Source organism: Triturus cristatus, chromosome 4_1 (assembly GCF_964204655.1).
Source record: "Triturus cristatus chromosome 4_1, aTriCri1.1, whole genome shotgun sequence".
NCBI lineage: Eukaryota > Metazoa > Chordata > Amphibia > Caudata > Salamandridae > Triturus > Triturus cristatus.
In genome coordinates this window covers 144,274,155-144,345,943 of record NC_140585.1, presented here as the reverse complement: position 1 = coordinate 144,345,943, position 71,789 = coordinate 144,274,155, and the positions used below count along the sequence as shown (strand labels likewise).

The window sequence follows — 71,789 nt, the reverse complement described above, 5'->3', positions numbered from 1 at the left end:
ATTTAATGATATTCAATACCTGCAAACCATGGGTACTGCTATGGGTTGTCCATTTGCGCCGGAAATGGCTATAATGTTCATGGCATTATTTGAAGAAAAGTGGATATACAACAACAATCCCCATGACGGACACATCAAAATGTGGCGTCGGTATATAGACGATGTGTTCATGCTCTGGAGAGGAAATATAGATCAACTACATTCTTTCTTGACATGGCTAAATGACAGAAACCAAAACATCCAATTCACCATGAATTCAAACAAAACAGAGATGAACTTTCTAGACATTATGGTGAAACACGAAGAAGGCCGTCTATATACCACACTATTCACGAAGAATACTGATAGAAACACCTTCTTAGAATTTTCAAGCTTCCATCAACGAAATCTACGAGAAAATCTACCATTCAGTCAATTCTTAAGGATAAGACGCAATTGCTCAAAAAAGGAAGACTATTTCAAAAATGCAACAGAACTCTTGGAAAAATTAAAAACCCGTAGCTATCCCAAAAAACTTCTAAAGAAAGCGATGAAAAGAGCCTGGTACACTCCACGAGAGTCTCTTCTCATCCCAAAGGACAAGCAGGACGACACTCCATTGGTCTGTGTTACAACTTTTTCAGGACGCACCAACGAAATACAAAAAATCATCCGAAAAAACTGGAATACAGTGAAAGACTTGCACCCGTTTAACCAAACTCCAATCTTTGCCTTGAAAAAAAACACAAGCATAAAAGAAAAACTAGTACGAGCAAATACCAACCTGCCAAAACCTGAAACAACCCTACGTACTCTGTGGTCTATGCCACCGATAAAAGGCCACAGAAAATGCGGGAACTGTACTTCATGTGAAAGTACCATTGAGGGTACTAAATTCATATATGGGATGAAATTCGTGAACCACGAAAACTTCACAAACTGCAACACCCATAATGTTGTATACTGCGTTGTGTGCCCATGCTCTTTAGCATATGTCGGAAAAACATCACAAGCCATAAAAAACAGGATCTCCCAACACAGGTCACGCATCAGATGCAGGACACCAAATGCACCCATGGTGTCACACTGTACCGAAAAAAATCATGGACCAGATGAAATTAAATGGACAGTATTACGACACATAAAAGGAAGTAACACAGATTCACGCCTGTCTAGGACAGAAGCCAGAATGATTATGTTACTGAACACAATGGACAATGGCCTTAACGAGATGACAGAACTCGGGAATATAATATAACCACCCTAAACGCAAGCTCTGCCTCCACCCACTTCTAAGATTATACCCTAACACAACTAACACAACTCACGTTATTGAAAAAAAAGGGGATAAGAGTCCAAATACTCTTCAAAAGGAGAACCAATTAGTATAAGATCACAAGCCAGCAACACATATGCTTGGATTTTTCAAGAACCACTTGGGAGATGTAACCATGACGACAGTGAGGTCGGATAACAACATCAGCATCCATCCACTGCTGTCCGGATAACTTTATTGTTCCCTTTAAACTAAATTCAAATAAGACTTACGCCGCTGTCAGCTCAACATATCGATTAACAAAAGAAATTGATATAAGCAAAGTCGACAGAAGACACGTATGGTCGCTTTGCGAATATACTTGGCTAAACAACGGAGCCATTTTGCACGATGCTTTATTGTTTCATTAAAGGAAAACATACTCTACCATGGTTACACGGACGCTAAAAACTCCCGCTGTCAAATGACGATAGACCAATGAAATCTCCAGCAACAAACCACGCAATGACGTTGCGACGTCACGCACCAGTCAAGTTACGAGGACGAACCAACCCAGGATGCGCTGACGGCTCCACAGCAGCGAGAACGCGAGGACTACGAAGAACGAGACCGCGAGGATCAGGAAGAGAGAAAAAGGAACTTTAAGCCTTCTCCCTCGAAGAAATCGTAAGTTGCTTTCAAAATAACGGAAACTACCGTTCACTTTAACTTCACGGCGGTGTCCAACATGGTGTAAATGAGTACTGACCCAGAGCCTACATCAAGTAATACTAACGCATGGAGCAATATAAAAGTTAAAACCAGGAGCTAGGAAGCACGTTGTACAGCCACTACACAACCTCAAAAAAAAACCCTCTCCCCTTGAACACGGGTGCTAAAGCATGCAAATAAAGGAACAGAGGACTGTAAGAAAAACATCCTAAACATGACGATCTTTTTTCAGAAAACTTCAAACGGCTTTTTGGAATCCTTATAACAACATAAGAAATAACAACAAAGAAACGCACAGGCATCCTCCATCGATTTGGAAAACAGCCTGGTAGGTGCCCACTAACATCGAGGCAAATAGAGCATAAACCATACTAGCTTTTTGCCAAATGAAGCACTAATACAGACACATTTATGCTATTACAGGCCAAGAAAACAACACCGGTTTGAGCCACATGAGCTAAATAAGATTATAGGTACGTAACTTTGATCATGATCCATCAGATCTAGCATAAATTACACGATTGCACACCCTAAATAAGGTTCACTGTCATTTTTGCAGGAGACCGGCAAGATCACATGTCCATATCACAACAAAGCAAGCCCTGAAGAAGACCTTTCCACGACTTTGTAGGTCCATTTAAAGGTCGAAACGCGTAGGCTATATATAAAAACCAGCCTAGCAGAGATCCTGAAAAACAGGAACAGTGGAAACAACTCCCTTTTTGTTTTCCCTCCCCTAAATAATAGGAACCCAATTTAAGATAAGGTTACCCCTTGCCTGAACATCGCAAACTTTGTTACTGACTCTGCTCAGGACCAACAAAATCAAAATATCTTGAGGAATAATCAGCTTAAGGTCCCAAGGTTATAGAATATTGGACTTTTCTCTTATGAAAAACTAACGGTGTACAACTTAGCTACATAACGTCTTATTATTTGTTTTTTGTATATGTCTGTGTAAATAAATGGGCTATATATAAAAACCAGCCTAGCAGAGATCCTGAAAAACAGGAACAGTGGAAACAACTCCCTTTTTGTTTTCCCTCCCCTAAATAATAGGAACCCAATTTAAGATAAGGTTACCCCTTGCCTGAACATCGCAAACTTTGTTACTGACTCTGCTCAGGACCAACAAAATCAAAATATCTTGAGGAATAATCAGCTTAAGGTCCCAAGGTTATAGAATATTGGACTTTTCTCTTATGAAAAACTAACGGTGTACAACTTAGCTACATAACGTCTTATTATTTGTTTTTTGTATATGTCTGTGTAAATAAATGTAAATATTATGTACAGGATACTTATGTGAATAGCGAAAAAATATAGGAGCCTATTGTTGTAGAGTTTACCCTGTATATAGAAAATTGTGAAAATAAGCAAAATGATATTGGTTCTCTCAGCCAAATAAAAAGGACTGATGATCAAATATTTCTTGCAATTTATGGGTTCAGAGGTAAATATATGTTCATAATACCCAATAACAACAGCAACTTCTGGAGGCATGGCTCCAGGCAGAGGCAATACCAAAGCCAGGCATGGTATTCCAACTTTTACCCATCCCGAGGGCGACGTTCCAGAGGCCGAGGTTTCCGTGGAAGTGACAACACCTCTAACTCTGACAAGTGTTTCCACTACTTCTCTGGTGCGAGTGGGGGACCGTCTAGCCGATTTTCTGAATGTCTGGAGAACGATCATGTCCGATGCTTGGGGTCTGCAGACGGTGCAAGGTTTTCAAATAGAGTTCTGTGGCGATCCCAAGCAAATGTTTCGACCCCACCCTATTCGGTTTTCCCATCAAGAGGAAGGACAAATAGACGTCTCCGCGCTCTTAGAAAAGGCGCTTTTTGTCACACCGTCTTGCATCACCAGGGATTTCTAAGCAATATGATCATTGTAGACAAGACGGATGGGAGAAGCAGCCGGTTCTCAACCTCTGCGATTTCAACGAATGGCTGGTGTACCGCCATTTCAAGATGGAGGGAATTCACCTCCTGCGAGACGTGCTCAGGCAGGCAGATTGGATGGTCCGCTTGGATTCAAAGTATGCCTACATGGCCATCCCTATTTTTTCCCCCCACAGGAAGTTCCTTTAGTTTCTCTGGCGCGGACAAGCGTATCACTTCACGACTCTTCTTCCCTTCCGTCTCTCATCCGCCCCGTGGTCCTTCACGAAGGTTCTCAAACAGTCGGGGTGCTTCGCGATCAGTTACAACTGGCAGTGAATCTGTTGGAGAGTTTGGGGTTTGTCATAAACTCCAGGAAGTCCCTGCTGGTGCCGTCCCAGCGAGTCACCTTTTTGGTTTTTGTAATAGACTCCTCAGACGTGACCCTCAGTCTCCCAACACGAAAGTTGGCGAAGATTCGCCACCAGCTCAGACGCACCCTAACCAAAGGTACGGTTCCCCTTCGGCAGATCGCCCGCATTGTGGGGTTGCTCTCAGCCTTGATCCAGGCAATTTTCCTGGGTCTGTTGCACTATCGGGCCTTGCAACGCCTGAAGGCCAAACATCTCCTCAAGGGGGTCCCATACTCCCATCCGGTTGCCCTGTTGGACGAGGCGCTAGGAGAACTTCACTGGTGGCTCTCTCACATGGAGGCTTGGAATGGAAGAGTGATTTTCGGCACTGCCCCAGACCTAGTTGTAGAGTCAGACACCAGCAGTTCAGGCTGGGGTGCACGATTTTTTTTTTTTTAAACATGTTTTTTTTATTGCAACATTTTCAACAACATAACCATTGGGGCAACCGGCACCCCCTACAATCTCCGATCATATTCTTCGGTGTAGCAATGCACACAGCCATTCAGCCCACATCCCGGGGGCCGGGCGGCATATATATACAGTTAAGCAATGTAACACAACTATTGCCTCACAGCGGTGCCTGGATCAAGCCCCATGGGAGCCTCTGCTTTTCTGTCCCAACAGCTACATTAATATAGCATTACCCTCCCACCTCAAGAACTCCCCCCCCCCCCCCCTCCCATCCCACCCCCCAACTGCTGCTGTTGCGGGCCCCTCTAGTGGTCCCTAACTCTAAGTCGTGCCATCCATCAGGGGTACATCTATTGTCCTCAGCCTCAAGGAACTCCGTTCACCTCACGCTCCCGTTCCGCCCGCTCGAGCCGGCAATCCTGCAGGGCCTGCTCGATCTGCTCCCATGCCCTTACCCACTCTAACCCCTTTTCATTGTCCGCCTAATCGCTTGGCGCCGTCTGACTTCACTCTCACATCTAGACCATTTTAATAACTCGGAGATCCACCGCCCGATTGATGGGCCCTCCCGGGACTTCCAGTGCCACGTAATCTCTCTCTGAGCCAACATAAGCCCCAAGTCAATAAATTTACTCGTCACTTTTGTCTTTGCAGTGTGAGGGAACCAGAGCAGCAGGCACGCCCCCATATCAAACTCGATCTCCCTGTCCGTCGCAGTATTCAAGATCTCTCCCACCTCAGTCCAGTACGACCCGAGCTTCGGGCACCCCCACAGCATATGCTCTAGTTCAGCACCCAGTGTGAGGCAGCGCGGGCAAGCGGCCTCCTGCACCTTAAAGTGCCGGCTAATCTTTCCCGGGGTCAAATACGCCCTGTGAATGATGAAGAAGTGCACCTGCTGAAAGCGGGCATTCCCGCTACCCTTCCATGTCCTCCGCATGATGTGGCTCCAGATCGTGTCCGGAATGGGTTTGCCTATGCTTTCCTCCCACCGCTCCTTCAATGCCGCAAGCGGTTCCAACCCCTCCTGCAGCAGTCTAGCCTGTAGGCATGTCACCGCCTTAATCGTGCCCGCCGCCATTGCCACGTACTGGCAGGTTAGAGCCACAGAGGGCTCCTCCAGCCCCTTTCTCCAGTGTTTTTGTATTGCCGCGCTCACCGCCGCGTGCAGGAGATAACTCCCATCCGGGAGGCCAAACTGCTCCTGCAAAGCCCCGAAGGGGGCCAGCACCCCATCTATATAGAGGTCCCCCACCATCTGCAACCCCAGCTCCTCCCACTCCGCTAGCGGGGACCAGTCGCCTCCATGCGGCAGCGCCGTCAGCATCCCCAGCGGGATCTCCGGTGCATAAGGTCTCACCGTCTTTGCTCTCCGCATGCCCCTCTGCCAGCATAGCCGGAGAGTCCGCTCCTCGATGGACAAATCTCTCAGGCCCAATTTCTGTTGCATGACTATGTAAGACAGGACATGTCTCTGGATGCCCGTCCCTCGTCCCAGCTCCGGGCCCCGGAATACCCTGGCCACATTCTGTGTCAGCACTTGTAGCTGCGCCGCCAGGTAGTATAATTCAAAATCGGGGACCGTCAGTCCCCCCTCCAGTTTAGGCCGCATCAGAACCGTCAGGGCTACCCGTCGCCGTCCCGTCCCCCATAGGAAGCTGATGATCTGCGACTTCAATTCTTTAAAGATCCTCTGCGGGATCCATATCGGCAGTGTGCGGAAGTAATAGAGCAGTCGGGGCAGAGCCACCATCTTCAGCAACGCGACCCGGCCCAGCACCGAGAGCGGGAGGGCAGCCCAGAAGGCCATGCACCCCCTCAAAGCCCTTATGCAACGCCCTACATTACCGTCCAAGAGATTTTCGACATCGTGGTATATCCGGACTCCCAGGTAAGTAAAGCATTTAGCTTCCCATACCACATCCCGAGTGGGAGGGCAATACGGGACATCCGCCCGCAGCGGGAAAACGCAAGTTTTGGTCCAGTTGACCCTGAGGCCCGAGAGCACGCCAAAGCGCGAGAGCATCTCCACAGCCCCCTCCAAGGCATCACCAGAGTCCTCCAGGTACAGCAGGAGGTCATCCGCGTACAGGGATATATAATGTTCCTCCTCCCCACAACGAACCCCGCCGTACACCGCTCCTGTCCGCGCTTGCGCCGCCAAAGGCTCCATCGCCAAGGCGAACAACAGGGGAGATAACGAGCAACCCTGCCGCGTGCCCCTGCGCACTGGATATGCTGCGGACACGACCGCTCCCAGCCGCACCCTGGCCGTAGCAGAGGAGTAAAGGACCCGCGTCCAACGTCCGAACCCCTCCCCCAGGCCGGACTTCTTGAGCACCGCGTCGAGGTATCCCCATTCGAGGCTATCGAAAGCCTTTTCGATGTCCACGGCGAGCACTGCCGGCCGCTGTGCTGGGTCCCAGACGCTGTCCATGATACGGACCAGGCGGCGAATATTCCAGGCTGTGCTCCTGGTGGGGATAAAACCGGCTTGGTCCCCGTGAACCAGTTTGGTCATGTGCGGTAATAATCTAGTGGCCAATATGCGACTCAATATTTTGTAGTCGACCGTCAGCATAGACAAAGGTCGATATGACGTCACATCCGAGGCATCCCTGCCGGGCTTCAACAACGGCACCACCAAGGCCTCCCTCATCGACTGGGGGAGTCTCCCCAGCTCCATGGCCTCAGTGTAGACCAGCAAGAGCCTGGGCGCTAAGGCATCCACAAACTGCGCGTAAAATTCGATCGGCAGGCCATCCACCCCCGGCGTTTTGTTTCTGGCCATCTGCTTAATAGCCACCCGAATCTCCTGCAGCGTAATGGGGCCTCCCAGCGCCATCGCAGTTTCCGCATCTACCCGGGGGAGGCAAAGAGTCGCCAGATAATCAGTTATCTCGGAGTTCTCCACCCCCAACTGGCTCTCATAGAGGACCGAATAGTATGACCTGAACCGCTGGAGCACCGCCCCCTGCGAGTAAACCATCTCCCCCGTCTCCGTTCTAATGCTTAGAACCGGGCAGCCCCGGGGCTCCGGGTTCGCTAGTCTAGCCAGTAGCGTTCCTACCTTGTCCCGTTCCGCATGCACTCTGATGAGATACCGCTTGTAGTCAAAGCCCCGCAGCCACTCAGTTTCCGTCGCTACCACCTCCTTCGCCTCAAGCAGCCTGTCCTGCAACTCTGGTCGCTCAGGCCTACGCTGCTCCAGCTCCCTCAACACCCCTTCCGCCTTCTCCAGAGCCGTCAGGATAGTAGTCCTCACATTCGCAAATGTTCCCATACAAACGCCTCTGGTCACCACCTTCATGGCATCCCATTCCATCGCCCTCGTGGCCGTTGAACCCTCATTCTCCGTAAAGTACTGCTCTACGCCCCGCTTGACCGCATCACTAAACACTGGATCTTCCAATGCCTCTGGCCTCAAGCGCCATGTCGGGACCGCCGATCTCGGCCGTCGCCACTGCAACGTCAACAGCAGCGGGTTGTGGTCCGATATAGTTCTAGTGAGGTACTCCGTGTGGGCCATCACGGGCGCCAAGTCCCTGCTGCACAACATAGCATCTATCCTAACGTGTAGCGCGTGTAACGCGGAGAAGTAGGAATAGTCCCTGTGTCCCGGATGCTGCTCCCTCCACACATCTATCAGCCCCCACCTCTCCTGCCAGTCCGCCCTGTGCGCCGCTAATCGGCGCACCGGCGAGTCAGCCAATGGCGGATGCGACCGGTCCAGTGCCACATCAGTGATCGAGTTGAAGTCCCCTCCTATCAATATGGGGCCCGCCAAGAAGTGCGCCAAGGAACCCGTCAAGTTAACAAAAAGGCGGGCCTGATCCGTGTTGGGGGCATATATACTGCATAAGGCCACATCCTGACCATAGAGCTTCCCTCCCACCACCACAAATCTACCCCCCGGGTCCACCAACTGAGTCGTGGCCTGAAATGGGATTCCTGCCCGCACCCATATCAACACTCCCCTGGCAAACGCTGAGCATGTAGTCCCAAACACCTGGCCACGCCATCTCCTCTGCAGCGCAGTGAGTTCCTGTTGAGTTAAGTGAGTTTCCTGCAGGAGTGCGATTTGTATGCCTCGCCTCACCAAATGGGCATGGACCTTGTGTCGTCTTGACATAGTGCGGAGGCCACGAACATTCCACGTGAGGCATTTCAAATTAGGTAACGACCCCATTGCAACCAGTACCCCCCCAGCACACCAACATCCCCGGCCCACCTACAGCAGCGCGACAGAACCCCGCAACCAGAACAACCCCACAAACTCCCCCCCACCCACTCCCCAGAACAGGACCTAATAACGCACTATCAGCCCCCATCCAAACCTGCAACCCACCAAACCGTTCCTACTCTGTGGTCGTCTCCACAGAAAGCCTTAAGGGCCGCTCGAGGGTGGTCAGAACCGACCTAGGGCAGGCCAAGCCCCCCGCCCCGCACCCAGCATCCCCCGAATGTCTCAACACCATACCTGCAAGTCCGTCGAGCACCGGGACCCCCAGTCAGAACCCGGAGTCACAAATGTGGCCCTACCCTCCGCATCACCCGTTAAATAGTCCATCCGCCGTCTGTGGGGTGACCACCGGCCCCCCGGAGCTGTCCACCTCCGACATCTCTCCGCCGGACTGCCCGGCCTCCTCGCCAGAATCCGAGCCCACTGAAGTCTGCTCCCCTTGAGAGCCCGTTATGATCGCCGTCGCTGCCAGCGCCCTCCGCCTGTCGTCCGCCATCTGTCCATCCCGCTCCGCTCTCTGAAGTTTGTTGCGCTTGCGGATACGTTGAGATTTCCGCACTTGGACCGGTTTCTGCCTCCCTTTTTCCTCCGACCTTCCCCGGGCCGTGCCCGCCCGATACGACTCCAGCCATGTCCACGCTTCCTCAGGGGTCTGAAAGAAGTGGGTCACCCCGCTCAGGATTACTCGCAGTTTCGCTGGGAACAGCAGGGAGTACTGTAGGCCCTCGATCCGTAGTTCCTTTTTTACGGCCAGAAAGGAAGCCCTGTTCTTCTGTACCTCCTGCGTGTAGTCTGGGAACACCGTGACCGAGCTGTTGGCCACCTGGAAGGGGCCATTTGCACGCGCCTTTTGAATCAGTAGGTCCCTGTCCCTATAATGCAAAAGCCTGACCAGCATGGGTCTGGGAGGGCGGCCCTGCGCCGGCGGGCGAGCCGGGACCCTATGCGCCCGCTCCAGGGAGAAGAAGGGGGAGAGGCCCTCCGGGGCCACGGTCTTCCTGAACCAGTCCTCCATATATGCCACGGCGTCATCCCCTTCAACTTTTTCCGGCAGGCCCACCACCCTCACGTTATTTCTCCGATTGCGACCTTCGGCGTCTTCCGCTCGCCTCTCCAGCGTCGCCAAACGGCCCAGGATCTCAGCGATTTTGCGTTCTGCGGTCGCCGCCGCCGGCTTGAGCTCCCGGATCGCCACCTCGTTGTCTTTGACTCTGTCCGCCAGTTTGGCATGATCGGCCCGTAAGAGTCCCAGCCCAGTAGCAACCTTCGCTATGTCCTGATGCAAGGCCTCCTTGGTCGCCGTGATGGCCTCCAGGATCCCATCCAGCCGTTTGTTTAAGCGCCGTTCCTGCGCTGTGTCCCCCGGGTCATCTTGGGGTCCTCCATCTGCGGCCGATTCCGCCGCCCGGTCGTGCCTAGGGGGCACATGCGGCGCGACACCCTTCGTGGCCATCTCGCCCTGCACCAGCTCCAGTTCAGGGCCCCACCAGCAGGCAGATCTATTTCGCCGTCCGTCCACTCCGGGAGCGAAGAGCCGGGGCCCGGCACCCGCTCCCCGTTCTCAGTGTACTCCTCGGGGCGGTCCGCTCCCCCAGGGCCCGGCAGCCCAGCAGCTCAGGGCCCCTCCGCTCGTAGCCAGCAGGTCGTCCTCATGCCAAGGCCACCCGCCACCAGCGCACGGGTCCTCCGCGGCTTCACCCAACGACAGCGTACAGCGCGGGCTCACCACCTTCCTGCTCCAGCGCCGGGGTCGCTCCCGCTCAGTTCACCCCAATGGGTCAACCTCACCTCCGGGGGGAGGGCGCCTCCACGCGGTCCTCAGGCCCTCCGTTCCGCAGCGCTCCCGCAGCCCAGCGCTGCTATCTCTTCAGGCCGCCATCACCATCCGCCACCACCAACGGGCGCGAGTCGTCCGGCTCCGCCGCCAGCTCCTCCGCAGCTCTCGCTCTCGCCCCCTCCGCAGCCCAGCTGCCGCGTTCGCCAGCGGGCAGGCGCCTTGCTCCGGTGTCCAGCGCCGGCTCCGCTGTCCCCTCCGTAGTCTGTGTCGGGTGCCCCGAGGGGGGAGGGGCCGGCGGGATCCGTCGTCACCGCTACGGCGGAGAGCGCCGCGCCCCAACACCGTGGTCCCGGAGCCCCGGGCAATAGGCGAACAGCCCCGCCCCGCTACACCATCGGCCGGCTGCTCTGCGGTCACCAGCCTCCGTCTGGGGCTGTTTACCCTTCTCCGTCTGGGGCCGCCGCCATCTTGTGCAGCATACGCCGTTCGTCCCGCTCCGTGTTCCGGCTCTAGCACCTCGCCTGGGCCCCCGCCGTCTCGTGCACGGCGTCCACCGTCGTCCCGGTGCTCAACGCAGCAGGTTCGCGCCAGCTGCGGCGCGTTTTGGCCGGAGTGCAGGATAAATATCGGGGATTAGGCACGGAGCTGCAGGCTCACGCCGCCATCCCGATCGGCGTCCAAACCACGCCCCTTCAGGCTGGGGTGCACGATGTCGAGAGTTCTCCACAGGTGGCCTATAGTCCCCGCAGGAGCAAGAACTTCACATCAATTGCCTGGAGCTTCTGGCAGGTTACTTCGCTGTGCTTTGTAGGACCAAAGACAAGGTCCAGTCTTGTGTCCTCCTAAAAATGGACAATGTGTCAGCGGTCCATTACATCAATCACCTTGGGGGAACTCGCTCAAAGGCGCTTTCGGACCTGGCAACAAGTCTTTGGCAGTTCTGCCTCGACCATCATATCTCGGCGACGGCAGAATATCTCCCGGTTCTAGAGACTCTGGTGGCAGACTGGCAATCGCGACACTCCAAAGATTCCAGTCTATGGAAGTTGCATCCGGGCATTTTTGCTCCGGTGCAGGACCTTTGGGGTCCGTTTTCCGTAGATCTTTTTGCTTCGAGATTGGATCATCAGCTTCCTCGCTTTTTCAGCTGAAGGTCGAATCCCCTGGCTTCACCCACGGATGCGTTCCTTCAGGATTGGATGCAGGAATGGCCCTATGCGTTCCTGCCCTTCGCCATGATCACCAGAGTGTCAGCTCAGATCAGGCAACAGGCCAGCATGGTTCTCATTACTCCCATTTGGAGGTCGCAAGTTTGGTTCCCAGTTCTGCTGGAACTTTCTTGGGATTTTCCAATCCCACTCCCCCACTTTCCAGAGCTTCTTCTCAATCCTCACAACCACCCTCATCAGATTGTCCTCGACGGGTCTCTTCACCTCATGGCATGGAAGATTACAGGGGTAGATGGTCGCTCCCAGGCCTTTCGGAGTTCGTTGAGAGCCTCTTTTCCAAGGCCTGGTCGGACAGTACCGTCAAGCGTTATCGCTCAGCCTGGGGACGATGGTGTCGTTGGTGTGTGCGACGGACTTGTGATCCCATGGGCATAGATTTAGTCCACATTTTGAATTTTTGGGCACACCTGGCCCGGCAAGGTTTGGCTTATCGATCGGTCAACGCTTTCCGCTCGGCGATATCAGCAGGACATGTCCCGCTAGATGGCAAGCCGGTGGGGGAGCATCCTTTCGTATGCAGGCTCTTGAGGGGCCTCCGCTTGTTTCTACCCCCTGTGCCCCGGTACTCCGAGCAGTGGGACGTTAACAGAGTGCATAATTTGTTCCTGTCTTGGCAACCTGATGAGTATTTATCGCATAAAGAGCTTCCGGCGAAATTAGCAATACTACTTTATTTGATTTCGTGCCGCAGAGTGTCGGACGTTCGGGCCTTACACATCACAGGCAGAGTTTTTTACAGGGGTGTCGTTTACTATCAGTCGCAGGACCAAGAGTCATACGCGTATCATTGAATACCCAGCGTTTCCAGACTCTCCCAAGCTGTGTGTGGTGCGCTGTTTGAAAGCTTATGAGGAGATGTCTTCGGAGCTCAGATCTCCTGGGGAGAGACCGCTTTTGATTGCTCTCTGGAAGCCACACAAGGTGGTGTCCTCGCCCACTATCACATGCTGGGTGCGGTGGGTTATGCAGGAGGCAGGCATTAGCCTACGTCAATTTGGAGCTCATTCCGCACGAGGCGCGATGGCCTCCAAGGCATTCTCCCTAGGGGCTCGTCTGGAGTACATCATGAATGCGCCAGATTGGTCCTCAAATTCAACCTTTAAGTGGTTTTATTTTAAGCCTATTATCGATATGGCGCATTTGATGGTAAGTAAGCTTTGAACTAGCATAACCTGAAGCCTCCGGTCCTGACATAGAATGAGAAATTTCCTAGCTAACGTAACAGAAAGTTTCAATTCTATTGAGGACTCGGAGGCGAGGATTATCCCTCCCATAGTTCTCTGCGAGATATCCAGGCCGTTGAGAGTAAGTAGTTTTTTCTTTATGGTTTAATGGGCGTTTTGCTGGTGCATGCTTTGATTAAGTATTCTGGTCATAGCCGGATTCGATGTTTCATTTGTATTCAGCATGATTTCTGTTCTTTAAAGTTCTCTTGTCGATACCCTTGTTTGCAGGTTTCTGCTTTCACTGCCGTCATTCCGAGTTCTGATGTTGTTCTTTGGTTTCTAGGAGCAGACACCGGGAAACAGGACAACTAGAGAAGGATTAATGGCGTACCAGTGCAAAGAAAGGGGATGAGCAAGGGGATGACGATGTTTTGGACTGTTGATCCTGGACTGTGATTTGCTGTTTGGACTAAGGGATATGTTGTCCCTTCTTTGTTTTGTTGTTGACCACTTTTTCCCGAGGGTGTTTGGGAAATGTGGTCTCAGTGCAAGTTTTAAAATGGCTGCTGTTGGAATAAAGCATTGAAAGGAGGAGCATAATCCTCGCCTCCGAGTCCTTAATCGAATTGAAACTTTCCGTTACGTTAGCTAGGAAATTTCTCAGTATGAGTGACATTTCAACAAACATGAGTGACACTTTCTCACAGGCAAAATCAAGGAATGAAGATGAGGGAAACATACACATATCAGAAATAACATCCATTGAGCAATAAGAAATTCTAAGTTAACTGCTGCAAAGCACCAGAAATGGAAGGGTAATAACGTAGTGCCCTTCACAGACTGAGCTGCCGAAACAGGATATATGAGGCCCCAACAACAAACTCTGGTGCCTAGTGTTGTGCGAAAGGCCTTCGGAAAACCAAAACACAGATTGCCAGCCTCTGTGTGGACCCCATCCCCGCTGGCAAAATCAAAATCAGTAGAGCACCAGGAGTTGATAGCGTAGCGGGCAGTAATAGAAAAAAGGTGCAGAAAGCAGCTTACATGCACTTTAGTAAATTAAGTGCAGTATATGGAATGTTTGGTACCTTGTTGCATAGTCGTGATACAGATTTTCTTGCAGTATATTTAGCACTATATTGTATTACAATGAACTCTTAGGTGCTAGTTGACCCAATGTGCCCACATCTGATGGGTGGGAAGTATAGCATGGCGCGTCCCTTTGGGCACCTACTTCACCATATATTCCCATAAGCTGCTTGCGGGAATTTCTCTGAAATAACCCTTTTCCTCCCCAAGAATTATGGGCTGTCACTGCCTATGTCTAGCATGCCCTCGGGGGTTGCTATGGCGACATTACTTGGTCATGGAGCAGTCCGAAGAGTGGACGAAGTATGGTGGGACCCGGTGGTCCGGTCCGGAAGTCCCTCACCTCCTATTTTCTCCTGTCTCCATGTGCTGATTCTCTAATGTCAGAGCCCCCCCTCCACCGGGCAGCACAGAATTACAAGGCTGCACCCAGCAAGCCTCATTCTGGCAGAGGCGCACAGTCTCATAGTCTGGTCACAGCTGGCAGCCAGGGCACTATAATAATATTTTACAAATTACACCAAAACAATTGGTTAGCGGCCTGGTCGGCGCGCCGCTATGTGCCCACCTGCCAGCGGCTCAGATTGCCTTATTGAGTCAACACAAAAGTCGCCGACTAACAGCTGCCGCAGTAGAGAGCACCCAGCATTGATTGAGGAAAAGAGACTGATACAGACACGCAAAGCGTGGCAACTGAGTGAGCCAGGGTGCTATTTGATTTCAAGTACGTTGCAGCAAGCCATGCTATAATTTAAAGCAGATTTTTGACACATTAACATGCTCCAGAGGCGCACTGTGAAGGAAACTGTAGTGTTGATATTCAACTTACTTAAATTGCTAAGCGAGCTGTGGCTGGGCAATCTGTTTATGGTCGGGCTGCCTGGCTCCGCAGAGTGAGTCCAACAGGCTGCAACAAACGACTGGACTGCCTCAGCAAACATGCTGCCCGGGCTGCATTTAAGGCTCAGCAGCAGGTGCACTGTAGTGTGTGCCCAAATTCCAACGGCGGTTGCGGGGTTTACTGTACGGTGGTGAGAGTGATGCAGCGGAAGCATTGGGGGATTTTTTTTGTTAGCTTACCTATCCACGCCTACCACTATACAATAATCGGAAACGTAACTCTAATGACGGGCCCATAAGTCAATATCACTCAGTTAGCAATATCAAAGGTCCTCCGATGAATCTTTGGTAGAGCTAAAAGGGACTAAATAATGAAAGACGAAATGCTATTTCTCCACGAGGACCGACAATGGAGAAATACGCGAAACATTGGTCATTATAAACAGATCCAAAAAACTCAGTAACTCCGTAATAAAGACAAACACTGTTCTTTTCTTGTTAGTTTTTCTTGTTATTTCATAAAATGAATGGTCAATCACAAATACAAGTTAGAAGTTCATAATTCGGTTAATAAAAATACAGATTAGATTCACAATAGTCATACAGCTTAATTATGAAAACATTAGAGATAGAGAAGTGAGAGAGAGAGAAAAACATCAGCGAAACACAGTTCACATACGAAAACGAAATACTAATGCACAACGTGCGATTAGTTTGAAAAGCTAACCCCACTGCTGTTAGGGTATAGCGAGAGCAGCATCACCAGCTGATGATGTGCAAAGTCTCTAGAAAAGTCTCTTTAGGATAGCAGGATATGCCAGCCAGAGAATCTGTTATCAGCACGGATTGCAGCATTCCATGAACGCAGGGCAGGTCACCAATCTTGTGAACGAGCCGAGGAATACTTTCCCACAGGAATCTTTATAGTATGCTACTTCTGATAAAATGTTGCATTCTGTCTCATCAGCAAGCCTCTCTATTGGTTATTCCCGATGGTATGACAATCTACTGACTGACTTTACTGCTATTTTCTAAACTCTATGTCTAAATATTGTACAACTTCCAAGAGAGGAAGAGGAAAAGAACCTGGCTACAAATGTATTCTAAACAGTAAAGTAGTTACATCCATCATCTACAACCCTCGCCTACACAGGAAAGAACTTTAAAAGACTTTTGGAAACAGGCTAAATATCTGTACTCTAAGGAAGCATTTGTAACATTTGAAGGACAGGAGCATGGAAAGTACATCCTCTAACAATTCTAAGGCCTACATTATTTTTGCAAAACAGAGAATAATTTTAAAGCCTACAGTACTTTCACGAAGAATAAAGCTGTTTATTTTGTCGTTTATTTTCTGCAGTTAGGAAGACAGAATAACATTCAGTTAGCGTTATTCTCATAATGTTGACTAAGAAATCAAACTATTCTGCCTTGTGCACAATTTTACGTGTTGTACACTCTTGTGTTATATGTTAGTACTTCCACTCATGTTATTAAAACATTCGTGTGAATTACATCGAGCAGATTTTATTTACAAAAATCGTGCTCCATCAAGAGCAAAGCCATTGCCGCCGCCAGACTCCCAAAACTTTTAGCCAGCGGCTCACGCCGCAGCAGGAGGTGGCAAAAGGACGTAATGTGCGGCACAGCGTTAATAGCCATTGGGCACAGCGTCTCCTGACACAGATCAGTCTCAGTCAGAAGGTAATGCCACGCCCAGGAATACTATTCTGATATTGTAGCCAAGCTCCCTTCAGCCATCCCCCAAAGCGAGCCTGGAGCAGCGTGCTCGGTACATCGCCACTCCACCTACTAGTTTCACAGCCAGCATAGATGGCAGCGCGCTTGGCTTGGCAGCCGAGGCAGAAGCAATGGCTATTATGCGTGACTTGCATTTCAGTGTGGTGATGCGGATCAACACACATGGCTATTATGCGCGACTACCATTTCAGTGCGGTGATGCGGATCACCACACTGAAATGTGTTAGCCTAATGCGTGGTACTTGGCAGGACTGCACACCACCATTATGACGTCCACCATTCCCATCATGATTATCACCGCCAGCATCACAATTAACATCCGCCTTATCAACACATGCAGTATCCTTTGCCCACACAGCCATCATCAAATGCCTTGACACACACCAACATGCCCACTGCTATACATTCATACACGCAGCAAATAATGCAAATTGAGAAAACCATTAAAAAAAATTGGAATCCATATAAAAAAGTTAATAATATTAAAAGGGGGCCGGTGTTGGCTAATATGTTGAGCGTTGTTTTGACATAAAAACTGAAGTCAGGGAATTCACAACTATTGGTGCTTCTTACGCCTATCCTGACTCTGCTGTACCAAGTCACCCTTAACTCCCAACCTTGTATTAAGAAATGTTAAAAAGAGATTTGTTTCAGAAGATAATCGATTATGTTCATAAATGTATAAAAAGATCCTATGATGGTGTCAGTAATTTCTTAGAATAACACTGCAAAGCGTTGGTAAATGGTGACTGTATGGTGAGTGATTTGTCCTATACTGGTGGGTGTATGATGCGTGCACGAGCAAAAGGTCTTCGATTAGGTTTCAGATTGTGTAAGACATTGTATGATGGAAGCACTAAGTTCTTGAAGAAATGGTGTAGACCATTGGGAGCTGTGTGGGTATAGGATTTTCCTTGTGTTGGCATATGATATCGGATGTGTGTGTGTGTAGGATGGTGGGTATAAGGCTTGTGTGGGAGTATGATGGTGGGGTCTAGGGGTTGTGTGAGTCTATGATGGTGGAGTCTAGGGGTTATGTGGGTGTATGATGGTGGGGTCTAGGGGTTGTGTGGGTCTATGATGGTAGAGTCTAGGGGTTATGTGGCTGTATGATGGTGGGGTCTAGGGGTTGTGTGGGTCTATGATGGTGGAGTCTAGGGGTTATGTGGGTGTATGATGGTGGGGTCTAGGGGTTGTGTGGGTCTATGATGGTGGAGTCTAGGGGTTGTGTGGGTGTATGATGGTGGGGTCTAGGGGTTGTGTGGGTCTATGATGGTGGAGTCTAGGGGTTATGTGGGTGTATGATGGTGGGGTCTTGGGGTTGTGTGGGCGTGTACTGATGGCTGTGTGGGCGTGTACTGATGGCTGTGTAGGCATATTATGTTGAGTGTGCGTTCATATATGATGTTGGGTGGGTGGCTAATAATTTGGCATGTGATGATGGGTGGACGTTTTTGTGAAAGGGCATCTGTTTGAGTATTATCACAGATGTTTGTTGTCATATAATGCTGGTTGTGTGAGCTTATGATGGTCGTTGCGTTCGTGTATGATGTTATTAATGGAAATTGTGTAGTGTGCTACTTGTGTTTGAAATGTGTGTGAGATTGTGGAGCATGTATGCAGGGTCAGGGCTTAAGGTTGGCTTAGTACTGTGGGGTTTGGACGCGAGGTCAAAGGCAGCATCTTGTGAATTTCCTTCCTTTTTACATTTTATTTCAAAGCCAGTGTTAAGGAATGAATCGACGTTACGTCGACTTGTGTATAAATGGGTATCTGCATATGACTGCTCCCTTCACGTCTTCGCTGGACCAAAAATAGTGCTTGGTGGGTGTAAGATGCCCGACACTGTGGACCTAGCGCATCATTTGCACATGGGGACACCTCCCAAGCCTTAGGTACATTGTGTTTTAAAGTCTGCACCAAGTGTCCAGATGGAGTCAGAGCTCTCCCAGCGGGCACTCTCCGGGTGCACCATTGGTTCTTGAGTCAAGGCTCTCCCAGCGGGCTCTCTCCGGTGCACCATTGGTTCTTGCGTCGGGGCTCTCCCAGCGGGCACTCTCTGGGTGCACCATTGGTTCTTGATTCAGGGCTCTCCCAGCGGGAACTCTCTGGGTGCACCATTGGTTCTTGAGTCGGGGCTCTCCCAGCGGGCACTCTCCGGTGCACCATTGGTTCTTGATTCGGGGCTCTCCCAGCGGGCACTCTCCGGTGCACCATTGGTTCTTGAGTTGAGGCTCTCCCAGCGGGCACTCTCCGGTGCACCATTGGTTCTTGATTCGGGGCTCTCCCAGCGGTCACTCTCCGGTGCACCATTGGTTCTTGAGTTGAGGCTCTCCCAGCGGGCACTCTCCGGTGCACCATTGGTTCTTGAGTTGAGGCTCTCCCAGCGGGCACTCTCCGGTGCACCATTGGTTCTTGAGTCGGGGCTCTCCCAGCGGGCACTCTCCGGGTGCACCATTGGTTCTTGAGTCGGAGCTCTCCCAGCGGGCACTCTCCGGGTGCACCATTGGTTCTTGATTCGGGGCTCTCCCAGCGGGCACTCTCCGGGTGCACCATTGGTTCTTGAGTCGGGGCTCTCCCAGCGGGCACTCTCCGGTGCACCATTGGTTCTTGAGTCGAGGCTCTCCCAGCGGGCACTCTCCGGGTGCACCATTGGTTCTTGAGTCGTGGCTCTCCCAGCGGGCACTCTCCGGGTGCACCATTGGTTCTTGAGTCGGGGCTCTCCCAGCGGGCACTCTCCGGTGCACCATTGGTTCTTGAGTCGGGGCTCTCCCAGCGGGCTCTCTCCGGGTGCACCATTGGTTCTTGAGTCGGGGCTCTCCCAGTGGGCACTCTCCGGTGCACCATTGGTTCTTGAGTCGGGGCTCTCCCAGTGGGCACTCTCTGGGTGCACCATTGGTTCTTGATTCGGGGCTCTCCCAGCGGGCACTCTCTGGGTGCACCATTGGTTCTTGAGTCGGGGCTCTCCCAGCGGGCACTGTCCGGTGCACTATTGGTTCTTGAGTCGGGGCTCTCCCAGCGGGCACTCTCCGGTGCACCATTGGTTCTTGAGTCGGGGCTCTCCCAGCGGGCTCTCTCCGGGTGCACCATTGGTTCTTGAGTCGGGGCTCTCCCAGCGGGCTCTCTCCAGGTGCACCATTGGTTCTTGAGTCGGGGCTCTCCCAGCGGGCTCTCTCCGGGTGCACCATTGGTTCTTGTGTCGGGGCTCTCCCAGCGGGCACTCTCTGGGTGCACCATTGGTTCTTGATTCGGGGCTCTCCCAGCGGGCACTCTCTGGGTGCACCATTGGTTCTTGAGTCGGGGCTCTCCCAGCGGGCACTCTCCGGTGCACCATTGGTTCTTGATTCGGGGCTCTCCCAGCGGGCACTCTCCGGTGCACCATTGGTTCTTGAGTTGAGGCTCTCCCAGCGGGCACTCTCCGGTGCACCATTGGTTCTTGATTCTGGGCTCTCCCAGCGGGCACTCTCCGGTGCACCATTGGTTCTTGAGTCGGGGCTCTCCCAGCGGGCACTCTCCGGTGCACCATTGGTTCTTGAGTCGGGGCTCTCCCAGCGGGCACTCTCCGGGTGCACCATTGGTTCTTGATTCGGGGCTCTCCCAGCGGGCACTCTCCGGGTGCACCATTGGTTCTTGAGTCGGGGCTCTCCCAGCGGGCACTCTCCGGTGCACCATTGGTTCTTGAGTCGAGGCTCTCCCAGCGGGCACTCTCCGGGTGCACCATTGGTTCTTGAGTCGGGGCTCTCCCAGCGGGCACTCTCCAGTGCACCATTGGTTCTTGAGTCGGGGCTCTCCCAGCGGGCTCTCTCCGGGTGCACCATTGGTTCTTGAGTCGGGGATCTCCCAGTGGGCACTCTCCGGGTGCACCATTGGTTCTTGAGTCGGGGCTCTCCCAGCGGGCACTCGCCGGGTGCACCATTGGTTCTTGAGTCGTGGCTCTCCCAGCGAACACTCTCCGGGTGCACCATTGGTTCTTGAGTCGGGGCTCTCCCAGCGGGCACTCTCCGGTGCACCATTGGTTCTTGAGTCGGGGCTCTCCCAGCGGGCTCTCTCCGGGTGCACCATTGGTTCTTGAGTCGGGGCTCTCCCAGTGGGCACTCTCCGGTGCACCATTGGTTCTTGAGTCGGGGCTCTCCCAGTGGGCACTCTCTGGGTGCACCATTGGTTCTTGATTCGGGGCTCTCCCAGCGGGCACTCTCTGGGTGCACCATTGGTTCTTGAGTCGGGGCTCTCCCAGCGGGCACTGTCCGGTGCACTATTGGTTCTTGAGTCGGGGCTCTCCCAGCGGGCTCTCTCCGGGTGCACCATTGGTTCTTGAGTCGGGGCTCTCCCAGCGGGCTCTCTCCGGGTGCACCATTGGTTCTTGAGTCGGGGCTCTCCCAGCGGGCACTCTCTGGGTGCACCATTGGTTCTTGATTCGGGGCTCTCCCAGCGGGCACTCTCTGGGTGCACCATTGGTTCTTGAGTCGGGGCTCTCCCAGCGGGCACTCTCCGGTGCACCATTGGTTCTTGAGTTGAGGCTCTCCCAGCGGGCACTCTCCGGTGCACCATTGGTTCTTGATTCGGGGCTCTCCCAGCGGGCACTCTCCAGTGCACCATTGGTTCTTGAGTCGGGGCTCTCCCAGCGGGCACTCTCTGGTGCACCATTGGTTCTTGAGTCGGGGCTCTCCCAGCGGGCACTCTCCGGGTGCACCATTGGTTCTTGATTCGGGGCTCTCCCAGCGGGCACTCTCCGGGTGCACCATTGGTTCTTGAGTCGGGGCTCTCCCAGCGGGCACTCTCCGGTGCACCATTGGTTCTTGAGTCGAGGCTCTCCCAGCGGGCACTCTCTGGGTGCACCATTGGTTCTTGAGTCGGGGCTCTCCCAGCGGGCACTCTCTGGGTGCACCATTGGTTCTTGATTCGGGGCTCTCCCAGCGGGCACTCTCCGGTGCACCATTGGTTCTTGAGTTGAGGCTCTCCCAGCGGGCACTCTCCGGTGCACCATTGGTTCTTGATTCGGGGCTCTCCCAGCGGGCACTCTCCAGTGCACCATTGGTTCTTGAGTCGGGGCTCTCCCAGCGGGCACTCTCTGGTGCACCATTGGTTCTTGAGTCGGGGCTCTCCCAGCGGGCACTCTCCGGGTGCACCATTGGTTCTTGATTCGGGGCTCTCCCAGCGGGCACTCTCCGGGTGCACCATTGGTTCTTGAGTCGGGGCTCTCCCAGCGGGCACTCTCCGGTGCACCATTGGTTCTTGAGTCGAGGCTCTCCCAGCGGGCACTCTCCGGGTGCACCATTGGTTCTTGAGTCGGGGCTCTCCCAGCGGGCTCTCTCCGGGTGCACCATTGGTTCTTGAGTCGGGGCTCTCCCAGCGGGCACTCTCTGGGTGCACCATTGGTTCTTGATTCGGGGCTCTCCCAGCGGGCACTCTCTGGGTGCACCATTGGTTCTTGAGTCGAGGCTCTCCCAGCGGGCACTGTCCGGTGCACCATTGGTTCTTGAGTCGGGGCTCTCCCAGCGGGCACTCTCCGGGTGCACCATTGGTTCTTGAGTCGGGGCTCTCCCAGCGGGCTCTCTCCGGGTGCACCATTGGTTCTTGAGTCGGGGCTCTCCCAGCGGGCACTCTCTGGGTGCACCATTGGTTCTTGAGTCGGGGCTCTCCCAGCGGGCTCTCTCCGGGTGCACCATTGGTTCTTGAGTCGGGGCTCTCCCAGCGGGCACTCTCCGGTGCACCATTGGTTCTTGATTCGGGGCTCTCCCAGCGGGCACTCTCTGGGTGCACCATTGGTTCTTGAGTCGAGGCTCTCCCAGCGGGCACTGTCCGGTGCACCATTGGTTCTTGAGTCGGGGCTCTCCCAGCGGGCACTCTCCGGGTGCACCATTGGTGCTGGTTCAGTTCACACCACAAGACGTTCAGTGATGATTTGGGACTTAGTCAAGGAGCAAATGCGTCTATCCGGGTCCCTGAGATCCCATCCTGTTTTGTTCAGCCTTTAGATGGGTTCTTTTAAAAGACCTGGATTGGTCCTCTTTGTTAGCAAGTTGTGGTTGAATAAAACTCTTCTCTTTGTTAGCAAGTTGTGGATGAATAAAACTCTTCTCTTTGTTAGCAAGTTGTGGATAAATAAAACTCTTCTCTTTGTTAGCAAGTTGTGAGTGAATAAAACTCTTCTCTTTGTTAGCAAGTTGTGGATGAATAAAACTCTTCTCTTTGTTAGCAAGTTGTGAGTGAATAAAACTCATCTCCCTTCCACTGAAACGCTGCAAGCGCTACTGGTGGGCGTGGGTGTTTACGCCTTGTCTTTAACCGGAAGGGTTCAGTTCTCAAACCCTACCCTTTTGAATATGTAGTCTCGACTGGTGCCTGCATATAGTGTCCTCCTTGCCGGGAGAGCGGTTCTCCAAGAGCCGCCTCTGGAGTAGTCATCTCCGTCGCATCAGTATCTCGTGATCAAAGAGCGGCTGGTATTGTTCGTCACCAGTTAGTTTAATAATAGAACAGAACTTTTACTCCAGATGTAATCTCCATTCGATTACCCCAACAAAAGGGTGTCTTTTGATTTCTTTCTGTTTTACTTCCTTAAACTACTCTCTTCATCTTCTTGGTAAGAAGGTCGTGAGTACAGAAATAAACAGAAGCAGGGCAAGCAAGGATTGCATCGGACTGCTGGTTTATTACACGATAAACCTGCAATACCTGTGAGCGAGACCTGTGAACAGCTTGCATAGAATTCTACAATGCATGGAAATACCTGAAAAGAAAGACTGTTTTTTTATTGCAATCCGCCCCACTACTGACAAGGTAATGTGTTTCAGAAGAGCACGGAATGTTTTACCATTATTTTAAACAAATTGTTTCCCCGGTGAGTGTGCCCCCTGGATCACCAGATATGTAAACCTATTCAGTTCCCACCTCAGGTCCAGGCTTGGAGAGTCTGTCCAACGGGCACGCGCTCAGCCCTGCTAGTGGAGACAGTAATGATTTGCTTTTATTGATACATAGACCTGATGCTTCTCTGAAGGACTGTGCCCCCTGAATGAGGATCAGAGGTTGCTGGAGGCAGAGGAGAGCATCGCCTGCATAGTACCCCCAGGGGCACCCCGCTTTCCCCCCTCCCCCAAATTAGGTTACCCAAAGAAGACACAAGAAACAGTTGTAAATGGGTAACGAATGCTGCAGGATTTATTACATAATTCCAGGATATGTAATAGGTGGGTTATCTTACGGGCGATCCAAGGGCAGGCGGCCATCTACTTCACCTGCCCCGCCTGATGAGCCGGGCAGCACGGGAACGACCCGCAAGTGCTGCCCCCCCAAGTGATTCTTTTTTCGATCACGTGCCGTTGAGATTCTACTCACACCCCCCCTCTCGGGGCGGAGCGTCGCATAGCAAGCCCCCGGTTGTTCAGGCCCACAACCGCCCACAGGCCTAGCGGGGCGCCGACCGGCTTCCGGGACCTCTCTGGAGGCTCCTCGTTTTGGCTCAGGCACCACATGGTGCCGCGCAGAGGTACCCTTTGTACCGGCCTGCTTCCAGATCGCCCTGTAACTCCGCCTGCAACGAAAAGAAAAACATTAAAACGTTCACCAAAAAACCCCCACCCCACCACACCACGCCGGGTAAGCGGTAGGGAGGGTAAAAGGCGAGGTGGGCGACAAAGAGGTCGCCAGTGAGGGTGGGGGAAGGCTAAATAGCCTTCCCCTCACACCTGGGCCCGGAAGTGACGCGCCTTTCGCGTCACTTCCGGCCCCCGACGCGGAGGGGGGCAACAATCAGGATCCCCGCCCCCGCCCCCCCCGAAGGAGGGAGTGGGGAGGGGTGACCGGGGCCCCGGGGCCACTAAGGCGCCGACCGCCGAGTGGCCCCCTGCGGGGGCCGCGGTCAGCGGCATAGTACCCCCAGGGGCACCCCGCTTTCCCCCCTCCCCCAAATTAGGTTACCCAAAGAAGACACAAGAAACAGTTGTAAATGGGTAACGAATGCTGCAGGATTTATTACATAATTCCAGGATATGTAATAGGTGGGTTATCTTACGGGCGATCCAAGGGCAGGCGGCCATCTACTTCACCTGCCCCGCCTGATGAGCCGGGCAGCACGGGAACGACCCGCAAGTGCTGCCCCCCCAAGTGATTCTTTTTTCGATCACGTGCCGTTGAGATTCTACTCACACCCCCCCTCTCGGGGCGGAGCGTCGCATAGCAAGCCCCCGGTTGTTCAGGCCCACAACCGCCCACAGGCCTAGCGGGGCGCCAACCGGCTTCCGGGACCTCTCTGGAGGCTCCTCGTTTTGGCTCAGGCACCACGTGGTGCCGCGCAGAGGTACCCTTTGTACCGGCCTGCTTCCAGATCGCCCTGTAACTCCGCCACAGCCCTGGAGGCGGCTAACCGTCGCAGCCAGGGCCCCCCACCAACCTAGCTCTTTACCTGCACCCTCTATTCACCAATGCTTCGCTTAAATCCAATAAAAACAGGTCCATGCCTATTTGGGAGAGGTGTACTCCATCCAAGTCGAAGTACCCCTTTACATTCCCCCGAATCATCTCATGGCGAATAAAGCCCAAACCCCTTTGGGCTGTGAACTTACGCATTGCTCCATTAATGCGCCTCCTGGAGTGCTCTACCGCTTCTAAGGATTTAGCTCCCCGCCAAGACCTGCGGGGGATGATCTCTGACCACACGATCTCACACTCGCCCAGACGTTTGCAGATTTCCCCTAAGTCTCTTTTCATGGCTAATAACAGCAATCGTCTCCCTAGGGTAACAAGGTCGTTACCACCCAGGTGTATCACCAACAGGTGGGGCAAGGTGGACCCGTGTGCTCTTAGTCTCTGCTCGATCTTATTCCTGAGTTCGAACCATCTCATCCCCGGCACCCCCATCCATTCCACTTCGGTCTGAGGGAAGTGTCGCATCCAATTTCGGTGCAATGCCCATTGGGCCGCCCGGGCGACAAATGAATGCCCGATCACCCACACCACTCGTCCTAATAAAGAGGAGACATGGTGTACACACAAGTTATTTAATCAGAAAGGGTGATTTCAACGATACACACCATAAATCACAAACACATTACTAAAAGCTGCCTCACGGGCGAACATATATCTTATAGCAATCAGATTCCCAACGCCCCAGTTTCTTCACCTGAGCGGCCTCTAATCCCGCCAGGTGAGCGGCGGTGGCAGCGCCAATGCGGAAGGAGTGGCTGGAATACCTTCTGTCCGGCCGGGCGAGCCCCGCCCTGGCTAAACTGGCCCTGATTACCTGCTCGAACTGGTATCTAGTTACAGGGGTACCATTTGAATGCAACAGGAGATAACCAGGGCCAGGCGGTCTGTGCTCCAAAAACGCCTTTACCCATTGTACTGGGCAGAACCTGGGGTCACCTAGGGGCTGGAGAACCACCCTGATCCCCCGCCCCGCCTGATCAGTCTTGGACTTGCGTAAAAGAATGGTCAGTGACCCGGAAATAGACACGTCTGAAATTGCCAGCGCATCCCCTGAACAGTCGACCTTGGACCTAGCCACTAACTCACTGACTCTGAAAGCCCCGAAGAATGCTAAGCAGAATGTGGCTGAAAACAGCGTGGCCTCGTAATGAGAGTAGGTGACTAACTCGAGAGCCCCTAGCATGCCTTTCAGGATTTCAAAATCAATGGGCGCTCGATTATCAGGGGCCCTGGGCTCCTCCCTAGCCCAACCCTTCAAGGCGGCCCGGATGGGATAGGAGTTAGTGGGATCCGCCCCGCCAGACAACCTAGTGTCGTGGCTTACGGCTGCCAAGTGACTGCCCACCCATGAACGGCTCTTCCCTTGTCCCCTAGCCCACACCAGAAATGCTCGGACCTGGGACACCAACGCAGCCCCTGAAGTACCCAGTGCTACAGAAGTTGCTCTGAATGTTGCCATGTGGGCGCTGTAACGCTTTCTGGTACCTGGGGCCAGAGCTCTTTCTCCCATCGCTTTCAGGCTCAGTCCCACTGCAGGATCCTCCATAGATGGTCCGGGAATGGGGTCATCTGCGCTCTCGCCCGCGGCCAGGCCTCCCTGAATCGGAGCCACTGAAAACGAGAAAGAGCGTCAGCTGCCACATTTTGAATCCCCTCAATGTGCCTGGCTTTAAACTCCACATTGATGCGCAGGCATGCCCGGACCAACTCCCTTAGTAAGCACAGCACCAGCCGGCACCTGGCGGACTGGTTGTTAATTGCCTGAACGACCGCCATGTTGTCAGACCAGAACACCACCTTTCTGTCTGACAATGCCGCCGGCCATAGGTGTAATGCAACAACAATCGGGAAGAGCTCCAACACAGTAACATTTTTGGTGATCCTACGCCTGCGCCAAACATTGGGCCATCCCTGCGCGCACCATTCTTCGCCCAAGATAGCCCCAAAACCTTCCCTGCCTGAGGCATCTGTGAAAAGACAAAGTTCCTGACTATCAATCCAGGGCTGCTTCCAAATAACCGTCCCATTAAAGCAGGCGAGGAATTCGCTCCATACCACCAGATCCTGCTTCAGCCCTGTCCCCAGCTTGACCCAGTGATGTTTCTTTTTTATACCAGCAGTCGCCCTAGCTAACCTGCGTGCAAAGACCCTCCCCATGGGTATGACCTTTACCGCAAAATTCAGGGTCCCTAGCAGGCATTGGATTTCACCTAGAGTAGCCTTGTCCCTACCCAGTAGATCGCAGATCTCCTGACGCAAGGCCTGTACCTTATCCGCAGGGAGTCGGGACACGCCCTTTACCGTGTCCAACTCGATGCCCAAGAATACCAAAACCTGCGCCGGACCCTCGGTCTTACCAGGAGCTAAAGGTACGCCCAAGTGTCCTCCCAATTCCTTGAAACATTGCAGCGCCCGTGCACAATCTTGCGAGTCAGCTCCCCCGATGAAAAGGAAATCATCCAGGTAGTGGGTCACTCCCTCAATGCCATACCTGTTTGTTAAGGCCCACTGTAGGAAGGAGCTGAACGCCTCAAAGTACGCACAAGACACCGAGCATCCCATGGGCATACACCTATCATAAAAGACCTGGTCCCCCCACTTGAAGCCCAGAAGGTGTTGGCTGTCCGGGTGTACTGGCAGGAGCCTGAAGGCCGATTCGATATCAGACTTGGCCAACCAGGCTCCCTTCCCTGCCCTCCTGATCATGTCGACTGCCAGGTCTAGGGAGCAGTAAGACACTGAGCATTTACCTTCGTCCAACCAGGAATTCACGGAGTCCCCTTCTGGGTGTGATAGGTTGTGGATAAGTCGGAAAGCCCCTGGCTCCTTTTTTGGTACCACCCCCAGGGGAGAAATCACAAAGTGGGGCATTGGGGGTGAGGAAAATGGGCCCGCCACCCTGCCCACAGACACCTCCTTCGCTATTTTATCCCGCACTACCTCCGGGTGTTCCCTAGCTGATTTCTGATTTTCTGCATCCCTGCTCACTAAGGGGCCTTGATAAGGAATGCGGAAACCGTCTAAGAAACCCTCAGAAATGAGGGACCCTTCCTTGCTAGTGTAACCGCGGAGTGCGCTGAGGAGGTTCTTTACGCAGATGGGAGAGGGCCCTTTCACATGGTCGTGTGGGGCTAGGTCATACGCGCTGGCAGCTGTGTACGCAGGGGGCCAAAGCGCAGGAGGGGGAAACCCCCCCGGGCTACTTGCTCGATGAAGGCTTGTCGGGAGTGTCGCGCTTGGAGCATGCGGTGGCGGCATGGGGTGCCCCGCACACGCTGCAGTTGTGGGAGAAACGGCATGATTTGTCCCAGGAGCAGAACCCTGCATTGAAGAGCCTGCAAGTTCCAGAAGACCGTGCCCGAAAGCCAGGCCTGCGACCCCCCCCACGACCGCCCCGAAAGGACTTCCTGTTCTCCCATTTCCTCTCCTTTTTATCCTCTTTCTCTTTGCTCTTTACACCGCTCTCTGTACCTGACTTCGCCGTAGACCCCTCAGTATGCTTGCCCATGTGTTTTACCCATAAACGGACCTCCAACTGGTCCCATTCAAGATCTGGGCAGATTGCTCTCTGTCTGCGGAAGTCACAGTCGTAGTGGTACCATCCCATGCCCCCACCCTTAGCAGCCTCTTCAGTAATCACGCTTGCATAGTGGAAGAGACCTGGCCCTTCATCTGGGAATTTCTCCACTATTACTGCCGCAAAAATGGCAAAGGCCTGACCCCAAGTCACAATATTTTTGGTGGGATATAAATGATACCGCACCCTCTTGTCCTCTTCCTTGTTGCCCATCCTCCTGGTATCTACCCCCTCCGCCCCATGCATGAGAAGGGTGAAGATATCAATAAATTCCCTGCGCCAAATCCCTTCTTTGGCCACTAAAGGGACCATCCAAGCGAGTGAACAGCGGCCCGATACTAGCGGGGCCGTGGTAACTAGAGGCTTAGGTGCTACGGCTAGTGTTGGTGCCGGCGTCGGTACCACTGGGGGAACCACTACTGCAGTATCGACCGCACTTGCCGCGCTCTCGGCCACAGCAGCAGCTGGGGGTGTGGGCCGCGGAGGAGGTTCCAACGCAGCCGGCGGCTGACCCCAGACCTGCGTGAAGCCCCCCGGCGCCGGGAACACACTCGGCGGCGGTGGGGCGGACGGACCAACCCCTAGGGGTGACCTGGCAAGCAGCAGACCGGATCTGACCTCAGCCATGAAGTCTTTTAAAGTGTCTGAAAGCTTACCCAGATCCTCTGCTGAGGCAAATGTCGCCTGGGGCGGGCAAGGCAGTCCGTTGTGCGCCCCCGTCCCCAAGCTAACCGCCGCCTGGGGGGGCGCTGAGGCCCTGTGAAGAGGGGCCGCTCTATTCCGAGCCGGTGGTTGTTCAACCGGAAAGTCTTTGCTCGTGGGGCGGCGGATTCTTTTCGACCGTGACGGGCCCGCAACCTCCCCTACATCCTTATCCGTAGCCGGACCGTCCATCGCTATCCCAGAGTCTGGGGGGGTACTGGCTTTCAATAGTTCCGTCGCCCAAGCTAAACCCTTGGCCCTCGTCAGCTCCAAGAAAGCGGCAATCCGTGCTTCCTCCGAAGTGTCCGGCACGGACTCCTCAACCTGTGTCCCTGGTGTGAAAAGGGGGGGGGGATAATCCTTGGCTGTCCATCACTTAGCAGTTGTTCTCTCTTATCTGCAATTGGGAAAGAGAGAAAGTTAACTGCCTGTTCGCCCCCTTTGAGGCTGATTCTTCGCTCCTGAGTGCCATATGCTACTCCGAACGGTACCCCCGTCCCCCACCTGCCCGTACTTACTCCCTTCCGAGCCCCGAATACGGATGATGTTTGGCTCGCGTCTCTCAGTCACCAATTGATAAACCTCCAGTCACCGAAAGCGGACGAATGTACTGAAAGAGAAACCAGCATAAGCACAAGAAATATGCATACACGAAAAGGCGTGACTGAACCGCAGAAAAAAGGGAAGGGAGGGGGGAGGGGGGAGGGGGGGAAAGGACACAGGTGCTCATACAAATCACTTTTAACCATGCACACCCTGTTCGCGTTTGGACCATTTCCCCACCTCGAACCTGGCAAGCAGCATGGTGCTCGCTGGCGCCCCACCCCCATACTACTTTCCTGGTGCCCATTTGGCCCAAAATCACTGTCTCGCGTGAAGCGAACACGTCAAAACTCCATTCATTCGCCTTTATATAGCGTGCACTTTGAAATTATTGGCGCGCTTTACATTACATATTCAGGCACGGGGGCCCTCAATCTGACTACAAAGCAACTACGCGATCCCCTGCCGGTGACCCGCGCGCGGCATTGCTGCACACAAAAGCCTTTGTTTAGGTTGCCGCCTCAATATTGCATGAGGTACGATGTACTGACGTTACTCTCGCTCGCCATGCATTGGCGCCCGGGATCGGCCCCCTGCTTCTTACTACCCGCACCCTTGCAGGGCAAAGCAGAGGGAAGCAGGGCCGTTTCTACCATTAGGCAAGCCTAGGCGGCCGCCTAGGGCGTCAAAAGGGGGAGGGCGGCAAAAAACTTGAGTTTGGCCCAAGACTCCAGAGGCTCTGGGGTCACAGAGACATTTCTGACTTACGACGTGACTACTTGTGTGATCTTTGCCCAAGAGAGCCTAAAACAAAGCAGCGCCTTCTTTGGATGGCTCAAATGAGGGACTTAATTGAGGGCCAGTGATGTTCGTGCCAGAATGAGACACAGCAGCAGACCCAAGTGCATGAGGTTCACGGGTGAGACGCCCCCACCCTGCTCCTATGAGACAGTCAGTGATTTATCACCTGGAGGAAGAGATGGGCATGAATGGGGGCCCTGGGTCAGGGGAGGGGGAGCAGAGCAGCCTGTCACCGCTTGCTTCTTCCCAGCGCCCAGAGGGACCAAGCTGTTCCTAGAAGGGTGGGCGCTGCCCAGGCCTTTCTTACAGCCGGTAAAAAGGCCGGCACAGCGCCTCGGCCTGTGCGCGCTGCTGTCCAACAGCTGTAAATATTAGCGCCTGAAAGGGCCTGTGCAGGGAGGATGATGTTCATTGGCAAAAGGGGTATTCAAATCTGGTCCTTATTTTATTTTCGCCGTCTTATTTTCCCCAAAGTTAGTGGTCGGATTTTAAAAGTCTGATCCTATCTCTCATTGAATAACATTTGTCGCCCTCTAGTTGCATTTGCCATGAAAGTATGCTACAGAAGGGGTACTCGCACACACCTCCGGCCCCCTCACCACAGCCCACCACGGCCCTCTGTCCCCATGTCCTGCCTCCTTGGCCTGTGCTATGGGTTTCATATCTAGCCCATACCTTTCCTGAGTGTCTCCGACTGTTACCCCAACAGTTCGCCTCTTACTTATTTACCTGTTTCTTTTTGTTTTCCTAGTGCCCACCTATTCACATACACAGACACCCACAGTGCCCTCTGCATAACTCCCAGCCCTCATGCACACATCCTTAGTTATCAGATACCACAAAACATGCTTAAAATTACATGTTTTATCAACACTCCAGACAAGAATATTTACCTTTGTCACATTACGAAGCAGAAATGCTTACTTTGGTCGCGAGGAAACCTTTGCCCATTCTTCCAGAAGGAATATTCTGCCCTTCGTTCTTTAACTCTCCTTAGTAATAGAATTCCAGTTCTGTACAGGTCTCATGCTACATTAAAATCTGAGTTACCTCCAACATTAAAACATGAAGTTCTGTAATATGTAATTACATTCTTTATCATCTGTAAAATACCACCAATCCTTTCGAGTCAGTGAACTTTAACTGTAACCTTTTATGTAGGAGCCTCGTGTATGTTTCAGACAGAGACAGGTTTTGCTTCCTACTGTTGTTGTTTCAGAAACGGTAGGGTTGTCAAAAAGCACAGCGCCCGTCGCGTGGAGTGCGCTCTGGGTGATCTGGGCCCAGTCGGTGGGCCGAGGAGGAGGGAGGGAGAAGGGCGAGTGAAAGCACGCCAGCGGGATGTGGCTTCGGATGTTGTAGGTACACACACTCTTTGCCACCTAATCTGACACCTGCAAAAAGTCACAGATCTGGGTTAAATCCATCATTTTTTTTGCATGCCACGCCATTCCACTTTAGACCCAGCCACATGCAAATCAGTCTTGATGCAGTGCCTCATGGGAACAGTCCAGCCCGAACTGTCTGGCCAGGTCCTCCCTGGACCAGAAACAAGCATCGTGGGACCTGTTTCGGGGCATCACCCCTCATTTGCCAGGCTAGCTTGAATCTGGTGGCGTAGCGGGCATGATGCGACCCACGTCTGGGCATACCCTTCCCACTTAGGGTGACAATTGCAAAAAGAACATATGATGGATGGAATGCTGAGCCAATCAAACATTCACCACCAGTCACAGATCAGGATTCAAGCTAGCCTGGCTGATGAGGGGTGAAACCCCGAAACCGGTCCCAGGGCTCACATTTCTGGTCCAGGGAGGACCTGGCCTGGCAGTTCAGGCTGGACTGTTCCCAACAGGGGCAAGACAGATTTGCATATGGGTGGGTCTAAACTGGGGTAGCACGGTGAGCAAAAGGACGTCAAATTTAACCCAGATCTCTTGACTGGGTTGAATGTTTTAATTTATTCTGCATTCTGTCCATCATCTCGGCAGAAGGGCCTTGAAGTTAGGGACAGGTTCCTTGGAGAACAAGCACTCTCAAAACCGTAACAGGGCTTAGGCCGCACTGAGAGTTGAAATCTCAGCCCATGGGAGGCAGAGACACGGTACATTCGGAGACTCTCTTTAACACCCAGCCTGTGTTCTCAGACCTTCCATCGCCTAGTGGCTCTGGCCTTCTTGGAGCTCACTGCCTCTAGCAGGCCCCTGCCCCTTGGACCACCCAGTGCCACGGGGCAGTCTCTCGGAGCTACCACCAGCCCTCTCACGGATCCCTTCCTCTAGCTGCTGCGCCCCCCAGTCCTCCCAGAGCCTATGTCTCCTTGTAGCCTCGTCCTCTTAGTTCCCGTCAAGCAGTCCTGGTCTTCTCGAAACCCTTTTTGTCTGTACAGATCCTGTCCTGGCCGTTAAAGGGCCCACACTCTAGCAGCTCGAGTCGTATCAGAACTACCTACCCCTAGCAGCTCGGGCCTTCTCCGGAACCTACGGCATTCTTAGCTCATGTCCCAGAGCTTCCGGTCCCTCAGACCTCCCATCCACTAGCAGCCTCGGCACCTTCAACTCTCGTCCTCTAGCAGTCCCAGCCCTCTTAGAGCCCCCGTCCCCTAGCAGCCTCAGTCCTCACAGAGCTCCAGTCCCGAGCTCCCAGGCCATCTTCAGCTCTGCTTCAATTCATTTTCACAACAAAAATATGCTGTTTAAATATTTACTTTTATATTGAAAAGCCTGGATGACAGGGGGAGAGAGTGATGGTAGAAAAAGGGAGGGGGCGGCATTTTTCAATTCTCGCCTAGGGTGGCAAAACACCTAGAAACGGCCCTGGAGGGAAGGCGGCTACCCGCTCCCTGCTGGGACACCCGAACTCTCCTACTGTGGGGCCGGGCCTTAGCTACGCTTGCTGGGTGCCGTTCCCCCCCCCGATCCCACAAAACAAACCAAAACCGGGCAGTGGCAGGCCGCAAGAGGGATACAAATTGCATATTTATGTAAATAGAAATTGCCCCGTATATAGTCAGTGCTTGCATGTGGGCACCGCATTTACATTGCACATTCAGGCCCGGGGAGACAATAAACGATTTGGCCGGAATCACCGGAGCAGACGCGACACCTTGCCCAACCAGGCCCGGAGAGATAATTGATTCGGCCAGAATCACCGGATAATACTTGATTCGCCCAGAATCACCGGAGCAGACGCGACACATAGCGCATTCATGCCCGGGGAGATAAATTCGTTTGCCCAACCTCGCCGGAGCAGACGCGACCCCGAGGCTCAAAGGCTGGTTTCCTGCCCATAGACGGCAGTCCAGCCTGCATCCCCTTCCTCTCCCCTGGCTCACCGCGTTAAGACACACGCAGCTCCGCGACCGAGGCGGCGACAGAGTTGCAAGGTAATGGTCAGATCAGCGACCCGACCTCCCCGGACCGGGGGTCATGAAGGTGGGTTTACTCCTGAATGCAACGGGCAGATCGCAAGCCTGGCCCCCCGCCTAAAACCGGGGAGCACAGCGAGCCCCTGTGACATGGTGACACTATGCAAGGATCGCTCATTAACCCCTTACCCGATTTAATGTGGTTTTATATAGCGCGAAGGTATTAGAGCGCTTTAAATGTACACCGGTTACCAAATGTCGGTGCCCTGGCGCACGCGCGGGCCACAGCTCACCCCCACATATTTATAAAGCGCGAAATCGACCGAAGGTATTGGAGCGCGTGGCACCGTATTCACCTACTTATGTAGCCCAGTATACGTTTTGCTCCTAAGCATAACTTCAATCTCTAGCGCGAACTCGACCCGGAGGTATTGGAGCCCGTCGCGCCGCATTTACATACATATAGGCACGGGGAGATTAAGTGATATACCCCGCATCACAGGAAGCGACCGCGGCCCCGAGACTCGAAAACACCAACCCATTCGAGATTGAGGACCTGAGCCTCAGTCCCAATATACGTTCACTCTTATGCATAAAGCTTTCTCTAACGAGAACTCGATCTTGTCGCACCGTATTTACCAACATATAGGCACGGGGAGATAAAGAGAACAGGACGGGGCCGGACAAGAGCTCTCACTAACCCCTGTGCCGCAAGGAGAAACATGTTCTGCCCCACACCCAAGATGGGAGCCAGTATGCCCCCACACCCAAGATGGACGCCGGATTGCCGGCCGGTTGCGTCCCGCGATCGACTCCTCGCGCCCACCTGCGCTAGCCATCCGTGGCAGGGAAACGCACAAAACACAGCTTCCCCCAACGATCGCACGCTCCGTTAAACGGAAATAAAACACGAGCCTTGCTCCGTGCACGGTCCCCCCCCGCCCGTGGCACTCCGACCACAGGGCCCCGTCTCCTGGTACTGCCCAGGGACAGGGCCGGGGCGAGGGGGCAATCCGGCAACTCACCACAAATATTCAGGAGTTCCACAGCAAGGTGACGACGACGACCCCCGCGAAACGACGCGGCGTCCGAATCGGCGTCCAAAAGGCGAGGTGGGCGACAAAGAGGTCGCCAGTGAGGGTGGGGGAAGGCTAAATAGCCTTCCCCTCACACCTGGGCCCGGAAGTGACGCGCCTTTCGCGTCACTTCCGGCCCCCGACGCGGAGGGGGGCAACAATCAGGATCCCCGCCCCTGCCCCCCCCGAAGGAGGGAGTGGGGAGGGGTGACCGGGGCCACTATGGCGCCGACCCCCGAGTGGCCCCCTGCGGGGGCCGCGGTCAGCGGCATATAACAAGACTCCTTGGGCAGCATCTCTCACGGGGATGCCCGACTCCCCCACCACACTCCTCAAGTGAATAGCCACTGGCTCGAATGGGAACAGCAGTGTGGGGTGTGGCCTCCCGATCTAACTTGTGACTTGGGATCAGAATATAGTATGGAGATACAAATTAGTGGGTTAGACCCAAACCAGATTCTTGGGCCCAAACCTGATTTTTTGAAGCACTGCTGGCGTTACCCCAGTGCAGATATCAAACACCTGTTCTATAGCTAAGGCTAGTGAGACTGCTTCCACCTGTGACTTGCATCTCATTCAAAATGTGCGTTAAGCGCTGGATCTCGCGAGGATGGTCCTTCTTGGTATAAAATGGCATTGGTCCTTATCGACCAATGGGCTTGTTCCCTTTTGCAATCTGCCAGCAATACATTTGGACAGCACTTTGCTGTAACAACAAAAATGTAAAGGAAGTGGTGCTAATAAGGTACATGTATACTGAAATACAGGCAATGGGGAAGCAGAGCTGTGGTTTTGAGTCATATTTATGCAAAACGAAGATTACAAAGTGCAGCATGAGATTTTTTTCTTTCACAGCACAAGGAAGCTCCTGGAGGACATATAAATGTAATAAGGACGCTATACAAACACCAGGCGCGCAACACCCATTGGACTCAAAGGGCTTCAGCCCCCCCCCCCCCAGCTCCACTCTGCCTATTGCTTAAAGTTCAGCCCCCCCCCGAAATTTTTGCTCAGCCCCCCCCCCCCCCCCGAAATTTGGCTCTAGTTGCGCCTCTGACAAACAGTTAGCGTCGCACGCCCTGTATTTTATGTGATGCGGATGAAACACTCCAGCTGTTAATTTAAGGACCATACATCAGAATAGGTTCTGTGGGTGAGATGATCCCCCTGGGATTTGGAGTAAACCTTCCATTCATTTCAACAGTTTATTCTCAATCGCCCCTTCTTAACTTAAAGTGTACGTCATGGACGTCAATTGTAGGTCGCCAAGGGTCGCAACAGCAATCGTTAAGCAACGTGTTGAGACCCCTGGCACTCTGCTTGCGACCCCGAGGTTTAAATTAAAAATTAAAAAACTGTGCAGTTTGATGGCATCTTATGCATCTAGGCTGAAATCATTATGAAGTGGCAATGGAGTTCGTGGAGGTGAGGTTGCGATTGAGGCATGCCCTAGAAGCAGCATGCACATGTGTGCATGTCCATATATAAGAGTGGCTGCCGCGTCCGCATTAGGGGGTGGAGCAGCGTCTGCTCTGTGGGCAGTCACTCCATTGAACTGCTCACTGGGCCCTGTCTTGACCTGTAGAGCAGTTGGCGTTAGCACTGGGGCACGGAGCATGTAGATGAAGTGGTGGATGAGCCAGCCTGGCTCTGCAGTTCAGTGCCTAATTTGAGCCGGTGGTTTCCGGTGCTCAGCACCAGCACTTAATTGGTTTCCGATGCATCACCAGCATTTAATTTTCAACAGGCGCTTTAGACAGTCTGCCACATGGTGGCGCTGTTTATCTTATTTAGAGATGAGCAAAACAACCGTTGTTTATGAACACAATATACATGAAAAATGAATAATACCTGCCTCCCCAGCCAATCCTTTAGCTTGAACGTCCTGACAATGTACTCTTGGTACACTGTGTCCTCACTTAAATTAAAAGATGAACCAACGAAGCACAGAAGTGGCCGAAATAGCTCAGTTGGGAGAGCGTTAGACTGAAGATCTAAAGGTCCCTGGTTCGATCCCGGGTTTCGGCAGAAGGTTTTTATTGACTGTAAAATCAACCAATTACATATTGGCCTTTACAGGTGGCTTTAACAACAGTAAACCTTTGGTGCTCCATCCATTCATTGCTTTTGTCCCTCCCTTCTTTCCCTCACGCCTTTCTTTCTTTCTTTCTCCTCTCCGTTCTATAACTCCTCTTGTCTCTTCCTATCTTTCCTTCCTTCCGTTTTCCCCCTCTTCCCTTGCCCTTCATTCCTTTCGTCTGCCCTCATTTTCGGTATTTACACACGGTTTTCACAAACGTATCAACTTCTGGCACAATCCTGCTAATAGTTAGTGAGTGTCATACCTCATGCTGAGTCGCACTCTTTGAATGACAGCCCTGGGCGCACTGTGATGTGACCCGCAGACTGTAGACACAATCACATCCAGTGAGAGACAGCCATGCACCTTCAAGCTCAACCCCACTCATACCCCCTCACACCAGGGGCCTGATCACACTCAATGGGTGCCTGATTGTGTGAATCTCACACCAGGGGCCCAATCACACTCAATGGGTGCCTGATTGTGTGAGTCTCACACCAGGGACCCACTCACATTCAATGAGTGCCTAATTGGGGGAGTCTCACACCAGGGGCCAATCACACTCAATGGGTGCCTAATTGTGTGAGTCTCACACCAGGGGCCAATCGAACTCAATGGGTGCCTGATTGTGTAAGTCTCACACCAGGGGCCAGTCACACTCAATGGGCGCCTAATTGTGTAAGTCTCAGACCAGGGGCCCAATCACACTCACTCAATGGGTGCCTGATTGTGTGAGTCTCACACCAGGGGCCCAATCACATTCAATGGGTGCCTAATTGTGTGAGTCTCACAGCAGGGGCCAATCACAATCAATGTGTGCCTAATTGTGTGAGTCTCACACCAGGGGCCAATCACACTCAATGGGTGCCTAATTGTGTGAGTCTCAGACCAGGGGCCCAATCACACTCACTCAATGGGTGCCTGATTGTGTAAGTCTCACACCAGGGGCCCAATCACATTCAATGGGTGCCTAATTGTGTGAGTCTCACACCAGGTGCCAATCACAATCAATGGGTGCTTAATTGTGTGAGTCTCACACCAGGGGCCAATCACACTCAATGGGTGCCTAATTTTGTGAGTCTCACACCAGGGGCCAATCACACTCAATGGGTGCCTAATTGAGTGAGTCTCACACCAGGGGCCAATCACACTCAATGGGTGCCTGATTGTGTCAGTCTCACACCAGGGGCCCAATCACATTCAATGGGTGCCTAATTGTGTGAGGCTCACACCAGGGGCCTAATCACAACCACTCAATGGTTGCCAAATTGCGTGAGTCTCACACCAGGGGCCAATCACACTCAATGGGTGCCTGATTGTGTGAGTCTTACACCAGGGGCCCAATCACACTCAATGGGTGCCTAATTGTGTGAGTCTCAGACCAGGGGCCCAATCACACTCACTCAATGGGTGCCTGATTGTGTAAGTCTCACACCAGGGGCCCAATCACATTCAATGGGTGCCTAATTCTGTGAGTCTCACACCAGGTGCCCAATCACATTCAATGGGTGCCTAATTCTGTGAGTCTCACACCAGGGGCCAATCACAATCAATGGGTGCCTAATTGTGTGAGTCTCACACCAGGGGCCAATCACACTCAATGGGTGCCTGATTGTGTCAGTCTCACACCAGGGGCCAATCACACTCAATGGGAGCCTAATTGTGTGAGTCTCAGACCAGGGGCCCAATCACACTCATTCAATGGGTGCCTGATTGTGTGAGTCTCACACCAGGGGCCCAATCACATTCAATGTGTGCCTAATTGTATAAGTCTCACATCAGGGGCCAATCATACTCAATGGGTGCCTAATTGTGTGAGTCTCACACCAGGGGCCAATCACACGCAATGGGTGCCTAATTGAGTGAGTCTCACACCAGGGGCCAATCGCACTCAATGGGTGCCTGATTGTGTGAGTCTCACACCAGGGGCCCAGTCACATTCAATAGGTGCCTAATTGTGTGAGTCTCACACCAGGGGCCCAATCACACACACTCAATGGGTGCCTAATTGCGTGAGTCTCACACCAGGGACCCACTCACATTCAATGAGTGCCTAATTGGGGGAGTCTCACACCAGGGGCCAATCACACTCAATGGGTGCTTAATTGTGTGAGTCTCACACCAGGGGCCAATCGAACTCAATGGGTGCCTGATTGTGTAAGTCTCACACCAGGGGCCAGTCACACTCAATGGGCGCCTAATTGTGTAAGTCTCAGACCAGGGGCCCAATCACACTCACTCAATGGGTGCCTGATTGTGTGAGTCTCACACCAGGGGCCCAATCACATTCAATGGGTGCCTAATTGTGTGAGTCTCACAGCAGGGGCCAATCACAATCAATGTGTGCCTAATTGTGTGAGTCTCACACCAGGGGCCAATCACACTCAATGGGTGCCTAATTGTGTGAGTCTCAGACCAGGGGCCCAATCACACTCACTCAATGGGTGCCTGATTGTGTAAGTCTCACACCAGGGGCCCAATCACATTCAATGGGTGCCTAATTGTGTGAGTCTCACACCAGGTGCCAATCACAATCAATGGGTGCTTAATTGTGTGAGTCTCACACCAGGGGCCAATCACACTCAATGGGTGCCTAATTTTGTGAGTCTCACACCAGGGGCCAATCACACTCAATGGGTGCCTAATTGAGTGAGTCTCACACCAGGGGCCAATCACACTCAATGGGTGCCTGATTGTGTCAGTCTCACACCAGGGGCCCAATCACATTCAATGGGTGCCTAATTGTGTGAGGCTCACACCAGGGGCCTAATCACACACACTCAATGGTTGCCAAATTGCGTGAGTCTCACACCAGGGGCCAATCACACTCAATGGGTGCCTGATTGTGTGAGTCTTACACCAGGGGCCCAATCACACTCAATGGGTGCCTAATTGTGTGAGTCTCAGACCAGGGGCCCAATCACACTCACTCAATGGGTGCCTGATTGTGTGAGTCTCACACCAGGGGCCCAATCACATTCAATGGGTGCCTAATTCTGTGAGTCTCACACCAGGGGCCAATCACAATCAATGGGTGCCTAATTGTGTGAGTCTCACACCAGGGGCCAATCACACTCAATGGGTGCCTGATTGTGTCAGTCTCACACCAGGGGCCAATCACACTCAATGGGAGCCTAATTGTGTGAGTCTCAGACCAGGGGCCCAATCACACTCATTCAATGGGTGCCTGATTGTGTGAGTCTCACACCAGGGGCCCAATCACATTCAATGTGTGCCTAATTGTATAAGTCTCACATCAGGGGCCAATCATACTCAATGGGTGCCTAATTGTGTGAGTCTCACACCAGGGGCCAATCACACGCAATGGGTGCCTAATTGAGTGAGTCTCACACCAGGGGCCAATCACACTCAATGGGTGCCTGATTGTGTGAGTCTTACACCAGGGGCCCAATCACATTCAATGGGTGCCTAATTGTGTGAGGCTCACACCAGGGGCCCAATCACACACGCTCAATGGGTGCCTAATTGTGTGAGGCTCACACCAGGGGCCCAATCACACACACTCAATGGGTGCCTAATTGTGTGAGTCTCACACCAAGAGGCCAATCACACTCAATGGGTGCCTAATTGTGTGAGTCTCACGCCAGGGGCCAATCACACTCAATGGGTGCCTGATTGTGTGAGTCTCACACCAGGGGCCCAATCACATTCAATGGGTGCCTAATTGCGTGAGGCTCACACTAGGGGCCCAATCACACTCACTCAATGGGTGCCTAATTTTGTGAGTCTCACACCAGGTGCCCAATCACACTCACTCAATGAGAGCCTGATTGTGTGAGTCTCACACCAGGGGCCCAATCACATTCAATGGGTGCCTAATTGCGTGAGGCTCACACTAGGGGCCCAATCACACTCACTCAATGGGTGCCTAATTTTGTGAGTCTCACACCAGGTGCCCAATCACACTCACTCAATGAGAGCCTGATTGTGTGAGTCTCACACCAGGGGCCAATCGCACTCAATGGGTGCCTAATTGTGTGAGTCTCACATCAGGGGCCAATCGCACTCAATGGGTGCCTAATTGTGTGAGTCTTACACCAGGGGCCAATCACACTCAATGGGTGCCTAATTGTGTGAGTCTCAGACCAGGGGCCCAATCACACTCACTCAGTGGGTGCCTGATTGTGTGAGTCTCACACCAGGGGCCCAATCACATTCAATGGAGTCCAATCACACTCAGTGGCCTTGGAGCTCGGTATAGTGGCGCAGGAACAATTTCCACACTGGACGTGCGGCCATCAATGACACATCACTGACCTCATATAGATTGTGAGATCCCAGGCACCAAAGACCAGGTGCTGCAGATGAGCCGCACCCTTTCAGCTGGAGAGTGCTGAGGGTGTGGTATATAGCTGGTAGTCCATGTAGGAGTACATATTGCCAGGGAGGCCCCTATGTCCCATGATTGCCCACCCTCACAAACTTCCCTGCCCATATTTTTTTTTTTTTTTTTAATTTGTTTAATGCCCGTATTTATTTTACATACACGTTTTTATCAGACATTAACATTTGCACAGTAACCACATTATTTACATATTGCTCACAGGTGAAAACCTAGCCTTAACAGAAACTAGTACATGGGAGTCACCTAACCGTAACTAACTTGTTGTTGTGTAACCAATAACATAACCGTTCCTGAATGAGATCATGACTGGTTCCATGACCCCTCCTCTTAAACTCCCCCTCTAAAGGATGGGACCCTCCTTATTGGAGGTCCCCACCTTCCATCTCCTGCACCGGGAGCTCTTGTTCAGGGCACCCCCGGCACCCCAGTTCTTCACCCCTAACGGGCCTGTGCTAGTTTGCGCCAACTGCGCAATTGTGGTTGGTTGACAGGTGAGGACCGCCAGTCAGAGACTACCCCCAACCCCCTGCGCCTCTACAACCGTGTGTCGCCTTGCTGCCAGCACCCCTTCGAAGGTCCAGTGATGCTTATGTTGTTTCTTGGTATAGAAGGAAAGCCGTAGGGGCCCACAAGTGTCCCCGCCAATCATGACCTCACGCACCGCAGGTCAGCATAGTCAACCCCCTCCCCCTCAATCTGCCCCTCCCCTGTACTGTGTGCGTTGGCCAGGCCAGCAAGTTCTCCATAAACAACGACTGTGATAAGTGTTTACCAAACTGTAAGAAACACGCTCCCCCTTGATGCACCCGTGAGGTATAGATGATAAACCGCTTACTAACCCTCCTGTTCACCCATTTTCCGTCGCATTGAGGGCCCCGACCAACATAACACCTTTCCAATTCAACGTCGGGCAATGTTGTGCTAGGCTATTATGGCATCAGCGTCTTTCTTAGAGAGGCAACATATTTCAGAGACAATCAGTTCCAATAAGTCTTTTTTACCTTCGCTTGGCCAAGTCATTGCCTCCAAATGCATGATTACCACCCCTGGAAGCGGAAGCCTCGGGGGCAGAATTCTGTTCAATGCAGTTCTCAAGTTGACGAAGCGCAGCCTTCCCTGACTGCAGAAGGTCAAATGATATCTGGCCTTCCTTGCCCACGTTGCAGAGTCACCTGCAGAATAAAAAACCTTTGCGCACTCACATTAGAGTGAACTAACACCAGCATATCTGTAACACCTCCTGCTCCCGCCTTGACAGGTGGCAATGAAGTATCCAGCTGCCGCAGCACCTTATCGCCTCCTCCACCAGTGTTCACTGAAGAATACCGTAAATGATGGGAAAAGGAATGTCAAAACATTACAACATGTTCCATCTCACATAGCGCTTGTATGAGTCAGACGTCCACCTGCCTAGCCTTTGAACTGCTTGTCCTACCAGCCCCATGCCTGTCGCCAAACCGAAATGAATGCAAACTTTACTCCACAGGATCTACCCTGCTGACACCAGGGCCCTACTGAACACCTTGTAAATTGGAACTTTATGGGTGGCGTCCCATCCTTGTGAACAAAAAGGGGACCCACAGCCCCTTGTGCCCATTTCTACACATCCCATGAAACTCAATTCAATTGCAATGTTGTTCATTCAGTCTAAATGTGCAAATCAAAGTGTAAAAAGACATATTAATGTTCATTATTGATACACAAAATGGAAACCTGAAATCATTTCAACAACAGTGAAGAAACCAATATACTTCACCCCAATAAAGATCCTCACGGCTCAAATCTTCATCTGCAGGGGGTTCTCAGACGGGAAGCAAAACTCAAACTCTTGCCTAATGCAGGTATCTGTGAGATTCCAGGCACAAAAAGCTGCCTATAGTATTTAAAGCAGTGTAATAACACTGGATCCTTATACCTCTTGGTGTCCACGTATGCTTTGCTCACTTCTACTGACTTTGTTGTAACTTTTTATAATAAATATATCAGCCCCGTGGCCTCTTACAGAACTCTTCCCTGTGAAACAATCGGGCTTATATCCTTGATCATTGATTTGCCACTATAGCCAACTCAGTCCTACTGTATTGATTATAACCTTTCCCTCAAAGTATTCATCAGACATACAATTATAAAACTAAAATAGGAACAGACGTGTGGCTACAAAACAATATACAATCTGTCCTAAGATGACTCGGCAAGGATTATCACAGTGAACATATTATACTCCTAGTACTTGTCACAGGGGGCAACAATCCCCAAAACCCATGCCGACGATGGCAATCTGAGATTCCATGCATGAGAATAGGTCTACTGGCTTTACCACAGTCAATTAACCCTTGAATTCCTATTGGCTTTAATAAATTCTTTCACAATAAATAAGTCAGGCCTACTGCCTTTGTTGTCACTTCAATTAATAAACAAATCCAGCCAATAGCCTTCATCATTGGCTGGCCACCACAACTCATTCGATTATGTTGTACTGATTATAAGCTTTCCCACAGGGCAAACAATGCCACACAATTCCTCTTTTGCACCAGAAGCCCACAGCTTCTCCCAATCATAAGCTGTACTCATAGAATTTAACATTTGGCCAAAGCCTCTGTCTTAGTAGCACTTTGGAAAACTCTCTTTCTGTTGATCATGTAATGTCTGGGGACAGCTCCTCTGCAAGTCAGGCCTGAAAAAATGCAGGTGCCAACAATTTTTCTTGGGACACCGCAGCCTAAACCTCACTGGCCATGCACCCTTCTCCCACTTTGATTATATTATGGGTTAAAGATGTGAGCGGGCCTGCACTAGGCTACTACCCACTACATCAGTAACCCAATAATCAGATTTCTTGCAAGAAAACACAAATTCGCATCAGCGGGGAGCCATTATCTACTTGCTACATATACTTTAACTCATACACCTTCCCTGTTCTCGCTTTTTCTTTTATTGAAAAACTATTTTTGTTTTTAAATCATCTTTCAAAAATCCTTTTAACTTGTTATACCAGTACATTTCATCCAAAAAGTATTTTCATTGGTACCTTTTTAATCACATTTAAAGAAAGTACAAGTCCCATGAATACTTCTTGATACTCTCATTCAGTCCCAGCCAACACGTGTTTCGTGGCTCACCAACTGCTTCTTCAGGGCTTCTGTGAGGAAAGTCAAGAGAAAAATAATGTGCGTTTTAACAAAAGAAGACGCTTCCAAGTAGGTCTCATAATCGAAGCATGATAGATTGTGTAGATGTGTCTTTTATCCTCGATAAATTGCTGTCTTAGTAGTTCAAGTTCAAGTTTTATTGTTTGATTACTTAAAATCATTACAACCCCCCCCCCCCCCCCCCCCGGAACAAGTAAATAAATATTACATAATCTGGAACCTTGTTGTTCTGAATAAAATCCACATCACTTGTCAATAAAATGTAAGTTTTAAAAATGCTTACATTAGCAACTTTAAACTTGGAACAGCAGAGTTATTAAAGTAAAAAACCCGGTGAGGACACTGATAATCTCATTATACTCATATTATTTAGTATCTCCGTCGGCTTGCCTTAAAAGTCTACTGGCTAAGTTCATGTATTTAATTCCACGGCATGCCAGTATAATCGACGTACCCTCTAACCAGCAAATCACCGCTTGCCTACTGGAGCGAATGTTCAGCTCATTGAAGATAGATTTCAAATACTGTCTCCTTTGGTCTAAAACGGCTGTACAGGCACATAATAAGTGGATTAAGGTTTCCTTTTTAAAACCACAAAGTCTGCAGGATTCTGATTTAAATGGCTTTTTCCACTGTGGATATAAGTCCTTTTCCTCGTGCACGCCCATTCGAAACTTTAAAAAGCTCGTTTTTAACTGTGAGTTAAAATGGGCGGATAAATATGGTTGTGGCCTCAGAAATCTGTAAGAATTTATGACTGTCCACCCGTGCCGCCGCTTGGTAAGCGCTTTTTTGTCAGCCCACAAAGATTTCTTTTTAGCTGCGCTGTTTACTATTTTACCAAAACTTTCTCTGTCCAACCCATTGGTCCATGCTGCTTGTAAATCCATCTCAGCCAGGGACTCTCTCAGAAAGCTTCCCCAGGAGTTCGGTGTTACTAAATCCCCCTGGTGCTTAATTTCTTCCCAGCATAAGCTGTTCAAGGTATCCGGGTCAGAAGAGCGTATTGCATAGCAAAGTTTAATAAAACAGCTCATTCCTCGGAACTTCTGATGCTGGAGGCCGAATTCCAGTCTGACCTGGGAGGGCAAAGCAGATTTTGGCAAATCAAAGACTGCTTTATAGTTCTTTGTCTGCAGTTTGTTCAATAAGTGCGCTTCTTTACCACACCAAGGGGCCAAGCCGTAGGACAAACTGGGCTGTATTTGGGCGGCCATTATTTTGAGCAAGTGAGAGAAGTTTGGGCAGTCCATCTTTTTGCGTAGTAATTTATATGCATAAATTAACGAGTGTGCCTTTGCTTTTAGTGCCAGTTTGTGTTCTTTGTGGGTTGCGCCCTGCCCAATTATTACATCCAGATATTTATATGAACTGACTTCTTCAACAATTGCCCCCTTGGCCATCCATTTGAACTTAAGTTTCTTGCGATCCACTAGGCGCACTATTTTTGTTTTCTCTTTGTTTAACTCCAGTTGTTCCTTGTCCAGGTAGGCTACAAGGTTGTTTATTGATCTCTGTAGGCCGATGGGAGTTTGGCTCAACAGAACTATGTCATCCGCATATTGTAGTATGGCAATTGGCACATTGACCAGTTTCGGAGGATGTGACTCTGGTTTTTCGATGTAAGGTGCAATGTCAGACAAAAACAAATTGATTAGACTGGGGGATAAAACGCAGCCTTGTTTTAAGCCGCTTTGCATCTGAATACTTGCAGTTGGACTCGAGCCATTGCCCAACTTGACTCTTGCCCAGGTGTCCGTGTGCAAGGTAATTATAGCGTTGAGCGTTGTAATTGGCAGGCCCCATTCTTTAAGTTTCTTCGAGAGCTGGCTCCTGCACACTCTGTCAAATGCGGATTTAATGTCAATAAAGCAAGCAAACAATCGAAGATTCCTTTTTTGCGCTTTTTCTGTTAAAAGAGCAAGGGTTACGAAGTTGGTTGTAGTGCCCATACCTTGCCTGAATCCTGTTTGAAATTTTGGGAGTATGTTTTTTCCCTCCATCCAACATTTCAGCTGAATTAACAGGCAGGAGGCGTACAGTTTTGCTTCCACATCTATCAATGAAATTAATCTATAGTTTCCAGGCTTACGATGGTCTCCCTTTTTAAATATGGGGTGAATGATGTTCCCCCTCCAAGAAGCCGGGATTTTGGACTGATTGTAAATCCCATTGAAGAGCGGGGTAAAATAAGAAGACCAAAACTCTGGGTCATTCTTGAAAAAAGCGTTGGGGATACCGTTGGGGCCGGCCGCTCCCTCGGATTTAAGTTTCCGAATAAGCCCCCTTAGCTCATTCCCGTTTGTCAAAGTGTTTGTCCCGCACGTAGTTGACAGTGATTGTAATGAGCTATCTTCCTCATAAGCTGGGATGGTGGAGTCTAGTGTTTCTTTTTGGTCGTAATCTTCCCCGGGGGGCCTTCCTGCAAGTCCCGTCCCTGTCTTGTTATACAATGATTGCACGTGTCCAGCCCAGATGTCTGCTCCGATTCCTGCTTCTTGCAGCAGCCTTGGACCAATTGACAGTTTGTTATTAATACCCCAAAACTCACTGCTGTTGGGCTTTTTACTAGCGGATAATAAGTTCTGCCAAATGGATCCTCTATACGCTGTTTTGGCTTTCCACAGATTCCTCCTGTAGGTGCGCCTCAGTACATACAGCTTCGTTTTTCCTGTTTTGTATCCCATTTTTTCTGCTTGTAATTGCAGATTCACTTCTCTTGCAATCGCTCTTTTTTGATGTATGAGGTCCTGGTTAAACCAGGGATCATTTCTGGTCGCCATTCTTGGAATACGTCCTGGGGAGGCCGGAAAATTGTGAACTAAAAACTGAGCTAAATGCTCCCAACTTTTAACACGATCCTTCTCTGGTTTGCAGCCCTGTTCAGCCACGAAAACCTTGACTGTCTCCTGAATGGCTTGGGGTACCACTCCTCGCCATTTTAGCACGATAGGTTTGTTTTTTTGTGCATTATTAACTTTTTTGGTCATGTTTAAAACTAGAGGCAAATGGTCACTTTCAGCTCGTGGAGTAATACAAAGTTTGTTAATTTCTGTGAGTATGTTGTTATTAATGATTATAAAGTCTATTGTTGAAGAGGTTTTTCCACTTAAATATGTTATGGCAGCTGGGCTGTCCCCCATGACGTTTCCGTTCAGAATTGTCAAGTCGTGAGTATCTAAATTATTCACAAATGCTCTAATTCCATGAGTAGCTCTTCTTTTACTTCCCTGCTGATTAACTAAAAGGTTGCTATTGAAATCTCCTGAGATCAATACTTGACAGTTCTCATGGCTTCTCTGCATTGATTTTATTAGTTTAATTACATTCTTGTGTTTTCCCTTCTGCTTTTTTCTTTCTGGATGGATATAAACATTGATTAGTAGAAGTTGCCAGTTTAGTTCGTTAGGCGTCTGATTACTACTTACTTAGATCATTTGAATCCAATTTACCCCGGTGTCTAATTCTTCCGTTGCCCAGTTCAGTTTGTGTGAAAAAAATGTTGATAGGCCCCCTCTCGGATGTCCGAAGCATGAATATCTTTCTGCCATACAATGATGATCTATGAATCCTGGAATTGAACTCGCAACCAAGTTCCAGGTTTCCTGGAGCAGGATGATGTTGTGTTGACTAAAAAATTGTTTGGTTTCTTGATCTTGCCCCGTGTCGTTAAATCCGTGAATGTTCCATGAAGAGAGCGAGATGTTGACTGTGCACGCGTCTTCCACTTGGATGGCCGTCCACCTCTCTGTGTTTTTTTTTGTCATTGGTTGGTCAGGGATGCTTATTGTTTAGTATTCTAGGCACCCAGGACCAGTCCCTAGATTCCTGTGAGCTGCCCACAGTAATATCGGGGCGTTCTCTTGTATCAATTCTGTTGTTGCTGGGGGAGCTGTTAGAGAGTTGGCACGTGCTCCCCATACACAAGATAGATGTTTTTTTCCCGATCTATTCACTTCATTTAGGTTTTTGAGAAGGGGGTGCGGATACCTTGGGCGTTCGTAGGCCTTTAACATAATTCCCCATTCTCCAAACCTTCCGCTCATTGATACTATTTTTTTCACCAGGTCCTTTGAGGACCAAGTTGTCAAAGTCTCTTCTGTTCCCAGCCCGGTAGTTTCTATGAATTCAACCGAAGTTAGGTCACTGGAGCGGGTTCCTTTTAATTCTGGGATTTCGCTAAACAGCCTCAAAAGATTTCCTCTGTTTAGTGTATCTTGTGTTCCCTTTGACAAATATTCTGGTATGAACGATAATTTCAATTCGAACTCGTCCGATTGGATGTACTCGGTATGCAAGAGGGGTCCTTTTTCCTTTCTTCCACCTTCGGTTGTTAGGGTTAATGGAGTATTATTTTCACATTACGGAACGTACACGGGGAATCCGAAGTTGTTGCCTCTGTACTCAATTTCGGAATTCCGGGGCTTATTTGAGATGTTTTCCTTTTATGCGGCTCCCGTTGGTCCTGGTTGAGAAGTTTGCATAGGCGAGACTTTCCCCTTATCGTTACTGCAATTGATTTTAACAAGTTTTAAGGCTTGTGCGATGTTGATTGACCCAACTTCTTCACTGGAAGAGTGTTGTAATTTTCCAGTGCTAACTCATTATTTCTTTCGTCTTGTTGTAGATCGCGTTGTTGAATACTCCGGCCTTTACCTCTCCCCGGGGTGCTACTTCCTGAAGTGCACGAAAGTTTTTCTTGACCCACTCCTTTAATGCCCCCTGTTTTTCCTCCTTGGTGCTGGGCTGTCGAAATTACTTTTTGAACTCTTTCGGCCTTTTGGTGGGTGTTTTCGACCCATTGTGTAGTTTGAGGAGAGGTTTGAAGTGGGGCGGATTGACTCGTGCCCTGTTGCTTTTGGTAGGCCAGCTGATGACCTTGAGGTTGAACACTTACGGGGCAAACCACCTGATACGGGGAACGAGTGTTCTTTTTCTTTTCCCTAGATGATTTTACTTTGAATAACGGGAAAAGATTTTCCGTTGCAAGGCTGGGTTGTTTGTTGTTTTTGGGCTGAGCCTTTCTTGCACGTTTTCTTTCCCTTCTTGTTGGTTTAACAACCTCAAATACTTGTTTAGGAGGACTCTCTAGAGCATCTGTTAAGTTAGATTGAGTCTCGGTCTCTGTTTTTACTAATTCGTCGATGGTATAATTTAGTTTGTGTGCTGTTTTTTTAGTTTGATTAGTACTTTTCTCTTGAACTACAGTTTTTTTGGGGGGGGTTTATAAGTTGCTTGCTGGTGCATGATAGTTTTACTGCCCCTAGGACATCCTTTAAAATTTCAGGGAGTGTTGCCAGTTTCTCAATTATTGGACTACAGCAGCAGATTGACTTATTTTTATTTATATGCATTTGTTGCTCTAGATTTTCCCTTCTTGAGAGGAGGGTAGTTATTAAATCTATTTTGCTGTTTACACCGGAGATGTGACTAGCAATAAGATTTACAAGATCAATTTGGACGTCCATTTTGTCCGACTGATAGTTTAATACCCTTATAGCTTGTTCGGGGGTCTGAATCAGAGTTTGCGCCCATTGCGTATGGGGATGATCTTCAAAATGCTGCACCGGGGCCTCTAGCCCAAGGTCTGATCCACTTTCAGATGAAATTGTTATTGGTAATGAGGGGTTTAGACCTTTTAATTGTTGCTTGATCGTTGTCGGGCAAAGACTTGTCTCCACTAGTTCTGGACACTGGGGATTTTTTTCGCCCCGAGAGCTTAACGGTGTAGATGAAACAAGCTTAGATCTCCTTTGCAGGGTTTTTTTATTTGGACCTGGGCTAAAACAGACAGTGTCCTGGTAGTTAGATTCTAGTAATTCCAAAATTTCTGTCAGATTTGAATCATTTATGTTGGTGTATGATTTACTGCACACTGATTCCTTAGGCACTGGGTTGGCTGCAAGTTTAATTAGATTTATTTTTTCATGTTCGGACCATTTAGTATCAGGTTGGCCTGCTTCCTTGAGACTAGGTGGTTGTTTGCCGACCTTTGGGGCCGTGATTGTGAGGTCTCCTTTCGGTGCTACTTTAGGAAGGGTGCAACTGAAATTAAGTTTTTCGTGCTCAATGTTTCCCCCGACGTAGATCACAGACGTTTTCACAGAGTCTGCTGTTGTATTTATCTTTATACCGCTCTCAGTTGGAGTTTGGGCAGGTACTTCGGATTTTGTTCTAAAAGTTGTGACAGAAGTTGTGGGGGCTGCCTGGTGTACCTGAGCTATTATTGCCCCAGGTTTCCTGATACCTGTGGATGGACCTTGTTTTTCCCCCACAAGTAATTCTATTTGTGTTACATTGGTGGGTGCATTGGTGGAGGTTACAGGGGTCCACAGAGCAATGGCTTCCGGTTTATCTGGCTGAATTGGGCTTGGTAACTGGGACAATTCTTTTGAAGGGGCATATATTGCCGCCATTGGATCTTTTAAGAAAAAGAATTTTCGAATCCCTGTTTGGTTATTTGAGTTTGACAGTTGTGCTGTTATTGGTGTGGGCACTGAAATCAGACTCTCCCTTTGTCCTGCCCCGTTTACAGATTCATTATGTAAAAGGTCCTCCTCTTTTGCTGAATTAGATTTTGGATTTTTAACTTTTTTGTTTGTTTTTTTACATAATTTCTTGCCAATCGCAGCTTGTCGAACTGTCCCTGATCTCATTTGGACAGCCCTGCCCTAGGCCCGAAGTAGGGGCTCTCTAGACAGGTTTACTGTTTTTTTGTTTGGGGCTGGAAGGTCTTTCGTTTATTCTTCAGCCCATATAACCCCGGGGGACGTTAACCATAAAACCACTTCAGCACTAGGCAATGCAGGCTAGTGGTTGAGCACCCGGCCCGACCCCTAACTTCTGGCTCCAGACGCTCCCAATCCTGCTCATGCTAGGCTCCACAGCCGCAGGCTCCTGTGTTCCGTCTCGGTCTCCCAAAGAGCGCACAGGGCATGCACCGCCGACCCGCTCCGCCGGCACAAGAACCGCTGCGTGTGTCTCTCATGAGCTGCTCCCTGCTTCCCTGCTCGCCACCGCACACTACTGCACACCACAGCTCACCCCCTGCGGCTCCGCTGCTCCAATTCCCCGAGTCTCCTTGCCTCCTCGGCCCAGCAGCTCCGCAATCCACAATCCGCAATTCCGCGGGGGCTTGGGCAACAATTTTGGTGGATTTTGGTGGATTTTTGGGCTCGGCTCAGCCCGGCTCAGCCCGGCTCAGGCAGCAGCAGCAGCAACAACTTCGCCAGCACCCGCTCCGGCTCCGCCCTCATCTCCCGCGGGCTTACCCAGCTCCTCCTCCAAAGAATCGAAACTCCTACACAATGTCAGCACGGCAAACGAAAACCAGGCTTCATGACTTCATGACTTGCCCCTGCCAACTCCTACCGCGTTGTAAAATACCCCCGCGGCTTCGGGCGTGCTTGGAAAATGGTCTACAGCTCCTGCCGCGTTACACAGACTTTTCGCGGCAGCCGGGCAAACTCAGCGCAGAGGTTCTTGTCTAGGTGTGGGAGGGCCAGTTGGGGCTTCGGGTAAGCCAAGTGGGAGAGCGCCAATCCCGTCTGTGGCTTTCTGGCTTCCTGCTTTCCTGCGGTCCCCAGCAGCAACGGCTGTGTTTTGGAGCACTCAGCCCGCTCACCCTTGCTCCTCGCTCCCACAGTCCGAAAAGCGTGGAATGGACCAGGCGACCAGGCAGCCAGGCAGCCCGCAACCCTGTGAGCCTGCTGACCTGCTGGGTTCGAGGGCCGCGGCTTCGGCGGTCGCAGCGGGAGCGGGAGCCTGCAGGAGCTCTACCGCTCTGCCACTTAAGAAGTTTCAAGGAAGCGCTCCGCTTGGAAGTAGACTGAAGGCTTGGCAGCAGCAACACGGAGCAAAGTAGTTCCGTACTAAGATTAGGGCACAAGTCCTAAAAAAATAAGTGGGGGGACGCTGACGTCATGACAGGAAGTGACGTCACAAAAGGTGGCTTGCACCATCACACTCATTGCCTCCCCTCACTCACCCCTTAGATGCGATTGCATCAGAGAAGCCAGCGCATGAGCAGCGTACTGAATGAGCTCCGATCTCGCCCCAGAGAGGCCAAAGAGTGAATGTGTGGCTCCATTTGCTCCAGCTATCGAGCTCCCTGTAAAATAAGTGGGGGGACGCCGTCCACCCGCGTGGTACCCCGACTCGAGCGCTGACTAAGATGCTCTTTCAGCGCAAAATAACTGCCAATTCCATTTCATTATATTATCTCCACGTCATATTACGGTCCTTCAATCTATCTGACTAGAAAAACAAAAGTTAAAGTGACTATATAGTTATGAGAATATCTCTGCAAAAACATCACATTTTAAACTTCAAAAACCACTGAAATTCACCAGCTATAGTTACCTGAAGAAACTATAACTCGCTCCCCCGCCATGCACAGTATTGTTAACAATGATGTCATATCAGATGTCAACAATGATGTAATATATGAGATCATAAATAGCACATGGCGAGGAAATTTGTAACTGATAAATCCAGCTAACTTTAACGTCACTTTACCATTGGTTTTTTTCCAGAGACTTTCTGCTTTTTTTGTGACATAATGTATATTTTATTACCATATCTAAGAAGGCCGATCTTGCGCCACGCACAGCCTTTGACTGTTCGTTGCGTGGAGTTAGCGGCAGGGCCTGGCCTGTTACATGAAACGCCTGTGTTTACAATACGATGCCACATCATGGAATTGATATTCAAAGCATGGGGACAAGGTGATCAAACAGAATGTAAGCGGCTGTTGATCGCGTCACATGCGATTCTGTATTACTTTTTTAAGCGCAACATGCATCCTTGTATCTAAAATGAATGCAAGGATGTATTTCGCTCTAAAAAAAAAAGTGCAACATGCATCCTTAAATCTAAAATGAATGCAAGGATGCATTTCACTCTAAAAAAAAAGTGCAACATGCATCCTTATATCTAAAATGAATGCAAGGATGCACTTCACTCTAAAAAAAAAGTGCAACATGCATCCTTATATCTAAAGTGAATGCAAGGATGCATTTCACTCTAAAAAAAAAAGTGCAACATGCATCCTTATATCTAAAATGAATGCAAGGATGCATTTCACTCTAAAAAAAAGTGCAACATGCATCCTTATATCTAAAATGAATGCAAGGATGCATTTCACTCTAAAAAAAAAAAGTGCAACATGCATACTTATATCTAAAATGAATGCAAGGATGCATTTCACTCTAAAAAAAAAGTGCAACATGCATCCTTATATCTAAAATGAATGCAAGGATGCACTTCACTCTAAAAAAAAAAGTGCAACATGCATCCTTATATCTAAAATTAATGCAAGGATGCATTTCACTCTAAAAAAAAAAAGTGCAACATGCATCCTTATATCTAAAATGAATGCAAGGATGCATTTCACTCTAAAAAAAAAAAAGTGCAAAATGCCAGATCAGCAGTTCTAACAGTGTGCGTAAATATTCTAAATGTTTACGTAATTTCCACAATGTAAATTACACAAATCTTTCCAAGGCCCAAAATATATGAAGTCCGCTAGAGTTCAAACTCGACCTGCAGGTACCAAAGCGGTTTACATGAGCCAGAGCTGCCAGTTCACTTGGTGCCACAGGACATCAGCTCCCGGTCACCCTGGTGAGGAGCCAATATCACACAGTGGCAGGAAAGATGAGCTGAAAACCACCGCAAAGAGTGGATTTCCAGCTCGTTTTTGGAGGCTGTGGTGAGCAGATATCCAGTAAGGGTTGTGCAAACGCCCCTGGGCATCGGCGACAGACTCCGCAGGCGTTTTCTTTTTGTGTTCCCTTGAGAATGAGGTTGGTGGAGGGAGTTGGCAGAGTGCCTCTTAGGCGGCTCTTTGTACCAGGCCCCACCTCCGTTTCACATGGTTAAATATTTTTGCAAGTTGGCAGGTCTGCACGAGCGCCAGTTGCATTAAACAAGGTCACTTTCGTTTTTTAGATTAAGAGCCAAACTTATCATAGTGTTGCATCGCTCTTGCATCACACAACGGGGCGCAAGGAAGACGCAACACGAAAGTTAGATGTATCAAGCCACACAAGGACACCTTGCATGGCCCTGAGTGGCTTGATACATCTGGAGCATGGGTACTCACAAACTTTCTCTCGGGGGCCAAATTTACAGTGTAGTTTATGGCCGAGGGCCGCACTGGTGGGGGCGGAGGCAGTGGGGCAGGGGGGCGGGGCTAGAGCAAAAAAAAAACTATGCCTATGAGGTTGAACACAGGCCCCTGCAGCGGACGCCTTCGTCCACTGAGCCACCATATCTCTCTCTATTTCTCTCTCTCTCTCTCTCTCTCTCTCTCTCTCTCTCTCTCTCTCTCTCTCTCTCTCTCTCTCTCTCTCTCTCTCTCTCTCTCTCTCTCTCTCTCTCTCTCTCTCTCTCTCTCTCTCTGTCTCCCTCCCTCTCTCTATTTCTTCCTCCCTCTCTCTATCTCTCCCTCCCTCTCTCTCTCTGTCACCCTTCCTCTCTCTGTCTCACTCACTCTGCTTGTCTCCCTCTCTCTCTTTCTCTCTGTCTCTCTCCCTCTCTATCTCTCTGTCTCCCTCTGTCTCTGTCTCCCTCCCTCTGTCTCCCTCCCGCAGTCTGTCTCCTTCCCTCCCTCTGTTCGTCTCCCTTTCTCTGTCTCCCTCCCTCTCTCTCTCCCTCCCTCTGACTCCCTCCTTCTCTCTCCCTCCCTCTGTCTGTCTCCCTCCCTCTGTCTGTCGCCCTCCTCTCTCCCTCTATCTCTCCCTCCCTCTCTCTATCACTATCTCTCTCCCTCTCTCCCTCCCTCTCTCTCTGTCTCCCTCTGTCTCACTCACTCTGCTTGTCTCCCTCTCTCTCTGTCTCCCTCCCTCCCTCTCTCTCTGTCTCCCTCCCTCTCTCTCTCTGTCTCCCTCCCTCTCTCTGTCTCCCCCTCTCTCCCTCTGTCTCCCTCCCTCTATCTCCCTCCCTCTATCTCCCTCCCTCTATCTCCCTCCCTCTATCTCCCTCCCTCTATCTCCCTCCCTCTGTCTGTCTCTGTCTCCCTCTGTCTGCCTCCCTCCGTCTCCCTATATCTGTCTCCATCCCTCTGTCAGTCTCCCTCCCTCTCTCTGTCTCCCCCCTCTCTCTCCCTCTGTCTCCCTCCTTCTATCTCCCTCCCTCTGTCTGTCTCTGTCTGTCTCCCTCCCTCTGTCTCCCTCTGTCTGTCTCTGTCTCCCTCTGTCTTTCTCCCTCCATCTCCCTCTATCTGTCTCCCTCCTGCTGTCTGTCGCCTTCCTCCCTCTGTCTCCCTCCCTCTGTCTGTCGCCCTCCTCCCTCTGTCTCCCTCCCTCTGTCTCCCTCCCTCTGTCTGTCTCCCTCCCTCTGTCTCCCTCCCTCTGTCTGTCTCCCTCCCTCTGTCTGTCTCCCTCCCTCTGTCAGTCTCCCTCTCTCTGTTTCCCTCTCTCTGTTTCCCTCTCTCTGTTTCCCTCTCTCTGTTTCCCTCTCTCTGTTTCCCTCTCTCTGTCTCCCTCTCTCTGTCTCCCTCTCTCTGTCTCCCTCCCTCTGTTTCCCTCCCTCTGTTTCCCTCTCTCTGTCTCCCTCCCTCTGTCACCCTTCCTCTGTATGTCTCCCTCTCTCTCTCTGTCTCCCTCTCTCTCTATCTCCCTCTCTCTCGGTCTCCCTCCCTCTGTCCCCCTCCCTCTCTCTGTCTCCCTCCCTCTCTCTCTGTCTCCCTGTCTCTCTCTGTCACCCTCCCTCTGTCTGTGTCTCCCTCCCTCTCCTTCCCTCCATCTCCCTCTCTGTCCCCATCTGTCTCCCTCTGTCACCTCACCCGCTGCTCTTACTCCCTGCTGCCCTCTGTCACCTCACCCGCTGCTCTCACACCCTGCTGTCCTCGTCACCCACTGTCACCTCACCCCGCGTGTGTCACCCGTCCCCCGGCTGAAACTGCTTCCCGGGCACACACACAGTTGCACCCGAGTACTTCACAGGTCTTTAAAAGACCATTCACTTGTTAATGAGGCTTTGTTGTATTTCACCTCTTCTTAGCGCGCCTGCATCTCCACTTAATCAGAGGGGAGATGCAGGGGCGCTAAGAAGAGGTGAAATGCAACAAACCCTCATTAACAAGTGAATGGTCTTTAAAAGAATCGCCCGGCCCCCATATCTCCGCGCTGCTGTAACCGGCGGTGTTTGCGGACACACTTAAAAAAAAAAAGCACAGGTACGATGTCTGCAAGGTCCGCGAGCCGCCAAGGAAGACTTGCCGGGCTGCTGGCGGCCCGCGGGCCCTACTATGAGTACCCGTGATCTAGAGTAATGCAATGCAACACAAATCACTGCATTGTATCACTCTGAGCCAGGAAAGCATTCCATGGTTGGAGCGTGGTGTGTTCCCACGCATCCACCCTTGGATTTTGGCGTATTCCCAATTTTTTTACCATTACTGGTAGACCTGGAAATGCTTCTAAATGCCACACATTCCATGGTCAGGCATAAGCAGGAGAAATATCTTTATTTTTCCTTGTTTTTTCCTCTTTCAATGTGTGCTGTGTTCTGCAGCACACATAGAAAGCAGAAATTGCCTCAGATTATATCTGCAGGAAAGTGTCCCTTCCTGCCTGCAAACTATCCTGTCTGCAGCGCAGGCCCCCTTGCACCATGCTTAAGGGTGCCTGCGTTGGCACGAGGCAGTACACTGTGCGCCAGTGTAAGGCAAGGACAGGAATGCGCTGTATAATGTTAGGTACGATGCATTTCTGCCTTTTCCCTTTCTTTCTTTGACACAGCGCAGCAAGGTGGCTTGCCGCGCTGCGAGAACGGTTGATAAGTATGTCTCTAAGGGATTTGCCCAGAATCACAGGATGTTGAGCTTACTTTGAGACTCGAACCTGGTTCCCCATTTTCAAGGTCAGCAGCTCTGCCCCTAATGGGACATTTTCCCCCCTTGTAACTATTAATCTGACAATTTTTGTCTCTGTCTGTTTAAGGCTTCTATGGCCTTTTTTCGAGCAATGTCTTTGTCCCTCATTGTCTCTTCTCTCAGGCAGGGACATGGTAAGGATTTTGGGGGTCCAGGGCCAAACATATATTTGGCGGCTCTGTTTGAAAGAGCTTTAAATTTATGATCCAATTTCAGCTTTTTCATGCCCTCTTTGGCCAGGTCACTGACAGTACAAAGACACACTCTCCAAATTCCAAATGTATTTATATCTAATATTCCGGGATAGGGACATGTTTTTTTTAATGGATTTTGCATGAACACAAGATATCTCTGCAAAATGTCTGTAATAGGCTCCCACACATTACCTGCATTAAAAATAAATTAAAGGAAAACAATTTTTAAAACCAGAGGCAGATCCTCCGCTATGGCTCCCACCCCCCGCCCCCTAGGCTCGGTGAGCCCTTTTAAAAGTGTAAAAATAAAAGGATAATTATTATCTTTTTTGTTTGTTTTGCTGAGGCTTGGAGGCGGGACCAAAGTGGCGACAGGATGGGTGAGGAGTGCTGAGCACTGCCTTCGCTGCTCACGTGGGTTTGGCCGGTCGTCTCAGCCCTTTATCCTTCCCTTGCTTTGTGCAGGAAAGGAAAGTCTCCATTGTGGGGTTTGGCGCATTATGAAGCCCTTGAGTTGGTGTTTCGAAGCAAAAAGCTGCCATGCTCCGAGCCCACTTCTCATGCCATATAGTTCCTTGTCATCTTCGCTCAGCCTAGCCTCTGATAGCTCAGTTGGTAGAGCGGAGAACTGTAGTGGAGTGAGTGACAAGAACCGGTATCAGCAGGCGAGGACCAGTGTTAGCAGGCGAAGGACCAGCGTCATTAGGCGAGGACCACTGTCAGCAGCCGAAGGACCAGCGTCAGCAGGCGAGGATCAGCGACAGCATGGAGGACCATTGTCAGCATTTGAGGACCGGTGTCAGCAGGCGAGGACCAGCATCAGCAGGTGAGGACCAGCGTCAGTAGTTGTGGACCAGTGTCAGCAGGCGAGAACCGGCATCAGCGAGTGAGGACTGGCGTCAGCAGTTGGGGACCAGTGGCAGCAAGCTAGGACCAGTGTCGGCAGGTTAGGACCGGTGTCAGCAGGGAAGGATCGATTTCAGCAGGGAGGACTAGTGTCAGCAGGTGAGGATTGGCTTCAGCAGGCGAGGATCGGTGTCAGCAGAGAGAACCGGCGTCAGCAGGAATGACCAGTACCAGGAGAAAGGACCAGAGTCAGCAGGCGAGGGCCAACATCAGCAGGTGAGGACTGGTGTCAACATGTGAACACCGGTGTCAGCAGGGAGGAGCAGCGTTAGCAAGGAGAACCAGTGCCTGCAGGGAGGACTGGTGTCAGCAGGCGAGTACCCGTGTCAGCTGGCGCAGACCAGTGTCAGCAGGGAGGACTGGTGTCAGGAGGTGAGGACCAGATTCAGCAGGCGCGGACCAGTGTCTGTAGGGAGGACTGGTGTCAGCAGGTGAGGACCAGATTCAGCAGGTGTGGACTAGTGTCAGCAGGCGAGGACCAGTGTCAGCAGGCGAGGACCAGTGTCGGCAGGCAAGGTCCAATGTCAGAAGGGAGGTCCAGTGTCAGCAGGTGAAGGACCAGTGTCAGCAGCCGAGGAGCGGCATGAGCACGCGAGGACCATTGTCAGCAGGTGAGGACCATTGTCAGCAAGTGAGGACCATTGTCAGCAGGTGAGGACCATTGTCAGCAGGTGAGGACCAGTGTCAGCAGGTGAGGACCAATGTCAGCAGGTGAGGACCAATGTCAGCAGGTGAGGACCAGTGTCAGCAGGGAGGATCAGTGTCAGCAGGTGAGGGCCAGTGTCAGCAGGTGAGGGCCAGTGCCAGCAGGGAGCACCAGTGTCAGCAGGGAGGACGAGTGTCAGCAGGGAGGACCAGTGTCAGCAGGATGGACCAGTTTCGGCAGGGAGGATCAGTGTCAGCAGGTGAGGATCAGTGTCAGCAGGTGAGGACCTGTGTCAGCAGGGAGGGATAGTGTCAGTAGGGAAGGCCAGTGTCAGCAGGGAGGACCAGTGTAAGCTGGGAGGACCGGTGTCAGCAGGATGGACCAGCGTCAGCTGGGAGGGCCAGTGTCAGCAGGGAGTACCAGTGTCAGCAGGTGAGTACCAGTGTCAGCAGGTGAGGAACTGCGTCAGCAGGCAAGGACCAGTGTTAGTAGGCGAAGGACCAGCGTCAGCAGACGAAGGACCAGCGTCAGCAGACAAGGGCCAGCGACCGCATGGCGGACCAATGTCAGCATTTGAGGACCAGCACCAGCAGTTCAGGACCAGCGCCAGCAGGCGAGGACCAGGGGCAGCAGACGAGGACCAGCGACAGCATGTGGGACAATTGTCCGCATTTGAGGACCAGTGCCAGCAGTTCAGTACCAGCGTCAGCAGGCGAGGACCAGTGTCAGCAGGCGAGGACCAGTGTCAGCAGGCGAGGACCAGTGTCAGCAGGTGAGGACCATTGTCAGCATGTGAGGACCAGCCTCAACAGGAAGGACCAGTGTCAGCAGGTGATGACCGTCGTCAACAGGTGAGGAACGGTGCCAGCAGGAAGGACCGGTGTCAGAAGACAAAGCACCAGCTTCAGCAGGCGAGGACCAGTGTCAGCAGGGAGGACCAGTGTCAGCAGCGAGGATCAGTGTCAGCAGGAGAGGACTAATGTCAGCAGGTGAAGGACCAGCGTCAGCAGGCGAGGACCAGTGACAGCATGGAGGACCATTGCCAGCAAGTGAGGACCGGCCGCAGCAGGTGAGGACCAGCGCCAGCAGTTCAGGACCAGCGCCAGCAGGCGAGGACAGGCATGAGCATGCGAGGACCAGTGTCGGCAGGCGAGGACCCGTATCAGCAGGTAAGGACAGGCACCAGCAGGCGAGGTCCAGCATCAGTATGTGAGGACCAGCGTCAGCAGTTGAGGACCAGCAGGCGAGGACCAGTGTCAGACAAGGATCGGTGTCAGCAGGCAAGGACCGGTGTCAGCATGGAGGAGCAGTGTCGGCAGGCCGGGACCAGTGTCAGCAGCAACAAGCGCTCAGAGGGTGAGATCCTGAAAGTGTCAACACAGACAGCCCTGGAACCATCCAAGGGGAGAGCTATTGCAAAGGTTAGGGGTTGTTATTCCCCATTTTAATGTGTCTCAGAAATCTCTGTGAATGTGGATTGGTAAAAAGTGAAATGGGTGATGTGCTTGTTTCTTTTCAGCCCTTTTGAGCTGTATATAGGGGGCAGTGTTTGAAATGGAAAAATAGAAGTGCAGGTACTCTGTAGCAGAGTACCTGCTTGATTCTGAGAAGTGCCAGTACTCTCCAATTAAAAGTATAACATTTCTCCCTCTCAAAATAAAAAAGTGCCGGTATTCCGTACCGGACAGTACCGGCCCATTTAAAGCACTGGTAGGGGTGTTACTGTGGAAAGGACAGGGCCGTTTCTAGGTGTTTTGCCACCCTAGGCGAGAATTGAAAAATGCCGCCCCCTCCCTTTTTCTACCATCACTCTCTCCCCCTGTCATCCAGGCTTTTCAATATAAAAGTAAATATTTAAACAGCATATTTTTGTTGTGAAAATGAATTGAAGCAGAGCTGAAGATGGCCTGGGAGCTCGGGACTGGAGCTCTGTGAGGACTGAGGCTGCTAGGGGACGGGGGCTCTAAGAGGGCTGGGACTGCTAGAGGACGAGAGTTGAAGGTGCCGAGGCTGCTAGTGGATGGGAGGTCTGAGGGACCGGAAGCTCTGGGACATGAGCTAAGAATGCCGTAGGTTCCGGAGAAGGCCCGAGCTGCTAGGGGTAGGTAGTTCTGATACGACTCGAGCTGCTAGAGTGTGGGCCCTTTAACGGCCAGGACAGGATCTGTACAGACAAAAAGGGTTTCGAGAAGACCAGGACTGCTTGACGGGAACTAAGAGGACGAGGCTACAAGGAGACATAGGCTCTGGGAGGACTGGGGGGCGCAGCAGCTAGAGGAAGGGATCCGTGAGAGGGCTGGTGGTAGCTCCGAGAGACTGCCCCGTGGCACTGGGTGGTCCAAGGGGCAGGGGCCTGCTAGAGGCAGTGAGCTCCAAGAAGGCCAGAGCCACTAGGCGATGGAAGGTCTGAGAACACAGGCTGGGTGTTAAAGAGAGTCTCCGAATGTACCGTGTCTCTGCCTCCCATGGGCTGAGATTTCAACTCTCAGTGCGGCCTAAGCCCTGTTACGGTTTTGAGAGTGCTTGTTCTCCAAGGAACCTGTCCCTAACTTCAAGGCCCTTCTGCCGAGATGATGGACAGAATGCAGAATAAATTAAAACATTCAACCCAGTCAAGAGATCTGGGTTAAATTTGACGTCCTTTTGCTCACCGTGCTACCCCAGTTTAGACCCACCCATATGCAAATCTGTCTTGCCCCTGTTGGGAACAGTCCAGCCTGAACTGCCAGGCCAGGTCCTCCCTGGACCAGAAATGTGAGCCCTGGGACCGGTTTCGGGGTTTCACCCCTCATCAGCCAGGCTAGCTTGAATCCTGATCTGTGACTGGTGGTGAATGTTTGATTGGCTCAGCATTCCATCCATCATATGTTCTTTTTGCAATTGTCACCCTAAGTGGGAAGGGTATGCCCAGACGTGGGTCGCATCATGCCCGCTACGCCACCAGATTCAAGCTAGCCTGGCAAATGAGGGGTGATGCCCCGAAACAGGTCCCACGATGCTTGTTTCTGGTCCAGGGAGGACCTGGCCAGACAGTTCGGGCTGGACTGTTCCCATGAGGCACTGCATCAAGACTGATTTGCATGTGGCTGGGTCTAAAGTGGAATGGCGTGGCATGCAAAAAAAATGATGGATTTAACCCAGATCTGTGACTTTTTGCAGGTGTCAGATTAGGTGGCAAAGAGTGTGTGTACCTACAACATCCGAAGCCACATCCCGCTGGCGTGCTTTCACTCGCCCTTCTCCCTCCCTCCTCCTCGGCCCACCGACTGGGCCCAGATCACCCAGAGCGCACTCCACGCGACGGGCGCTGTGCTTTTTGACAACCCTACCGTTTCTGAAACAACAACAGTAGGAAGCAAAACCTGTCTCTGTCTGAAACATACACGAGGCTCCTACATAAAAGGTTACAGTTAAAGTTCACTGACTCGAAAGGATTGGTGGTATTTTACAGATGATAAAGAATGTAATTACATATTACAGAACTTCATGTTTTAATGTTGGAGGTAACTCAGATTTTAATGTAGCATGAGACCTGTACAGAACTGGAATTCTATTACTAAGGAGAGTTAAAGAACGAAGGGCAGAATATTCCTTCTGGAAGAATGGGCAAAGGTTTCCTCGCGACCAAAGTAAGCATTTCTGCTTCGTAATGTGACAAAGGTAAATATTCTTGTCTGGAGTGTTGATAAAACATGTAATTTTAAGCATGTTTTGTGGTATCTGATAACTAAGGATGTGTGCATGAGGGCTGGGAGTTATGCAGAGGGCACTGTGGGTGTCTGTGTATGTGAATAGGTGGGCACTAGGAAAACAAAAAGAAACAGGTAAATAAGTAAGAGGCGAACTGTTGGGGTAACAGTCGGAGACACTCAGGAAAGGTATGGGCTAGATATGAAACCCATAGCACAGGCCAAGGAGGCAGGACATGGGGACAGAGGGCCGTGGTGGGCTGTGGTGAGGGGGCCGGAGGTGTGTGCGAGTACCCCTTCTGTAGCATACTTTCATGGCAAATGCAACTAGAGGGCGACAAATGTTATTCAATGAGAGATAGGATCAGACTTTTAAAATCCGACCACTAACTTTGGGGAAAATAAGACGGCGAAAATAAAATAAGGACCAGATTTGAATACCCCTTTTGCCAATGAACATCATCCTCCCTGCACAGGCCCTTTCAGGCGCTAATATTTACAGCTGTTGGACAGCAGCGCGCACAGGCCGAGGCGCTGTGCCGGCCTTTTTACCGGCTGTAAGAAAGGCCTGGGCAGCGCCCACCCTTCTAGGAACAGCTTGGTCCCTCTGGGCGCTGGGAAGAAGCAAGCGGTGACAGGCTGCTCTGCTCCCCCTCCCCTGACCCAGGGCCCCCATTCATGCCCATCTCTTCCTCCAGGTGATAAATCACTGACTGTCTCATAGGAGCAGGGTGGGGGCGTCTCACCCGTGAACCTCATGCACTTGGGTCTGCTGCTGTGTCTCATTCTGGCACGAACATCACTGGCCCTCAATTAAGTCCCTCATTTGAGCCATCCAAAGAAGGCGCTGCTTTGTTTTAGGCTCTCTTGGGCAAAGATCACACAAGTAGTCACGTCGTAAGTCAGAAATGTCTCTGTGACCCCAGAGCCTCTGGAGTCTTGGGCCAAACTCAAGTTTTTTGCCGCCCTCCCCCTTTTGACGCCCTAGGCGGCCGCCTAGGCTTGCCTAATGGTAGAAACGGCCCTGGGAAAGGAAACTCTTCATTGTTGGATTTGCAGCTTTATCGAGCCCTTGAGTTGGGGTTTAGAAACAGAAAGCTACCTTGATGGGCAGCAGCAGGGTCCCGTTCTCATGCCATATAGCACCTTGTCACTCTCATACAGCCGAGCCTTCGATAGCTCAGTTGGACGAGGGGGGGGGACTGACATCCTTAGGTCGCTGGGGAGGGCTGCAGTGGAGTGACTGACATCCTTAGGTAGCTGGTTCAAACCCGGGTCGAAGGACTTTTGCAAACTCTTAACCCCTTTTCCTCTGCTTTATAATATAAAGCGACTCTTTCTCAGACACTCACACACCTGGGCTTTTCCTGCCTTCCTCTCTTCCCCTTTACAATCCAGCTCGCTCCTCCGGCTCTGGCGGATGGGAAGGTCTCCCTCCCCACTGTCTGTGTGCAGCCTCCGCTGCAATCCTCCATCATCAGACAGACCCAGGGGCCCCTGGGCTGAAGAGCCAGGCGGGGCACCGCGGAAGCAGCCCTGGGAGCTGGTAGCTGTGACTCTGGCATCAGGTGATGCTGCTGAGAGCGCTGCTGAGAGCGTCTGCTAGGAGGTGAGAAGGATCTTGTGAGGTGTGAGGGAGGAGTGTGTTTGTGTGTGTATTGTGGGAGGGTGTGTGTGTGTTTGTTGAGCCTGTGGGCCCCTGTGTTGTTGTGAAGGAGCTAGAAAATAAGAAAGATCAATCACAGGCAGAACAGAACGGAATGAAGCGTCTATGAGTAGATGCTCGGCAGCAGTATGTTCGTCATATCCTCGTTAGTATAGTGGTCAGTATCCCCGCCTGTCACGCGGGAGACCGGGGTTCAATTCCCCGACGGGGAGGATAAGTTTTGAATTTTTTTAATACTTTCAAACCACATTGCAAACGTAGGACGATGTAAAAATCTGTTTTAAATGCAATTATTAATGTGATACTAGTACTATAGAGTGCTAAGACTTTTTATTTATGGCCTCACATCGTAGGTTAAAATATTTAGCACTTCAATGCCATACCTTTCAAACTATATCACGGGCAATTTCTAAGTGTTTTACCTTTTGGACAGCATGTGTGCCTTTTAATTTTAAGCCACTATGTACCTTCTTGAAAAAGGAAACGCGTGATGAAAAATCAAAGACCTACATGATGAATAAAATGCATTCAAGTTAGTATTTTTTAATGCTACATAAATAGAATTTTGGGGCTGGCTCTGAAAGGGGAATTGTTTTATACGCAGGAGAAGCTTTTCATCTATTGAAATGAAATGGTTTATAACTTACAGACACACTGTGAAAGCAAAAGAACTACTGGTCCGGACGTACACTCCCCACCATCCTCATCGGAGTTTTTATTTTTCCTAGGTCCAGGCATGAATACCAAATCTAGGTGAGGTATTTAAACTGCATTCTGGGACTTTTAGTCCTATATGTATATCATCATAAAATAGGAATGAAAGTCCCAGCATTTTAATTACAACCCTGTACAGGGGGAGCTGCTCATGCTCGTGCGCACCTGGGAAATTTGAAAGCTGCCCTCCTGCAGGGGCCCCTGAGAAGAAGCACTGAGCCCTAGAAAGGAAATTACGAATTATCTTGGTTAATTGTAAATTGATGTTTTTCCTCTTCACTATTTAGTGTGTTATGAGGCTCTTGTACATCTTTGACTGCTGGAAATTCTCATCTGTATTCAGTCTATTTAAGGTGCAGAACATTTCTTTCTTCATGGTCCGCCTCAATGTGGTGTGTTGTACAAAGGCGCAACTAGAGCCAAATTTCGGGGGGGGGGGGCTAAGAAAAAATTTCGGGGGAAGCTGAATCTTTTAAGCCATAGGCAGAGTGGAGCTGCAGGGGCTCTTTGAAGGGGTGAAACAACAGCAAGGCCTCATTAACATGCAAATGGTCTTTTAAAAGACCTGTGAAGAGCTCGGGTGCAGCTGTGTGTGCGCCGGGAAGCTGTCTCATCCCGGGCTGCCACACACGAGGGGGGGGGGGGAGGGGGGCCTGAAGCCCTGTGAGTCCAATGGGTGTTGCGCGCCTGGTGTTGTATGAGTGTCTTCTGATGTTTTCCTTGTGACAGTAAATGCTACCCTAAGCATCATTCTCATCTTTTTAGGTCTCGGCTAGCGTGGCTGCGCACGTGCGTAGCTCGCTCGGCGAGATTTAAAGTTTTTGAGGACTTTCAGTAAAGGGCTTCAAGCCCCACCCCTCTTTCTCATTGGCTGGCGGCCAGCCAGTGGAAAAGAGCTTTTTGTGTCGTGTACTTTTAGCTTTTTCAGACGGCCCACTTGGACAGGCTCATCTTCTTTCCGTTCATCGCAAACGATTTCTTATCTTTATGGGTCCATGTTTTTAAACACATGGCCCCATAAAGACAAGAAATCGTCTACAGCGGGATCTTCTTTCACTTTCGGGACCGCGCTTTTTTTTTGTGTAGCATTTGAGGTCGCAGCGCCAGATATGCTGCCAGGAGCAGCTGCTGCTATCAATGCGCTTTGGAACAGCAAACTATCTCACAAGCACTGGAGCACGTGATATGCATGTTCCATTCATATCACTGCAGCATTTACAGCTTCCTGAGCTGTCTCACTGTGAGTGGAGCCTGTTCATGGCAGTTTCCATGGTGTGTGAGCAGTGCTGAACTCTGGGGTTTTGCCAGCATCTCTGAGATCTTTTGTAACAACACACAGAGGTCTCAGGTGAGGATAGATTTGCATATTATCGACCTATCTTCCAGCGCATCGCTAGTGCCTCTTCAACACCCCCCTCCCAGAAGCCCCCGCGCGGCTCGCATCTTTTGAGGTGATACGCAGCAGTGAAGGATGGGTAAAATCTGACACGCATCCTTTGCCAGCACACGCTCCTCTGTGCCCTGTCCTTGATCAGGGCTCGATGCACACCTTGCCTCATCAACCAGTCCCTGCCAGCCCACGAACAGCAGCAACCACTGCCGACTGGCAGCGTGACACCAGCTGCCCGTACCATCCCAAAAGCATTTTATACCACAGTGCCACAATAGCACACAGCTGGAACCCTAAAGAGCACAGAACACAGCATCTACCCCCTATTTATTCCAAGTGGCACCAGTCAGCTCACGGCTCTAAAGAGCAGTGGCAAGCTCTGGCCATAGAAAGGCCAATAAACCGCCACCATGCATGCACCGCATAGCCCATGTCTCATCTGGCCCGAAACCACAACGGAGACATGGCTCGCTGCCCCGCAGGCAGCGAGGAGGAATTCTCTTGGCTGGGCTGAAGTGAGGCCGCTGCTTCCGTCTCGCTGTTCTCACTGCGAGTTTTCAAAAAAAATTCCTTTAAAAGCAGAAGGCAGAGACGCCGACAGTTCGAAAGCTGGGGCTGCGCCCTGCAGGGCTGGCTGCCTCTTGTGCGTGGGAAGCTGAAACCTCCCGGGGAACTTGCGGCCTAATCGGCAGAGCCGAGCTCCGCGGCAGCGAGGGCTTTGAGTCTGCGACCTCTGACGCCTGGTGACGGGGGCAGGGCACACGGGGTACAGCCCCAGGACAGTGCAGAGTCCGGCTGACCCGTAGCATGGGTTATGCTGGACCCAGCTGCGTGCATGGAGTTTGGAAACTGGATTACGCATGAAAATTGAATTAACATTTCTTTCCGGTTAAAAAAAAAACAGCTGAAAGAAATAGACACCATTACAGGTCAATGACCAATTCCAACCAGCAACACAGGCAGCCTGCAATGGTGACCACAAGATAATCTGCAGAGACCGGCATTGGACCACCCATGGGGGCCAACTCAGCGAAGATGCTCAAAATCCTTCTGCACACCCTATCACACAGGAAACACATTACCAATATCCGTATGCCATTAAACTAATTTAACTATATTATTAAAAAAATGCAAACAGTTACTAAACGTCTAGCTAGTCTCTCCTAAACAAAAACAAGCACACATAATGGACGGAAATACCACCAGAGCCCAAACAAAGAGGTGTTCCGAATGCTTTACGGAAGCGCTTCAGTTCCATACTAGTAGTACAAGGCACTTTACAAAGGCTGGTAATGTAATTTGTGAACGTTCGATACGTTTCAAACCCAAGCCCCCCGATATAAGCTTCCGGTAGCACGTAGACAGACATCTGGCCCATCATGTGAGCTGCTAGTGGGATGCGGGTGTTTCCCCTCGTTAGGCTGAAAGCACGGGTGGGCCAGGCTACCAGCTGCAGGGACGGGCACCACTCCCTCCTGGCACCGCTGTGCGTGCACCTCTATCGCACTTGGCCTTACGGTCGAGCTACCGACTTTGGAGCTGGGATAACCAGGATCGAGCCTTGGATCTGCTCAGTTTACTGTGATTCTGGGCTTATCACTTAATTTCTCTGTGCCCCCCCAAAAAAATTAAGGTGTCTCTGTGTAACGTAGCTGGTGCTCATGTAAAGCGCTCCAATACCTTTGGGTCGTGTCCTCAATATAAAACTGCACACAAAAAATGCACTGTCAGTATCAATCAATGCATGGGGGCGCTCTATACAATCTCTTTACCTTTTCTATGGCGCAAATCCGTCAGAGTCGCGGTGATAGTGGGCACGCCAGGATTTAACAGGGCAACACGAATATTAAGAGTGGCTTCACACTCTGGTACTGGGCACGAGTCATTGGTTAATCTATCTGGATCACGCGCGCCTCATTGCCTTAAGGCCCCCGTGTTTGGGTTATCACGCACAAGAGGAGCCCTGCTGCCATGCACACAAATCATGTCCCCCTGCAATGATGCTCCCTGCGCCGTGTTAATCCTTTCAGGGAAGTCTCTGCCCTGCCTCTATATTTTAATGCCTCTTTTTCTTCCATCACTCCTCAACCAGACGTCTCTCCCTTACAGTCTTTCATTCTTAATCTTCCCCTGCCTCCAGCCTCCTCTCCCCTTCTCCCTCCCTTGTTTCTTCACCTCTCTCAGAAGGGTTTTTTCCTTTTTCTCCATCTTTCTACCCCGTCTTGCCTGTAATTTCACTGCACCGTCATTGCCCGCATGTTCTTTTCCACCTCTCTTTTTAAACCGCTGCCTCTGCTGCACGAGCTCCTCTCCCCCCTCCCCCGTCCAATCCTCACCACCGCTACCCCCTACCAGTCTGACGGCGAGAGACATGCAGTGAGAAACTGGCCTGAGTGATGCCGTGAAACCCGCGTAATCACCGCGAGGGGTCCGGTTTACTGGGAAGCGCTATATTCAATCCAGTCTTATGTGCACACATAGCACAATTTTAGGACCCGCCATTTAGAGGCAGACAGAAGGGGAACTGTATACAGTCCGAAGCATTAAATCTCACCAGGGACCATTGTAGCAACTTGATATAAAATTGAAAGTAATGTAGCAAACACTTATTAAAACAAGCATTGAAAATGCAATAGGTCTTGCCTTTGATTAAGTTAAAGCCATTTGCTTTGCTAATGGTATTGTATAGCAAAGCAAATGGCTTTAACTTAATCAAAGGCGAGACCTATTGCATTTTCAATGCTTGTTCTTTTTAGGTCTCGGCTACTGTTGCTGCGCACATGCGCAGCTCGCTCAGCGAGATTTAATGTTTCTGAGGAGTTTCAGGAAAGGGCTTTAAGCTCCGTGCCTCTTTTCCATTGGCTGGCGTCACCGTTTATGCTAAACTGTGGCCAGCCATTGGCAAAGAGCTCTTTATGTCGTGTACTTTCGGCTTTAGGCTTTTTCTTCCGGCCCACTTGGACGGGCTTGCCTGTTTTCCGTGCGTCGCAAAAGGTTACTTATCTTATGTTTCAAACACATGGCTCCATAAAGACAAGAAATCGTTTTGCTCCGGACGAAAGTGAAAGTGGACCGTGCTTGTTTTTCACTAGAAGTGCTGCGCATCATGTGCTTGGTGTTAGACACGAGCTGAGAGAGCCACAGAAGTTCACGGGAGAGCCCTTCCGAAGTGCGCGCCGACGTCTAGGCGCAGAGTACTTGGGGCCGCTTTCAGTGCACTGAGAGTGAGTTTATAAGGGGGGTACAAACAGAAATGTGTTTGACACCTGAGTGAGGACTTTTCACTTATTTACAGATCGCTTGTTGGCACGTTTGTTGTTGTACGGACGTCATGTTCTGCATGCTTAGTATAATGGTCAGCGGGGGATATGTTTGGTGTGGGGCTGGCAGAATGTTCCTGAAATTTTCGTTTTTTGCTGTTAAGTGGTTTGATGGAAGGAATGATGTTTAACTTCCAATAGACTTCAGCGTGTGCCTAGAACGATCGTCTCTGCGTTGGATATGTTTGATGGCGAGGGTCACACGGACCAACAACGAAACTCGAGAAAGGTGGCATGTTGTTCCAGTATTAAAGATTTCGTGTTCCCCTTGTTGTGCGCATGCCTGGATCGGGGGGTGGGTGGAGTTGATGGGGACTCCCTAGAAGAGTCTCCTTGAGGGTCCAGCGGTGAGTCCAGGTTCTCTGAGACAGTTGGGGTGTATGATATTGTCACCCGCTTCCTTTGCCTTTTGGGTTGGAGGGGGTGATGAGGCAGGCTGCGTCAGGATCTGAAACAGAGTGGGATTGCTTTTATGTGTGAAACTTTGCATTTCTTTGTCACGGAAAGCACAGATGGGTTAGTAGATGAAGCCATCGCTGGTGAGGAGTCTGGGAGGGAAGGAGGTGAGTGAATTACGTGAGGAGCAGAACACGTCAGTGTGAAGCTCTCGAGCATGTTAGTGCATTTCTTGTTCGTGGAGGGGGCGGAGCGTGGCTCGTGCAAGCACTGTGATGGCCAGGCACATTTTAGGGCAGGGGGTGCGTCATCCGCGCATCTCTTGGCATCTGTAGGGGTCAGACAGGGCAGCCCCTCACCCGCCGGTCTGTGTGGGAATCCTCACTAGTGCACCTTCACGCGTCCGGCGGGAGAAGGCTCCGCCTAGCCGCAGGCGCTCCCATTCTCACTCATTAAGTGTGAGCCTGACACTTCGGAGAGCAGCCAAACTACCCTTGGCTCGAACTCTTACAACGAGTCTCACACATTGACATTGTGAATTTTATTCAAATCTGAAAACAGCCATGGTGTCTGGACAGAGAGGGAGGTTTCTGCAATGGTGTTCTTGGAGATGACCTGTTTGCGGAACTGCACTGGTTGGCTTGAACGAGTGTGGCCTTGGTGAGGAAAGGGATGGTGTCAATATGAGGGCGCAGAAAAGATAAGCAGGGTCTGCGTGTGGACATAGGGGTGCAGTCTTGGTCACAGGTTCCAGTCGCAGGACAAGAGGGGCTGATGATGTCAGAGGAGGCTGGCCTCAGGCCTCATGCACCCTCTCTTGTGTGAGGAGAATTTGAGGTACACTGGGGAATACTTGGGCTCGGGTGAGGGGGCTGCTCAAACTACTGGTTGTAAAGCACTGGGCACCTGTGGATTACGGACGTTGCGTAATACAGGTGCACGAAAGTAAATTTAGTTTCCAGATGACGGTCTGCTTGTGTGGAGTTCAAGGGAGGAGGAGTGGAGGGGCGTCCACATGCCCACATACAAAGTCACATTTAATAAAAGTGCAATTCGGGGACCCGCATCTTCAAACCTCAGCTTTACTACAACCACACACCCCTCCAACTACACGTAATG

The 71,789-nt window shown here is 51.1% G+C and overlaps 2 non-coding genes across 2 annotated transcripts; both read left to right on the top strand.

Annotated features, from left to right (window-relative positions):
- The first annotated feature begins 37,229 nt into the window (after nt 1-37,229).
- TRNAF-GAA (transfer RNA phenylalanine (anticodon GAA)) lies at nt 37,230-37,302 on the top strand. The gene has a single exon. It is a non-coding gene; the product is annotated as a tRNA-Phe (tRNA).
- Nucleotides 37,303-64,990: 27,688 nt separating this feature from the next.
- Nucleotides 64,991-65,062, top strand: TRNAD-GUC (transfer RNA aspartic acid (anticodon GUC)). The gene has a single exon. It is a non-coding gene; the product is annotated as a tRNA-Asp (tRNA).
- Nucleotides 65,063-71,789: the final 6,727 nt, after the last annotated feature.